Source organism: Cygnus olor, chromosome 2 (assembly GCF_009769625.2).
Source record: "Cygnus olor isolate bCygOlo1 chromosome 2, bCygOlo1.pri.v2, whole genome shotgun sequence".
Taxonomy (NCBI): domain Eukaryota; kingdom Metazoa; phylum Chordata; class Aves; order Anseriformes; family Anatidae; genus Cygnus; species Cygnus olor.
In genome coordinates this window covers 77,989,410-78,061,498 of record NC_049170.1, presented here as the reverse complement: position 1 = coordinate 78,061,498, position 72,089 = coordinate 77,989,410, and the positions used below count along the sequence as shown (strand labels likewise).

Here is a 72,089-nt window from a genome sequence, read left to right as displayed (position 1 = left end):
TGTACAGCTCAATAGCACAGAAGACTTTCAGGCTGATTTCTGTTCCTCATTGTAACAAAAAAGAAAAACATCAAAAGATACAACAACAAGATGATGTGCAGAAAGAGCAATAGATAATTTATCAATTACCTGAAATGCTGAGTGAAGCTCAGTTAAACTTTTAGAAACATAAATCACATCTGTCATAATAAAGTATATCTCTGCAAACATTTGCTTTCCTTTAAGCCTCAATTTTAATTTGTTTCTAATGATGATCGTTTCTTTGATAGATGATGTAGGGCATGAGTCATAAATACATTTTGCAGTAATCTGAGTATTTTTCCTTGAGATATTGCAGCATAGCTAATAGAAAAGTAAAGAATGGAGAAAAAATATTGCCCATATTCTCTGTCAAAGCTGTCATTTGGACCTGGTGCTTACAGCAGGGGCCTCTGGCAGCTGCTGTTCGTAATATAACTAGCTGAAAAGACTGATACCAACCTTCATGTGAATAAAACAGCTTTCCTTCTGGAAAATGATTGGAATGTGTTTGATCATTAAAGGGGAAACATCTAGACTATTTCATGCTCGTGATGTAGAAATACGAGCCATGTTGTGCAAAACCTATATTATTTCTAGTTGGATCCACAATAGAAGCGAGGGCTGCATATCAGGACTTGCAAACATACTTTAGGTATTAGCTTATCTTGTGGTCCAAAATAATTTCAGTACTTTTATTAAGTTATTTGTGAAATGAAGTTTCTTGGAAGTAAATCAAATGGAAAGTGAGGTGGTAACCAAGATGTTCCACACTGTTTCCTATCAGTAAGTACTGTTAATATATGCTGCTACACTGTGTTGAGTAAAAAATATATTATTGGAAATTTATTTATTTTCCATAATGTAAAAGAATGAAATTTCCAATAGAGGGAGATGGTTAATAAAGATCTAAGTAATAAGAATGTTATAAAAAGCACAGAAAAAGTTAGAATGTACAACTGAATATCCAGCAGATGGAGCTTCTTACCTCTAAAATGTTCCATTCTCTGAGTAAATTTAACTTAAGGTGGCTGTTCAGACATGGTCCAAAACTCAATATAAGTCATGGCAAAGATTGTATCAAAGCCAGCTAAGACACAGCATGATTAAAGTGCTTAAGCTGTTTATAAAAATCTTGTTACATGCTGTCTTTCCCTCAGTAAGGCAGCCAATAATGCAAAAATGTATTAGACTAAAAAATATTAGACAAGTGAAGGTTAGTATAGTTTTCCCTCTAATATGTTTGTACATGTAGATTTCTATATCAAAGGCTAAGTAGTAATCCTTATTACTTCCTGCAGACTTTTCAGAAGAGCATCACAAATACAGAGTTGAATATAAGTTAGAGAAATGTTTTCATAGAGTCCGCATGTAATTAATTAGCCTTGATTCCATGTGAGGTACTTGTATATTGAGGAGAGGCTATGTCAGTGAAACTCTTATGAAATAATTATAATTAGGAATTATATTTTTGAGGAAAACTAGGGAGAACAAGATGAGAATAGATTAATATGTCCATATTTCTGTTATAGAATGGTATTTGAACTAACCTTTAACACTGTAGTTTTGATGAAATCAGACTTCTACCCTGGTTTTATATATAGTCTGCTTTTCTGGAGAGCTCGAATAGTGGTGTTATGGTAGAAAACTTACTTGGAGGAGAAATAAATGCTTTTGGAAAGATGGGCTTTGCAAACCGAGGGAGGGTGGTTATTGCACTTTCTTATTTATATTCTAGGGGCATTTCAAGCATTCCCTCTGCAGTATTTTGGATTCAGCTTCTGATACTTGAAAAGATACCTAAAACTCAGCCTGCATTGAAAGAATTCCACATGGGGTAGGCATAAAGTGAAGACCAGCTTCATGTATGTGTGTCAGTCATGCCCAGATATTGGTAAGTATTAAGCACACCTTGAACAATAACAGTATTCATTAAGAGTGACAAGAACACAGTGGACTGTGGCAGTGATCTGTGAAAAATAGTTTGCACTGGAGAACTGGAGAGAAGCAGGAGGTATTAGCTTGTATGTAGCATACCTTCGAATCTTGCCAGATTCAGTCCAATTCAGATCAATGAAGTGACTTTCTGACTCTACCTACTGATGTAGAAGCATCCTATTGTATTTCTAAGACATTTATTGAATCTTTACAGGCTGAAAGCCTGTAGAAGAAGTAGAGAGAAATCCCATTTGGTAATGGGATGATTTCTGTAGATAATGACAAATGATCTGACTTTGAAGATTTTCTTTAGGATCACTGATAAAAACCTTCTTTCATGTCATAAGCATGCCTTTTTTTTTGCCATTAATTCACATCTTATCATTATTGCCCTTGTAAACCTGATGTTCCTATCTGGAAATCCAAATCCACTCTCAATGAATGGGGATTGCTCCTGACCCTCAAAGCCACATCTTTCTTCCCAGAGAGCTGCTCTTCCCTTCTTGAAAGGAAATTGTCCTTCTATCTTCTCCTCTTTCTTTTCTTTGCTTTCTCTATGGAGAACAATTTCCTATGTTGAGGGAAAAGCCATGCTTCAGTGGGTTCCCCTTGGTCAGAATGGAATTCTCCTGGGAATTTCTGCACTCTGCGCAGGGCGGGGGGCAGGCCAGCTGGGTAGAGGTGGAGGCTCTATGCCCAGAACTGCCCTCCAGTTGAGGCTGGGAGAAGAAGCTGGGAAGTTTTCCGTGTCCTATTGAGGTGGGACAGTGCAGGGATTGGGTTCAGCAAAGAAAGGAAGGGTGAATGAAGGGCAACACTGTTTTGCAGTATCTTGAGGTGCATGATAGAGGTAAAGGTGACCATGTCAAGCAGAAGTGAGCCCCCTCCTCTCTAATTCTGGTTCCTCAGTGGCTCTTTATAACAGAGTGCTGGCATAGATCAACAGCATTGGCTTTGAAGTTTGAAGAGAAAGATGCAGGCTAGAAAGAAAAGAGCCAGACTTGTACAGTATTTCCAGTTTCAGCTGACAAGCCTTCAGGGGTCCCTGAGGTCTCTGCTTTCAGATGAGAGAAAGAACAATCCTGCGTGAAAGAACAGAGGGCGGTTGTATTCCAGAGTGGGAGAATGGGCTCCTAAGGCTCTGCAGAATAAAAGGGAAAATGAAAATGAGGGAATGCTGCTGAGAAATACTATTTTGTGTGCAGTGGAGTTCAGCACAGTTCGTACCAGGTCAGAGTAGGGGACTGTGGCATGACATGACGGAGGTTAAGGGAAGACCAGAGGGCAAACGGCATAGCCATAGGCATAAAAGTGTCTGTGTAAATGCATCACTCAGGATTCTCCAAGACTAGATTCTCAATGATGGCAGGATGAGTGGCTATTCACATCATATCGCTGAGTGGGGTAGGATGCTTTCAACTATTTCCTTACAGTGCATTGAAGGAGAAAGGATATGCAAAGCAGAGGATGTTAATAAATGTCCTGTTTGCAAAAAGCATGGCAAGATGTAAGGGATAGAAAGGAGAGTTGGATGTTAAAGGAACCATTTATTCATGTTATTAACTCATAAAACAGCAGAAATGTAATTACTTAGAAAGCATACAACATTTGTTGTTAACATTCTCATGTTGCATAAATCTTCCTGTTGCTAGGTTCAACATTATATACATAAAATGTTCTAGACATTTTCAAAACCATATAGCAAACCACACAACAGAAAATCTAGCCCCAAGGGTGTATGTACTACAGACAATATCATTTCATCACCAGCATCTGAAAGAAAATGCAGAAATGGGTCAGCAACCCACTGAAATGACTTTATAAGCATGCTCAGTGGTGTACTTGGACAAAAGAAATGCAATTAATCTGACTGCAAAAGTTAACTGCAGCAGGCCATTTCTTACATGACAGGAATCTGCACGTTATAGCTAGCTGTAGTTTAGTGATACAGTGACATTAGATAGATTTCATTTTATGGAATGGACCTCCACTTGTTTTACTTTGTTTTGTTTCTGGAAACCTCCGATTAAAAATATTTAGTTAATTATTTAATAGTATGACTGCAGGTGGTGTTTAACTGAAAGCAGCCTGTGGAAAAACAAGCTTGTGAAGCTATAAAGGGATGAGAACGATTCAGATATGGTAGTTAAAGTTTAGTGCAAAAACAGTTCAAAGAAAGTAGGACTGTAATTTAAAGTAACATCTCATTAATTGGTTTAATTACTAACTGCCAGCAATAATTGATTTTTTAGGCTGAAAACAGAAATGCGTAGCACTTGAGAAAAGACAGGAATTTTTATCTCTGGTAACTTGGACACAAGATGAAGGTTCCCTTGGAAGTGTGTGAGATTCTGATTAGGTTTCTTAGTTACTTCGGCTTAAACTGATTGTACTGTATTTGGAAATTCTGTCAAGTAGCTACAATATTGATTGTGTCTTTCTATAGAACTTCTTTAACCTTTCTTTATTAGCAGCAGAAATAATTTAATAGTAACTATTTTTAAGTACTGTTTAGATAAGCAGCTTGTTAGGGGACGATTTCATGCGTCGTATGTCTCTCCCTTCTCATAAGGGTTCCGACACAGGGTCATCAGCCCTTTGTCACGGGGAGTATATGCTGTGTGTATGCTACACATGCATGTGTAGCTGCTGGGGACCATGGCACAGAGTTGTCTGCTTTGTAATGTAGAGAAAAAAGACCGTCCCTGTTCCCAAAAATGAGATGAGCATTCTACCTAGAAAATGAATAGTAATGAGAAAACTACACTTACATGTTCATTATCCTAGTATGAAATCTGTATGAATCTATGTTAGGAACTGGAAGTCCCTAACTATCACGGTAGGGAAAAATATGGCTTCTCAGGTAGAAACTACTCTGTGGAAGAATTTGGCCTTCTCCAGGTGTGGTCCAGTCACACTCTGAGATAGTCTCTTGTGCTTGGGCTTGTGAAGCTGTGGCATGTTGATATTCTGTCACCTCAGTGTTGCAGCAGTTCTGGGCATTAGCAGAGGTAATGTTTTGGGTAGCTTGGGATTCAAAAGTTAGCAAGTAGGTTGCGTGGGTTTTGATATGAAAATAGATACTGATTGTTTTTAAATCAAACACTATAAGCAAGGCTAAAGATACAAAAGGACCCAGAAGTAAAGGTTTGTCTTGCCTACCTGTTCTCTCGTGTTGTCTGTCTCAGAGAAAACTATAAAGTCTTTGAAGGGAGTCCTTGGAAAATCAAGGATAAAATTTATGGTCACAGTTTACTTAGTCCTAAAGCAGTAGGTGCTTTTTTTTTTACCAGTCTCCACGGTTGCAGCTAGAGTATCTCATTTTTGACATTGACACCGGGCAATGTTTTTATGCTTTCCTCAAACCAGAGAGATCACTTCTCAAGCCCATATAAGATGAAATATTTCTCCTGAAGTGATTTCTTTGTTCTCTTTTACAGTGCTTTCTTGGTCTTCCCAGCTTTGGAATGCATACATGAAGCTGTAGTGGAGATTTTAGTGGGGAGTCTGGTTGTGCCAATGCCATTTGGTTCTTTAACTCACTCCTGCCTTACCCTTTAGTTGCTTTCATTAGTGACTGCAGAAGGTTAGGCATTAATATCAGCTAGATGTCTGGTTCTTAAAGATTTCTGTGCATGTCATTAGATGGGTTTCCACTGTAGCATTCTGATAAATATCTGAAGTAATGTAAAGGATAGTCAGCATTTTTTTCTAAAATGTCTGAGCTAAACCAGATTTCTTAAAACCAACATTAGGTGTGTTTCTGTTGAGTCCACATTTTTCATATGTGCTTTTTAAAACAGCATTAAAAATCATGGCTCTGTTTAATGCTAAGGGTTTTTTACATTTTGTGTGTATTTTTCAAAATTGAAAATATCTAGAAAACTTAAGGATACCATGATTTGAGAATCTGCCTTTTTGTTTTGTTTTTTGTTTGTTTGTTTGTTCAAATTTGAGTGCTTTTTGTCTTAACCTTCAGAACTCTGACTTGGGACTCCTTTCAAGAATCCACATTTTCCCATATTCTAAGCTGCTGCAACTGCAATGATAGTGGAGCAGCTGAGTCTGGAGCCTCTAATTTTAATGAATGAAGCATTTTCCAAGAGCAGCCTTGACCATGAAATTAAATCTTCTCTTGGCACACAAATCCCCTGAATGTATTAAAGCCAAGGTATTTTTGTACGTTTGTGATAGGAAGGTGGGGCCATTGCCTACTTTGAATAATTCTTTGCTGAGTCAGTCTTGGTTGGTAACTGTAGTGCTGCTGTCAGTTACATATGTATGTAACTATTATCAGACCTCTGATATGTGGTAGTAGATGCTTAAATATGTGTATATATACCAAAGTAGGGCAACAGGATAATAGAGCACTTGATTAAAAGCACATTTATTTCAAATAATTGATGACAGTTACATTTATTCTTAAACTGTATTTGCAATTTCGATGCAGTTTTGAAGATCTTCCTGGCATGTTTCCCTGAAGCAAAACAGGAAGGGAAAAAAAAAAAGACACAAAAAGGAAACTAATTATAGTTGCTTCCTTGCAGCTTTTAGATTCACTGAGGCACCTTTATGGCCAATCATGGTACCTCCTCATTTCAGTGTTAATGAACCAAAAAGATAAAAGTTGCTTTCATTCTTGTTCTTCTATTTCCACTGTTGTGATTGTTGCTGTCCTTCAAGTCTTCTGAAGGGCTAAATTACATGGAACAGATTTGAACAGATTCAGGCTGCTGAATTCTTACAAATATTCATATGACAGCCACTTGAATTCTTGTTAATGACGAACATTATGTAGTTGTTTATTAAAAAGAATTGGTTACAGATATTATTCACCCTGAATTTTGGAGGTTAGCTTTTGTGAAACATATACTTATTTATATATATAAATGTAAAACACATACACACATGCAGGAAGCATACCTCCTTCAAGAGAAAGTTAAAAACTGAGATATTTAGAAGCTGTACCACTCCTTTATTCTTAGCTACTAGATAATGCCCTTATAGATAACTGTCAAACAGGATACCTAGCAGGTTATTAGTCAAGCATTATACAGTTTTCTGAAAATGTACTATATTAAATGTCACCACCTTAAGCAACCCCTGATTTAGGTATGCTGTTTGGAATATTAGTAGCTAGAAATAGAAAACAAAACCACAACAGAAAACACATTTTAAGTCCCTGAGAGAAACAATGCTGAGTAGAGTGGGAAGAGAATTTCATCATCCATTATTTTTTACTTCCATTAAAGACAATATTTGCTGCCACCTATATCTGCCCTGGATGTCAATATTATTCTACCTCAAACTTTTGTTCTGTTCTGTCAGCCCAAACAGCACAATTATCTGGGAAAAAGAGAACGAAAATTTCAGTGGCTTGACAGAAACTGAGCTGCAACCTGAAAGATTGTTTTAGGGTGGTGCTAGAAAGAAACAGTTGTAGTGATGTTTGGCCTTTGCATAAGTATGTTCATTCAGACTCTGATTTCCAACTTCTAAAACCACAGGCACATGAGTAGCACTGGCTTGTTTTGTTGGATATGCTCCAAGCATAGGATTTTCAATGAAAACAGCTCCCACAGCTAAAATTATTATTTGGGAGATTCAATCCATCCTAAGCAGAAGAGTTGTTTGAGAATGATATCTATAATTCTGAGAGTTGCAGAGAAATTCTATAAAGGCATTTTGGAGCAAGCCCCCAGTCTGAGAACAGACCAAACAAAGCCCCCAAATCTATTTCTTCAAAAGGTGCTTTCTAAACTCCAACTTCCCTCTACCTTCAGGGCAGCAAAGACTCAGGATAAATGATAGCAGGAGAATGATTTCCCACCCACAGCATGCAGAGGAAGTTTAGGCCAGAACTTCATTTTCAAACCAGAATGGTCAGAAGAAAGTGAAATCAGATACCAGTGGTAAAGAAGGAGAAGACCTGACAGAGGCTGCAGTAAGTTTGCAGCATCCATGTAAATTATTCCTTTCCACCCACCTGAACTCAAGTAACGATTGAGTTCTTCAGGACAGCAACTTTAATCATTTTTTTTAAAATTATTTTTTTTTATTATTTTTTTCCCAGCAAACAGTTTACGTGTCACTGGTTTTCTAAGTGACCCGAGCAGCCTTCTAGACAAATATAACCTGTATCTTATATGGAACTTTTGCTTTGGGGTTAAAAGTAAAAGCCAAATCCATGTGAACCACTTAAGTCCCATTAAACTGACTGCAATAAAACACTATGTACTCCTTCTGGGGTAAATTTTTCCTGATCTGTATAACCAACCTAATTTATTCTCTGACTTCAGTGAAATTTTCTTGAAATATTCTCTTTATTTTTTGTGACTCTCAAGGTGATCATAAAATAAAAATTATGAAGCATAATACATAAAGGTGCTATGCCTTTTCTAGGATTAGGAGACGTTTGCTTATATGCATGACTATGTGCTTTGCCTCCCATTGAGTATAAAAATAAGCATCTTATGAGACAGCAAATGTATTATGATTTTTTTTTTTCTGGCTGCCTTAAAGAAACATAACAAGTCAATTTGCATTTTGAAATCTATTGAGAGCAACTATGGATCATTAAGTTCTTCTGAATTCCACCTGATGGAGCATGTAGAGGAGTCCCCTGCAATATCGTACAGTGACACTTTCATTATCTGAAACTATTACTGTATGCAGATAAAACTATCCCTGTAATGTTACTGTCTCACAGTGCATTGTGTACATGGAAGACTGATTTGCATTGTTATTCTTGGGCCTTTATGATTTACTAAGGGTTGATGAAGTCCTGTGTGTGCACTGTGGGCCTTAGTGACCTGTATTATTGCTTTGATACAGCTTAGTGTATGGATATGTAAGGACAGCAGGTTTTTTATTCTGTACCGTTATATATATTCATGAGAGAATTGTACTTTGGTACAACAAATAAAAGAGCTTCTATGTTTGCATTTTAAAATAAATGATTAAAGATTTTTGTCAACTCCAGTAATCGCTGTGTGTTAACTATCAGTAAATTATACAAGTAGCAGGGCAACTCTACATGCCTTTCAGTGTGGTTTTACATATAAAGCTGTATTTGCAGGTTCTGCTTTGAACATCTAATTTAATACTTAAAAGACATAAAGGAAAAAAACTATTATTCCTATTTTTCTATTGATGTTACTACCAAAAAACAATAACCCAAACCTGCAAATACATGGTATACTTTTCAATATACGTATCCTGTAGATAATTTTTTATTTTTTATTTAGAAATAACATCTTTGTGCTAGTGTTTTCTGTGGTGCAAGCCTTGAAATCATACCGAGGTGTCAGCATGGGGGTATACCAAACAGAATCTTGACAATGTGTCATCCTGGTACATGACCAAGCCTTGGACCCAGAGGGGTTTTTAAATTAAAAAAAAAAAAACACACACACAAAAAAAAAAAAAAAAAACACATATACTTAACCCTTGCCTTGCATTTTTTGTCCTTCCCAGAAAGTTATCAACATGTCATTCAACTTTACTTCTACCTCTTATTTCAAATTATTTCAAAGTTTCCATTCTAAAAATGAGAAGGGAAATGAGTCTTTTTGTTGGTGGTGGATTTTGTACTTTAGGCCTTCAGATATAACCCAAAATATTTGCTGCTTAAGGGGAAAAAAAAAAAGAAAAAGAAAAAAAAAGAAAGAGGAGATAAAATCAAAGCCAAAGAACTAGGTGTGAGTGTTTTTGAGTTAGCAAAAACAAGAGACAATAACTGATGTTTTCTATGTTGAGGTCACATTTCTTTCTCCTAGGAGTTGGCACTTAAATTCACAAATGTTTTCCAAAAACAGCATTAAAATTTTAAATGGGGTAACTTGGGTTGCCTTGTAAATTTGGCCTGAATTTTGTTGGAATATAATACCAGCTCTTAAAGATCAAAAACTAAAAATAATTAATTTTTTTCTGGTTGCTTTCTCAATGTTGTATTAAGATTAAAAACAATTTTCCCAAAACTTCAGTCTAGCTTTCATTCTCTTTCCATGTTTTCTTTCAACCGTTCAGCTGGCTTCTTTTAACCTACTGATGACTGAGTTAATGGCTTTATTTCTTTTTTGTCAAATGTACTTGAGTTTTGCATTTGTTACTAATTGGAGATCAAATGAATCTCATTAAGGGGTCTTGTAACCTTTTTCTACATTGAGAAAGGGCCAAGAATTTCTCATCTGAAAAACTTTACAACTGTCAGCACCTAATGGGTTTGTCAATGTTATTAAGAGTAAATAATAAACATAGTAAATGACTTGACATGAACTTTTGCAAAGGATCCACAATGAGTTTCAGAACATAGATCAATATATTTCCAAGAGAGTGGCTACTTATTGAAGACACTAAAAGCTTTGTTGAAAGAACAGTAACATTTTCCTCTTCGATTACCCTAGAATATTCCTTTCAAAAATGTGAAACAGATACCCAGTGAGAAGAGCAAATGTAATATATTTCAGTTAAGTATGCTTGTTTTCTCTAGCGTAGATAGTGAAGAACGTAATGTAAACCTACTGCATTTCTAAAGCTGTTTCATATTTTTTTGCCTGTGTCATTTTGATGTGTGGTCTTTGTACCTCATTAACCTTGCATTTCTAATTTCTCCAGGAATTGCCTCCTCTTTTATATGATAGTATCTTTATTTAATTCAGTATATTATATAGAAAATGAAGTCATATTGATGTATGAATAAGGTTTATAAACATTAAAATAATTGAATGTCCTCCCCCCTCTCTTCCCTACTGTTAATAATATATACCTTGAAAGCTTTGTACAGTCCTTCTAAAGGGACAAGAAAGCTGCTTTGTTTTCAGAGCTGGTTATCACACCCAGAACTTCTGAGCAAATCTGGCTCACAGATGCAGTGGTAATACTGCAGACAATTTTTGATGCTTCCCCCCCCCCATTTTCCTAGATCAAAAAATAAATGACTTGGACTTTTTTCTTAGTATATGGAAAATCATTACAGTTTGCATGTTGTTTTGAAGATTTAGAGTGTTATGTAAGTGGTAAAACTAAAATTATTAAGATGATACAGGGTTTGAAGGAAATCAACTGCAAAGAAAGATCAAAGAAAAAAAATGGTGTTTTTCGTATATTACAGGATCACTTAACCTTGTTTTAAAAACTACACATACAGTATACATGATATATAAATCATACACACATATATCTAATTAACATGATAGCAATTGCCTATAAGCAATACAAAAAAGGCTGCTTTATTAGAAAAACTGTTTCAGTTGTTTATAAGTTGTTTACACATCTGCCAAAATTTAATAGTTCAGGAGGAATTTGAAGGCTGAGTTTCCTCCTCAGGCTAGCTTTTTAGAAAGTTTCAGCAAAATGATCAAAATGTTTCTTCTAATTAGTTTAAGAAAATCACATTGTTTTTCTTCTGAAAGAAAACTAAGAATACTTGGTTCCATTTTAAATGCGTACAGCTCTGTGGCATGGACATGAAAGTCAGAAAGATGTGTTGTCACCCCTTGAGTAAGATGGGAATTCTGCTATTCTAACAAACATTGTACCGCTGAAAACTTCACCTTGTGCGTGCCCCACAGTGACCTGCGTACTTGTGGAGCTCCTATAGTTAACCTGTACAAAGATGAGCCTGAGTATGCCCTCATCCCTAACAAGTGGAACAAAACAAACTTGCCCAGCAGCTGCTCCCCTTGGGAAGTTGTGAAAGTGGAACAGGGTAGGGAAGTGGCCGCAGTGGTGCTAGAGAACAAGAATCTTCCCTGTTCTTGGTCTTGATCACATTACCCTGATTCAGGGAATGCTCCCATTGTCCACGTGTGAAAGACTGTTTCAATTAGAATAACTGATTATATGGTAATAGTGAAGAAAAAAACAAAGAGAACCCTCTACTATTTTTGTTTTAACTAGTATCAATAATTATTTTGTATTAATAACTAGTCATTTATAAAAACAGGTTTTGAGGATTTCCGTTTGAGTCTTTGCTGATACCATGTGATTTTTAAACCAGTGCCCTTCTGAAATTTCAGGACCTTAGATTTTTCTAAAACATGTATTCAGGTTGTCGTGGATCTCAGTTCATTCAGGATTGTTTCCTCTGTGTATTTTCAAACTGTAAAGGTTTCTATGAGGCTTATTCTAAATGGAACGGAAGGAACAGTAACATCTGACCTGGGTGGCAGTCTCAACTGACCAGAAAGTTCAAATGTTGGACATCTAGTAATTTTGGTGAACTCCTAATTCAATTAAATACTAAATACCACAGTTTATTTAAAGAAATACATATTAGTAGCATAAAAATTAATTATATTAAAGCAGGGAAAATATTTCCAGGTTTCAGTACATCAGTCTTTAAAATCAGAAAATCTGAACAAGAAAATATTAGTATTACAGTGAGAAAAAGTGTTTTAGAGATGGGAGAACTACTTGAAATTAATTAGAGGGAATTTTATTTATTTTACATTGTCTTTTAGGGATTGTCATGAACTAAGACTTCATTAAGCTCTCTTGTATTCAGAAGTGGGCAAGTTTCCCAGGATTTAGAGGTTTACTGTGATTGTTTAGTGCAGGCTTAACTGATGCTTTATGATGGGATTAATGAAATTGAGGACAGCATTATAAAGGTATTCCCCTGCCTATCTTCAAAAGGCTGTAAGTAGCTTCAGTTATGAAACTCTAGTTGGTATTTGTACTGTAGAAAATGAATTTCTGTTAAGAATTTCATAGTTATCTCTACATTTTTTGTAGCTACTGAATCTCGGGGTAGAGGGGAGGATCCATCTTGTACAGATGCAAAGTGATCACCATCTTGTCCTGTGACACAGAGTTACAAATGCTGTGTTTCCTCTCTGACATGTTTGTTTATAGACTGCTGCTGGAAGAAGCACAATTAAAACTGAAGTCTTCAGTAAAATGTTGCAACTCTGCCAACAATGCAGCTAAACAAGTGGTGGTGTCCGTATAGAAAAGCTTAATGTTGCTTACCTGTGGGGTGTTGCACAGTCACAGACGGCATCAGAGCTTTGCCTGAGCACAGAAGGGGTCAGTGCTAGGAAACAGCCCCACAGCTGGGCTAGGAGCAATGGGCAGCTATGCCATGGTGGCTTTGGTTGCACTTAACCTGCCACAGCTGTGCATTGGCAGCACCACCCTCCCTTCCATCTGTAGCAAGGAAGCTTAGCGGGCACTGATTAGAAGTTCTCAGCAAGCTTTTTTAAAAAATGGATAAATAAAAGGGAGCCATAGGTGTGCACTTCAGCTATGTGCAGATGTGAACAGAGAAGGGGAAAAAATGCCTTCTGAGGCTTCAAAGTCACCTGCTATTGGCTTGTAAGCTTTCACCTTGAAATTGAAAAAGCTTCATGATTATTTTTTTCTTATACTCTGATTAAGCTTTCTAAAATGTTTTGTAAAACTTAGTTTTTAAATGCTGCAGGTAAGACCTGCTGAAATTTACAGGCAGCAAAAATCCTTTAAACTTAAAAACAACCCCCCCTGAAACATCCCCACCCAAGCTAAGGGCCTGTGAACATCTTTGTCAGTGCATCACACAAGCTGTTCTGATGACACCACAACATAATGAGTGGCTGTTTTTAGCAATGTGACTATGAAGGTTATTTCCATGTAATGTCACAGCCTTGATTTTTGTCAAAGGTTTGTGTACTGATTTATAAAGGGTATAGAACAAGGCCACGTCCCACCTATGTTTCAGTAGCACTACAGTTTTCTGATGGAGGACTTCTTTGTTGTAATAAAATCGATAATAATAATAATAATAATAAAACAGACATTATTTCTATATTTTTCTTCTTCGTAGAATGAAAAGTTAAGACATTATTACTAATAAGCAGAAATAGCAAATCTTTCTAAATAAATAGATGTGGTGAGCACAAATGTTGTCTGACCAGAGGCACCACAGTAGGCAATGCTGGTGAACAAAGAGCTACAAGGCTTCCAGGCTCGTGTGCTAAATGCATTTTCAGACTCAGGCAAGACAACCTGGAGGATAGATGGAAGATTATAAAACCATAAAAAAAAGAAGAAAATGTGAATGGATGGAGCATAAAAATATATTGTGGCATTTCGTGTCTCTCTTTTATTGTCTTTAATCTAGGCCAGAGTTATATGTCTCAAGGGATATAAAAGATAAGAAAAAGAACATTTGGTAACGTGAGCTTTCAGGTTATAAATAAATGCAGTTGAGGTGAGGTAAAGTACCAGAAAACATAGCCTAGAAAGACTAACTAGCTGCTAGAATCCCACCAGAAAAATTAACAATAAATGCAAAGTTTTGGGATATATTCCAGTTTTAAAGGCACATTTTCTGTACTTTTTTTTTTTTTTTTTTTTAATTACATTTCAAAATAAGGAAGGCAACACCTCCAGGAACAGCCCATGCCTGTAAAATAAATAAATAAAAAAAAATATAACGATCATTTTAAATGCACTTGGTTAACTTTTACAAAATACCCAATTAGTAATTTGAGTGTCATAAATTCCCAAATTCCTGTATCATGGAGTTGCCATGCATCAAATATCTAGAGTCTCACTTTAGAAGAAAATAATATGCATGATTTTTTTTAAATTAAACTAAGTAGGAACTGTCTTGAAAAGTATGACCAAAGGGGACTCCAATTCCAAGGGCAAGCTGGGCATCTTACTTTCTCCAGTGCATGTCAAGCCATGCATTCCTGTCAAAATCTGACCAGAAGACAACCTCCACTCCATTGTTTTTCCTGTATAAAAGAAGTGCGAAATAAAAATAAAACAAACAAGTCATTGCATAATTTCAGTACATTTGGGTTCTAGAAAGCAAAATGTTAATGTAGGCAAAACTGGACATAGGCCTGGAAATGACTAGAAAGATTGCTTTTAAAAAAAAAAATAAATAAAAGTCTATTCCCATATTCCCAGAACAAACTGTACATATTACTAGTATTACTTTGAGAATAGGTGTACAACAGGTGCCCTTTTTGTAGATTTTCACCTGCTGAGAAATACAAGGGAACTCCTCAGGGTTCTGCACCAAGCCCAGAAATGCAGGGCTTTGTTGAGAATTTGGCTTTATCGATTCATGATTAGAACTGTGTTCATTTTTTTGGCTAATGAGACAAATGTCTTATAAAAATGTGTTATGTCTGCTTTTCTATTTCCATAGTATTCTTGTTTAATTGCAGTAATGGTGCTGCTGATTTCTGATGTCATCATTAATGACAGAAGACATTTGGGAGACCCTTCTCTCCTTCACTTTGTTTTAGTATGCAGATGATAATAACAGAAAACACTGTGGTGCTTAAACAGAGTTTGTCAAGAGGAAAAGAAGAAACTGTAGTCATTCTTATGTGAGAAAAGAACAGCAGAGGAATAATAACATTAACACTTTGCAACTTTATCAAATTAAGACTTTGGATAACATGTAAAGTACAGAAAAAGAGTTAGTTCTATATTGCAGAATCCACGAACATTTTTCAAGATACCTTACTGCAGAACAAGATTGGTTGATGCCTTGGAAGATCATGTAGTTTACTTGCAATTTGTAAGTGATAGTGATTTGCACCTAAAAAAGAGCATGCATTGGTTAAGTTAGGCTACTGCACCTGAATAAAAGTAATTAAAGTTTCTTCACAATCCTGAGTGAAAGTTTCTTGCTTGTCTGGTGTATGTAAAGAAGCATATTTAATAGGCAAATTTGAAAACCTAAGACTAGATCTGGCAGCATTTGTAAAATCACTGAGTATAATGAAATGCATATACTGAGAATAAATCTGATTTCACTTACCTCACATGACCTTAATAGTGCCAATCTACATTTATGTTATGCCTTTTATCCAAAAACCAGTGTAGGTGAAACTGATGTTCATACGTTTTTTCACAGCTGTTCAAGCTGATGAAAATACACTGTACCCTCAAAAGAAGCCATACCAAATACATAATTCCTGGATTAATATGATTTGATTTTTTTTAATTTATTTTTTTTTAGTCATGGTTTTGCTCCCATGATAAGCTTAATTCTGCATTATAGGCTATCCACTTCGTTTGAAGTCCTGTCAGGACAAGGAGACAATTGGGTGTCAAAAAGACACCTTCTGTCTATTCATAATTGATGATATCTTAATTAGAGTCCAATAAAACCCATACAGTCTACTTTTCCCAAATCACAGTGGAAATCTGATTGATTAAAGTTGTAATGTGTGTTTTAACAGGAACCAAAATTTTCACTGACTTTCTGTTAAGCATTTGCATCTTACTGCACAGTTACAAGCAAGTATGATGTATAATCTACTTTGTCCTTGATCAAATATTAAAAAGGTTTTGAAAAATGCATTAGTGGTGTAGTCTTCTTTAAACCAAAAAAGTAAGTAAGTCGATAGACATTGACTAACATCAGAGAAGAACAGTTTTCACACTCTTGGTTTGAGGTGTCCCTTCAATAATACTGTTTTTTATTCATTAATTTCTGATGGTCAGTCTGCAAGATACACTCAGTTATACTGAATATTTTCATTGATGTACATTGCTGTGGCATCATTGTTCTGATACATGAGACCCAAAAGTGGGATCTAGTGGATAGTTTCAACCTTGCATTTTGATGCTAAAATTTCATTTGGAAGTAGTTATTATGCATACAACACAGACAATTTCACTGTATTCTTACCTCAGCTGAAATGTTTGCATCTCACAAAGCACAGGTGAAAGTGCTTTGTGTAAACAATTTGACTTTTTTATAGCACTGCTGTTAATTAGAAAAGTGCTGCTGGCCTGGACCTCTGATGACGTGCAGTTGTAAGAAAATCCACCAATTTGAAAAGTTGTGTGTCAATATCATCGATGCTCTGAATCTATGGTCATTAGCTTTGAAATGTCTGAGTCATAATGAAATGCATAGAAAGTCAGAGTCCAGAAATTCATTTGGTCCAATCAGAGCAGATAAAGAGCTAGAGTGGCAGAAAGCTTCTGGAGTTATTTCATAGACCATAGCTGTTCATTGTATGGGCTGTTCTAAATGGTAAGCAAGTATGATACCTTGCCAGATTGATCATTTAAACCATTTATGCATGAAATTACTATTGAAATCAAAGGTAATTTTCCCTGAATTGATTTACTAATGACTTCTGGAGTTTAGCCACTATTAGTTATGAATCAATAGATACTATTCTCAAAAGCATATCTGATGACGAAATATATTGAAGGTCTTGCTGTGTGCTACTTTTGTCACAAAGAACGTCATGAAAATTAAGTAGCTAGAAGAGTATTTGAAAAAACGAAGTCAGAGCCCGTCAGTCTTCAGTAGTAACTTGAGTAATGCTTATACTAAACTCACTACAGAAGCTGTTCCATTTATTTTGGTATACGCAGTTCCATACAGATTTATCACATACCCATGCAATGAAGTGTATTTCAGAGACAAATTCAGGTAGGCTCTAACTGTATTACATGCCCACAGAGTGTCAGGGCCCTGAGTAAATTCTGCCATCACCCTGGGGACTCAGCAGTGCAGCTCAAGGCCAGCTTTGACAGAGCAGCTGTCTGGCCTTGAGGCTGGCTGAGAAGCTGGGCAGGGGCTGCCCCCTCTCCTTCAGGAGCTGCCAGCGTGCTGCGCTGCTCAGCTGTGGTCCCTGCCTGCACTGCGCTGCGTCCTGTCTGTGCTTGGCCCTGGACCTCTCTGGGCCGGACCGGGACCATCAACTGCAGCCCCCTGGCTTGGCTTCGGCCCTATGCCATGGCGGTTGATCCAGTCCTGGTTGGCCAGCCCTGGTTACTGCTCTGCTCTTCCTGGGTACTCTGGGGCTGTGTCCCTGTCAGGGAGGCCGCTGCCTGGCCTGCTCTGATCTCACCCCCAGGTCGCCGCTTGCCTTCCCTTAGGCAGAATGGGGCTCCCAATGCCAAATCCGGTATTATACTCTAGTAATTTAAGTTCCTGAACAGCAAGCAGTCATACAGTTGCATATTGTATGCATACCCATACCATTTTTCCCTCTTCTTTGCCACTTCCCGGATAACTGAAACCTAAAATGTAGGGCATGTGGGATTAAACCTCTACTGTACATATGACATGTATGAATACATACAGATCTATGTTATCTATGTGCATATATACAGATCATGAGATAAATGCTTAAGTAACAAAGGCTTCAGCATATATGTGGTGACCTTGCAGGTGGAGACACGTAGAGTACAGGGGAGTACGTTTCCAGTGTCCACTGCAGAGACAGGAATGTAATCCAGATCGCCCAGTCCATGGCTGTGTTGATTAAATGCTGCAGCCTCCATTCCTGCCCAGGATCTGCTTATTGCTCAGATATATAGGCAGAATAATATCTTTCCAGGATTGAAATTCTGAAGAAAAGGAGATGAGCAAAGAGAAGGAATGAATTTCAGATAACATGACTTCAGTGCAAAAGTACAGCCAGCTGGAAGTAAGAAAAACCATGCTGGAGACAGGTATGAGACAGTGATTGATAGCCTTGTTTGAGAGATGGATGAGATCAGTCTGACAGTTTCCAGCACAAATTGTATTTCCTGCTGTTCAGGCAACTTAATTTCATTTATGTTCATTTGTGCCAGCTGGGTATATCTTATTCTTCTCTTCCCTCTTTTCCTGTCCCCCTTCCATGTGCTGTAGCTTCACATTTTTTCTTGTAAATAGCATCCCAACCTTTAGTAAAAATATAATTAAAAGACAGTTATTCACTTAATCCATCTGTCTGATGTTTCTTTAGTCTTTCCTTTTGTGTGCTCAGTGAAAAAAGAGAGCTTTATGTGCTCTTTATTATGATTCTACCTGGAGATACGCAATTCAGACCAGAGGCTGGTGTCAGTTTATTGACACTGACCTGTGAAATATTTGTCTGCAGTCCCGTTATCTGTCTGTTGTTCTCTGGCTTTCAAACTCTGTGTTCCCTGTGACTCTGAAGTTATATAGTCAGCTAGCAGTGGGACTGCTGCCCCCTGCGTGCTGTATAGTGGTGCATCAAATACACCATCATTAAGATAAATTATGTCCTTTTGTGAACATTTGAATCTGTATTTTTCAGTATATATATATTAAAAAAAAAAAAGTGCTTGAATTAGAATGTCTTAGGGTCTTAGAATTTAGAATGTCATTTAAATGCTGGAAATAAATTGATTACTTAGCACACTTCAGACTAAAGGAAGTAAGAGGATTCATGCTACTTTTTTGTGTAATTTATGATACTTTGCAATGTTGAAACAGAAAGAAAATGACAGAAAATAAATAAGAAAAATATTGGAGATAGGCAACAATTTTTTTTTCTTTTGAGAATTCAGGTTTGAATTGCAAACTTGCTGACAACTCTTTGAAATTTTAGCAAACCTGCTGTCTTTCTAAATGCCATTGGTCCTAAATCTGAGCTGGTCCTCAGGTGACACTCAGACAAAGTGCAGAATATAAGTGCTGAAAGCATTTTACAGTGACAATTGTAAAATAAATAAATAAATTAAATTGAATGAATTAATGCTCTCACATTTTTTAAATGGGCACATTTTTAGATGCTGCATCTTACACTGAATATATGGACCTGTGTGTGTATTTATGTAATATATATGCTTATGTGAGCACTGTAATGATTGCTAATCAGAGTGCTAAATATATGCCTTAAAATATCTTCCGAATATTGGAATTAGCCCTGGTGTAAGACAAGTTCAGTATTCTATTCACTGTAATTTTGAAAGAGCAGACAAAATGTCCCTTAAGGATGGCCTAGATGGTTTTAACTTCTCTTAGGTCAGGGAAATAGATGAAGGACTAGAAGGTGCCTTACAGGTTACATTTCTATGATATACTAAGTGTGTGAAATATGAACAACTGATTTTGAAAGTAAAAAAAAAAAAAAGTAGAACTCCAGAGGCATATCTTCACTCCTTTGTGTGGGGACTCCTAAGACAGCATTGGTGGCCACAGAAATGGGCAGGAAAGCTCTCTTCACTCACACTTCCCATGTCCCTGGATATTTTGACAAAGGAGAAAAGGGAAGCAGGGAATGAGATGAGTAATGCTACCATTCCTTTTCCTTCTCTTTACTCCGTGGGCCAGCAGCATGGCTTACTTAGTCATGGTTACCTCAGATCATGGAAGAAGTAGGAAAGACATGGGATCCAGTGAACAAGAGCTCTGATGCACAGTATCGATTATACTGGACAGGGGCTTGCCCCTACAACTGATTGTATTCTGGTTGTAACTGCCTTTGCCTACAGTTAAAGCAGAAGCAAAGCAAGCTACTGCAGAAGGTTTGATACAAATGTAAAACTAGAGTGACTCCAAAGGTTAAAAATTCTCATCATAGAACATTACAGGGTTATTGGAAAAATACATTAGGGAGGTAATACAAAAAATCCCGCTCCTTTCTCAGAGAACAATAAATAACACATGATTCAATAGGCGACCCCTTTATTATATTATGAATCTGTGAGACATATTAGTTTTCCAGCACACATTAAACTCAGTGTGGGATGTTCACATTATGAAATACTCTGAAAAACTTCTCAGTTGCAAAGTTACAGTGCCATCTTTGATGGTTGTCTCCAGATATTTTAAAATATGCTGTTTCCCACTTCAATCCTCACTTTCCCTGGCTTCCTTTAAAATAACTATTACTTAAATAATATATTACTTTCTGCTTTTTAGATGAGTAAAAGTAGGTTCTTTGTCCTGTCCTTGCTAGCTATTATCTTTGAAATATAAGAAGACTGAGATTTTTTGCCAGACTGGAAATACTCATTAAAGACTTTGGCAAACGTATGTTTAAATATCACTAGAATAAAACTAATGGATATGCACTTTGTATTTAAAGACTTCTGATTTATCCCCTAAGGTACAAAATATTAATAGTAATATTACATAAACATTGCTTATCTACTTGACAGTTGAAACCAGTTGGTTGAAAGGGCCAAGAACAGACATTTGTCAGACTCCTTAGGGATTCCTGCTTCTGTGAGGTGACTCAATTCATTGTTCCAAATTATGTTATATGAGAGGTGAAGTTTGGGATCTTGTCGTTCAGACTTAACTCTGAAAATTAAAATACTCCTCAAATGTGGAAACGTTTATGGTTGTTTTATTTATTTATTTGTTTATTTATAGAAAGTTTATGTGACTTTCTGGATTTAAGATGACAGCTGTGCACATACTTAGTAGAAATTCCTGGATTTGTCTTCTATCCTCACTTCTGAGTATGAAAATATCCCTAACTGAAAACAAAGTATTTACTGATAAAGGTTATGTTTGAATTCAGACATGCCTACGTCTAAGAAAGGTATTTGTAGTTACGGTGCCTTGATTTGCTCTCCAGGTTAGTCTTGGCAAATTATTGATTACTTCATAGCAAAACCAGCAAAATTAGAACAGAAACCTAAAAAGAAGGCAAAAAAATAATAATCAGGTGAGCTTACAAAAAAGATCCCAGCATTACGTGTAAAGATTGGAAAACATTCTGATGAATATACATCAGAAAGTAGAAGGAAAACAGGATAAAATGCAACATGGCTATACTGAAACCTAGATTACTGATTTCACTATGAACAAGTTTTCAAAGGGAAATAAAACAAGTCTAATGTATTTCAATAAAGTACCTGTTATAGTGTCATATGCAAATTATTTAATAAATCACATATGCTGGATAATTATTTGGCAAAAAAAAAGAAAAAAGCAATGTATAGAAGGTCATTATTGATTATTTAAGAAGCATTCTAAAGGATAGTTTCCCTTACTGCAAAATGTAGTACTGCAGTAATTGAAGGTATTGATGCTTGCAAGTAGAATGTACTGATACAAAGAAGAATCAGAAACTTGCAAGACAAGTCATTTTACACAAGTAGAACCAGAATACTAGAAATTATGTGCAATGCAACTGTCCTACAGAACTTTACTGCATTTTTCTTTTTTCTGTTCTAGTTCTTGGTTATTAAAAAAAAAAAAATCCTGACGTAATAAATACATGGATATATATTTTTTATTACTATTTGTTTCTTTTGTTTCTTTGTGTTTTCTTTTGTTTAATTGTACCTCTGGTAAACTGAAGAAAATAAAAGAAAACCTCAGGCCAATGGCAACCTTCTGTTTTGAACCAGATTGTATTTCCATTAGATGGATTGTTGCAGAATTGTATTGGGCCCAATGTTTGGTGCCCTTGTTCACGATTTGCAGTTTTAAGCATCAACTACTAGAGAAAAAACAGAGCAATGAAATATGGTGATGGGTGAATTTTTATTCTGCTATTATTCTTAAGACAGAGCTGATATTGAAAATCATTACCAGCAACACTGATTACATATCAGCTGAATGAGGAAACAGGGAAGGATTTCTGATGGCCCAATCTACTTTGCAAAGCTTAAAATTTGGGATAGTGACTAGGACAGATTGTGGATTGCTTCATCTAACAAATTTCAACTGAGAATTTGGATGGCGTGATTTGCTGTGTGATCCTCATACACACAGCTAACTCATGTCCTTCAAAAGTGACTAGTTCCTTTGAACTCACAAGGTATTTATAAAAATATAGAGATGTTCACTTGCATAAATTGTTTGCAGGTCCAGGATCTAAAGTAATAGCATTAAGAAGCTATAGAATGATTTTATGATTAAAGAATCACAATGAATATGTTGACAGAAAGACACACTGCTAACATTTTCATTAAACTTTTCTTCTGACGTGGTATTGTAGGGTAACAGATATGGCATACATATGAGTGGACTGGTCAAAAGGCTCCTTTTCCATCCCAAGGAACTCTGAAGTACAGCATCAGAAAGATCTACTTGTTGATGCCTCTAGATGATAGATAACTTTGGAAACATTCCATGTTCGGAATAAAACGAAAACATCTTTCTGGCAAAATGGCATTTGTGTAATGACCATTGTATTATAAGCAGTTTTAATTTTGTTTTCTAAAGTAATGGAATATTCATTATTTCATATTCTATTCATATATTGTTTTCTATCGTAATGAATTCATGAGCATCACTGGCCAAGAACAATTTTCATACAAGATGTTGTCTACTAAGACAAATGTGTAAAAGCAGAACTAAAGGAATTCTTTTTCCTTGATGTAAAGAGAAAATTTGCTAGAGTGACAGAACAAAAGGCTGTAGGATTTGTTCCATGTTCTGCTGTCTGCCACATTATGAGAAACTAGAGATTCCATGAAATATTGACTGTCAGAAAGTAAAATTTAATTGGGTATTAAAAACTCAAGCAAATGTTATTATGCCTGCCATGTTGAATGGTCTCAAAGAACCGTGACTACTATTTATACAGCCAAAGGAAAATTGAGTATAAGAACTGTAAAAATGGTTATCTCATCTGACAACTTGTTCTGGATGAAATTAAAGGACATTACAATTTTGTTAAGTTTTTTTGAAGTGGAAATACGGTACAAGACAGGGAAGATGCTGGCTACTTTGAAGAAAAAAGAAAGAAAAGAAAATCTAAGATGGCAGTAAGGCTATAAACCTGCAAGATGGGGAAGGCAGCTGAACTAAACTGTGACAGAGATTGACTGGAAAAACAAAGGTTTAAGATTGTCAGAAAGATTCATGTGTGTGGTCCAAAAAGAAGCTGGAGACATCACTAGTACTGCACTGTGAACGCTCTGTGCCTCGTCACCACAGCTTCATATAATTAAGAGGAAATTGGAGGTTGATGGGTAGAGATGTTGACAGATTTTCCCCTCCATCCATTTTTTTCATAATCCTTCTGGGAAAAGTTACACAGGATGACTTTTACTTAAACTAAACTCATCTCTGCTAACTTACAATGCTCCAAATCCATGTAAATCATGTTCACACGTACAGATCTTTGCACAGCAGAAAACATAACATCATTTATCTCCCACCAGCAAATATCATGTAAAGTGATTGTGGACATTTAGCAAGAGCAAGTCTAGGGCTAAATGATCAGAAGGTCATATTATTCACTAAAAATTATGTTAGCACCAACTTCTATACAAATTAACCAAGGACTTGAGATACCTTAGGGCATTAGAGTGCATTTCTAGCATTGTATTTGAGGGTCAGTAAGTAGGAAAGGAAGAATAATGTTTTATATTCTTTAGTTTGCACACATTTGCTTTTTACAGCCTATGGAAAGTTTAGAAGCAATGGTATAGAACAGCAAATACATAAAGAATACCACATGTCAAATGTGTTTGGTTAGCAAATGAACTGTTGTTCTGGTCTGTTTATACCTGTCTGCATCATATGAAAAGGTTGGACATGGTACTTAGGGACATGGTTTAATGAGTAATATTGGTTGCTGGGGGACGGCTGGACCAGATGACCTTGGAGGTCTTTTCCAACCTTCATGATTCTATGATATTTAGCATATATAGTAATACTTGCTCAGTCCCAGAAACTTACAGCAGCTTGCTGTGAATGAAGAAATAGCTTTAGGGAAAGAATTTCCACTTTTTAACAATAAACTAAATCCATCCATGTTATATATGAGGATTGGAAGCTACATTTATGCACGCACATTAAATGTGCCTGGGACCAGTCCTTAGCATTGAGGGCAATTGGCATGACACAGTGTGCACGCATGCCATTAGCTGTCTCAGCACGGAAAGCAGATGGCTGGATGCAAACTGCCTGGTAAGGGCGGTCACTGAGCCATGCTGACTCCCACGCAGTGTGGTCTGGGAGAGCTGCAGCATTCCCAGGCACGGTTGTCACAGCTTCCTAATGGACACAGCCAAGCTCCAACACTGGGATCTATTTCATTCACTGATGCAGGCAGTTGCAAAGTTCTTCTCTCCACCACCCTTTTCCAATTGCTATTAAGAGCAACAAAGGGAAAACTTCTTACTGTGTATTTAATGCAGCGACTTGCACAGGGATGTTACTGATGATGGCATTCCATTTAATGGAAATCCATCTCACACCAAGTAAAATTCCAGAAGAATCTGACATTTTTTTGTCAAGTGAACTGCATGATTTTAAGGCCTTCTAAAATTTACAGCACTAATCCTAAAGTTACCAAGCGCTTCTGTAGGACCTGATCTTTTCAAAGCACTTAGGCAGGGACATAAACCACAGGGAAAAAAAAATAAAAAAATCTTATTCTAATTTAAACAAGTGCCTTTTTGGATGAGGGCCCAGGAGTCATAAACATAGAAGGACAGAAAAAGGCTTGCAGTGGGATTCTTAATTTAAACTTTATTTGCAAGAAGAAATCACAATTTTAGCAAGCCTTTAACTTGTGTTTTCACACTAAGTTATAAATTATGCAGTATAGTAAAGGCTTGCTTCTGTTAGAAAGTAACTGAATAAACAACTTAGATAATTTTTTAAAGTTCTGAGCATTCACGTAGCATAAATTGTCTAATTATAATAACTTTTTTACCCCCTTTGAAGACCTTTGTAAAATATTCTTGCAAGATTTGAAAGAGAAAAAGCATAAGGTTTGAATTTTTCAGCAGAGAAGGCTCTTATTAATTTTCTCACTGTACAATAATTGTAAAAATACAATTCTGTTTCATCTTCAATATAAGGTAGAGAAGTGGAAAGTGAATTTTCTGCCTTAGCAAGGAGATTACTAATAATGAAATTACTGTCTCCTTGCAAGTATCAATTTGCTGTTTATTAATGTGCTAACACATTGTTTCAGACTCCTATGATGTGGCATACCGGAAGGGAGCAAATATGATTGTCATTTGAATTTTTGCTGTAACTCTTATTATATTACATGAAATGCAGGTGAAAAGTTTCATGTAGGCAGGTAACATGATACTAACAACATCTTCCTGAATATATTTGCTTTGAAAAATTCATACCTGATACCTGAAAGAAAGATCTCTGTTTCAGTCTCTGAAGAATCCCTTCTTCTCCCGCCTTCCTCCAAACTCTTCCCAAAAGCTACTGGACTTCTTCTAGATGTAGAAAGGCTGGTGAGGGGTGAAGATGCCATGTAATGGCACCATACTCCTTTTCTCTAAGCTATTTTTAAGGGAAGCAAAGAGTCAGTGGTGAGACTTCTGACGTAAAATTATGTGATGGTTCAAGGTCTCCAGTACACACCTGGGAGAAGTGTATAAACTGTAGGTTCTCCCTTCGGGTCTCTCAGTTGCTCATTCCAAATTTTGCCTCTGTGGTCAAGGGGAGGTCTGTGAGATGTGGCACAAGTGGGTCAGTGTCACCAACTCAGCTCCTTTACATTCTCCTCACACTGTCAGGTCACGGCTGAAGAAGGTAAGAATAGAGTCTCACAGATATTCATTGGCACCTATTCCCTAAGGCAGAAGCATCAGTTAGGACATTCATATTCTCCAGAGCCCCAGATGAGACCATGAGGCTAGGAAAGACATGATCTGAATGGAGAAAAGAAGCTCTTGCTTTCTGCAACAATAAAAAGACATGCGGAGTAATGGGCACAAGAGGAGAAACACCCTGTAGAAAATACATGTAGAAACTTTCTGAGTGGAAAGATGTTCCTTTATATCAGGTCATCATAAATAAAGAAAGATACCACTTTTACTATTGTTCTTTTCAAATTAAACTTTACAAATACATTTAAAATTGTTTTCTTTACAATTATTTTAGCATTCATATATTATTCTCATTTTCTCTTGTTATTTAGCCACATCAAATTCTTTTTGGTTCATGTCTCTTTCATTACTTTTCTGAACTCAAATCATCAGATAGCCAAAAACTATATCAAAGACCAGGCATTTTGCTAGGCTTTAGTTAGGCTTCAGTGCTATGAGCTACGATTTTTTTCTTTTTTTTTTTTTTCACTGCTTTTGCTGAAGGATCCCTGAAATATCTCTCAGAAATAATTTTCTATTTATAATGGAAAGTAAGTCTCTGCATGTCCTCCACAGCGCATTTCATACTTTCCCAAATAATTCTTTTAGTAGGAGAAATTTAACTGTTTGTTGGAATGACATTTTGATTTCTTATAGATAACAAATGTGCAAGAAGAGCTGAAATATGGTTCTAGAATTCATTCCATCTAAATGTATATGGACATATATGGATGTAAAAGGAAAAAAAAATTGTTTCTAACCACACTCTTTTGACATGAAAATAGTGCAAGTTGTAATCATTATGCTCAGTAGTATCCACATTAATTTCTTTATAAAAGAATAGGTATACAGATATGATACTCCTTAAAAAATTGAGAACTGAAAAATTCTTTCAGTCTTATGACATACTAAGCAGTTATTCTGGTTTACAACAAAAACTGCTACAACTGGAGAACACAGAATATGTAGGAGTCAGGTCTGTCCACTTGCGGAAAGCCTCCTACTACATATATGTTAAGATTTTTGCCACTGTCCATTCTATGTCATCCACTTTAGTTCCCTTACAAGTTTGACATGCCAGGATATCTATTATCTACAGCCTGACAACAAGGGCAGCTTGACCATCTTCATCCCAATGCACATTGTATGCTGCATTGCCAATCAGCTTGGCTTCAGACTTTGGATGGAATAGGCTACAAAGTCCCATTGAGGCTTGGAGATCTTTTTTACAAAAATACATATTCTATTTTAGTATCTTTTTTTTTTTTTTTTTTTTTCTGAAGCTCTATTGAAGAAAAAAACAAAACAAACAGCAGTTCTGATCCCTTGAGATGTCACCATTTTGATCTACAATTATATTTTCATCCAGATTTAAATTGTTTCTTTTCTATTATTAGCATACAAACATCTTTTTATTTTGTTTTTATAAATACATTTAGAGTCACAGAGATGCACTGCCTGCAGTTGCTGAAGTTGCTGCGTATGTGTTTCTGAATCAGAGAGCTGCTAGTCCCAAAATGTTCCAACATCTCCTACAAGCTGTCCAGTTCTTTTACGGCACATATATTAAATATTTGGAATTATTTCACTAAGCTAGTGTGAAAAAGAACTTGGCATCTTATGTAAATAATGTCGCTGTTGTATGAGAAAATGGGACATGGTCAGAAGGGGAAGTAGAGAAGGGCTGCACAATTAAATCTAGCACCCCAAAACCTGAAATCATTTGGGTAGATAGAACAGAAGCAAAGTGAATGTAAAACAGATAGATGAACAGGTGCACAATTTGGTCTAGGTTTAAAAATGCTAATTATGTTAAAGTAATCCTGGTTCAGTAAACCAGCTAGCTCCTGGCCTTCACAATACTCACGTAATAAAAACAGATTACAGAAAGTATAGCCTTATTAGCAAATGTAGACAGATGAGCTCTCTATTTACCATCACTTCTTCCACTGATTCCTCAAACAGCCTGAGGAAACTACACATTTACCAAGACCTCCTCAGTTAGCTTTAGCAAGCAGAGCACTACCCATCAGTATCGGAATCACAGTCCCCTCTTTCATATCATATTTTGAGCACATCCAGTAATCTGACCTGTCGCAGGCACCAGCCAAGTGGAAATGACAGTGAATGACAGTAACAGACTGAATAAGATGGCTGCCAGGAGTGCAGAGAGACCCAGGGACCTCAATCAACTGAACCACAAATCCATTAAATGATTTAATTTTGTGTATCCAACTGTGGGACAATGTTTACAGCAGGAGAGAGAAATATAGGCACAAAAAATAAAAGCATGTGTGTGAATAAAGAGTTTGAGAAATAAAAGTAGCTCCAGGAGAAGTTAAACTGAGAAGCTTGGTTATTCCCTTTTTTGGAAGATGCTACAAACATTACATGCACACAGAATAAACCACTATGTAATATCACTTTGCATATCAGAAAACGTTGTACAAATTAAATTGGTTTTGAATGACAGTACAGAAAGGTAAAAAGTCACCATGTTCCATGAAAATAGGCTAGTCAACTTGATTTTTGTTTGTAGTCATTTTCCTATCACTTCCACTTTCTGGCTGACACTGCAGTGGCTGAAATGCATGAAGAATCTATTTTAATTGGAGTTAAAAAGTACAGTTTCAATCATGCATACTTATCTGTTCCAGGCTCAGCCTTGCATCTCAAATAAAACCTCAAAAGCAAAACTGGTGTAAAAAATTACGGCACAATGTCATATGCTTTCAGGTATTTTAAAACTTGATTCTGCTTTTCATCCTCTCTATTAAAGGCTAGTTTGTCTCATTCTATACTAACTCTTTTATATGCAGTTAATTCTAGGTTAAAAAAAAGGTCATCCAAGGATATGCCTATTCTGTGCTTTCTGAGAATGTCATAAAGAAGCAAGGTAAAGACCTGTTGTCTGCCCCCTTCCCCTCTGCCCTCCCCCTCCCGCTGTGCTGGTGATAATTGTGATGAATATGTGATGAACGTGGTCATTAACTAATACCAAAGTAAAGTGTTTATAGCCATTGTTCATTCAATACCACATAAGCACTTCTAGCTCAAAAAGTATTTATAAAACATACACAAGAATTAGAAAAGGTACTTAATTTATTCTTCAAATGATGTATCATATCTGCTTAGGAAGAATATTCTTTTTCTTTAACTGATAACAAGCAGATGTGCCTAACAGAAAACAAAGTCAGCAAGGTGCTCTTATAATTCTCTGAGTTATAAGAAAACCCTGATCAAATACAGCTGTATAGTGTAGTTGCAATACAGCTCATAGGACTGTATAGATGACACCACACCACAGCGTATTTTAAGGCTAGAGACACTCATTAGATCAAGGTTGAACAAAGTCTCTGTAAAGCTACAAAACTGCGTGATCACACTACATAACATGTGCTGGTGCTAATAAGCAGTGCCTTCCTCCCAGTGTAAACTCACAACTTTGTTAGATCACTGAGTTTGCTCTTCTGAATAACAAAAGGTAGAACATGTTGTCAAAGAATCCCTGCCTTTAGACAAGAAACTTGCAGTTGTGTTTAACAGGGAATGGATTTCTTTCTAGTAAGTATTTTTCTTTTAAACTATTTCATTCTGTAAGAGGGTTTTAATTTTTAGTAAGCAGCTGAAAGAACCTAACTCTTGTAAGAGAAATACCTTTTACCATTTAGTTTTAAATTGGCTTGGTCAGACTTCTTCTGAAAGAAACTGCATGTCACTGTAATGTATCAAATGGCATTCTGTGCTGCATTTTCATAATATGCCACAGAAATCAAAGGATACATTTGTAATGTTTTGAATACAGGCCCAAATCAGCCTTCTGGGTAGATTGAACTAGGTTCAAGAATGTGCTGCATGAATCCAAGTCTGGGTTCATTTAGATGTTTGAGATGAGCCCCAGAATATGCTTGGAGGGATAGAAATGCAAGATCAAATATACGGTGACTTGGAAGCGATGAACATTTATTCCATCCTTTGTATGCAGCCATGGGCAGATATGCTGGTTGTGAGGCTTCTCCTTAACCCTCTCCTATAACGCCAGAGATAGTCAAAGGCAGCTGAGGCTTGAACACTTCTTACAACGCTGTGGGTAGATCACACTGGCTGGTGCCTTGAAACATGAAGGGACATGAAGCTTACACACAGGAAGCACGCTGGGTTTAAGCTCAAGCCTCGGCATGAACTTTTGTGCAAACACAAGCAAAAGAACACAGGAGGGTAAAGTAAGTTTTTTTCCCTCATGTATTCTAGTTGTCCAATATTGCTGAATAGAGCATGTAATATTTCCTTTTATCAGAGGACATGCAGATATGCACACTCATATTAATTTCTCCTTATTGAAAGCTTTTAATGGGCTAAACGAAAGCTTTGTGTATTTTTAAAAACAAATCAAGCAAAAGCTCTTTTTTTTTTTTTAATATTTTATGAAAGACTGTTACTCATTTTCCAAAGAAAATATGGATATCTTAATTATGAAAGCTAATGCCAGCAGACAATAAAGCTGCTCAGTCTCACAAGCAAATAACTGAAGCTATTGTGGTTCTACTTCCTTCTTGCATATTACAGATATTCCCTTATTTCAACAAGCAGTGTGGAGTGTACCATTAGAGGTAGAAATATTTCTGTTCATGGGTGTTTGTTTTTCAAGACCAGATTTACTTGTGTTTATGTTTTTTCTTTTTGTGGAACTAAAAATTAAGCCCTCAGAACGACCATCTAGACTTCCATGCCTACTAATCAATGTAAACATGTCACTTTGTAATTAATTCTTAACTAATTAGCAATAATTAGCTGTGTCTGTTTTTGAAAAATATCAGTCGTTTCGCTTATATTACCTGTCAGTCAAATATCTTTTAAATAAATTTTGATAACATTTCTGTCTCCAATTAACAGAACATCAGAATCTTACTACAAATTTCCTGGATGTTATTCTAACATATGTGAGGAAGAGAATATATGCATATTCATGGAAGACTATTTCCAACTGTGATACTAATATTATTGTGGCTTGAATCAGGAAAAGCGCATTATCCTCATGTAACTAAACCAATTTGAGCTGAATTAGAGATGCCAGTAAGGAAAAGAGAGAGATACATTACTCTGCTAAAGCTTAAACCAGAATTAGAAAAAAACATTTTTGTTTTTTACTATTTTTGGAAAGAAAAATATGATATTACTGAGGTGAAGCTTCATCAGATTTGTCAATAAATAAATAAATAAATAAACAATAGAGAATACAGCAATTACTCTAGATTTATCCTGGCTTTTGCATGTCTGCCTACATAGTTAGTTTTGTAGTCTGAATATTAGCTAATAGAACCTAAGACCGAAGTACCTCTTCACCAATGTAACAACAGCAGATTTTTTTTTTTTTTCCAAAGACAGGAATACTAAGTCTTTTTTTTTTTTTTTTCCCCTCAGGACTGTAGCATGGCTATGGGGCAGAAGAATACTGCCACAGACATTTCCTTGAAAATTCCTTTCAAACATGGACTGATCAAAGGGAGTCACCTACCATTCCTTCAGTGGCTGTTTGTCAACAAGGTGCTGTGAAGGAAGAAAAGAGAACAGGAGGTGATTCTCAGGACTGGAACCCATGCTTTAAGAAGGAGAGAGATTGAGTGGATTGAAGATGGGTCAACTCTCAAGTAAAAACTACTATTTGACCTACCTGATGGCAGGCTTTGCAAGGAGCTACACTGCTAAGAACACTTGAGAAGGAGAGCTGGCAAAAGAAAAACAGGAAATACAACCCAAGAGGCAGCTCTAATCTCTTGCAGTATTGGCCTTCCTGGAGGAAAACATGTGGCTGCCTTTACAGGTAAGAATATATTTTGTGCTCAAAAACAAGCAGATGAGTTTGTACATGAGAATGCACAATCTTTTTCTGGATATCTCCTATTCCACGCTCTTTTCAACATTTTTTCATAAAAGGAGGATCATCAAGTTTCGGACCATCAAGCCATTAATGAGCATTAGATCACAACAAACCAGGAAAGAAATTACCTTTCAGAGAAATGAAACCAATAACTTAACAAGATCTGCAAGCCTTCCTAAGACCATGCAGTGTGATATTTCCTGTGAAATCTGAATTATATTTTTTCTTGATTTTTATTATCATTTTCTGCAGAAAGTGAATCTCTTGGTTTATGGTTCTGTCCCTGAGGAGTCCACAACACTCTAGAGATTTAGATGGAGTTAAATGCCTTGTTGCTAAGTTTATCAAAAACCACAAGAGAAAAATAACACACCATCCTCTAACTTCAACACTGACATGAAATGCCAGTGCTTCTCTTCAGGGATTTGTTATCTGAAACATGTCCATAAATATATGAAATCAGATCTTGAAAGTTGAACATGACCTTGGAATATAGCTGGGAAAGTCTGTACAGATTCTGGGAGAACGACATTTCCTGAAGTAAAAAACACACTTCTGTTGAAACCTCTTTTTACTGCAGATTCATGCTAGAAGACTGTCTTTTTAAAAGCACATCCTTGAATCCTTTTCCTGTTCTTTTCCTGTGTTTTGAATGAAAGCTGTACTTAAATATTAGGACAAATTAAAGGAAGTGGCTCAGAAAAAAAAAAAACAGTACAATGTTTCTCATACCATAGAGTCATTCAGAAAAAGGGGAAAAAAACGTGCCAATCATCTTTTTCTTTCAAATGTATCTCATGATCTTATTTGAAATGCAGTAAAAAATCCTTAGAGAATAGGCCAGTACACCGATGTGAACAAAAAAGAGACCATGATTTTTTGTAAATTTCTTCCATTTAAAATACCTTTTTTTTTTTTCTGAGCTCTCGAATGGAATTATCCTAGGGCTTTAACTCATAGGTACTTAGCGCATAGTTCTGGTAGTTCAAGATGATACTGCATCAACTGTTTGCTACTGTTCTTCTCCCTTTCCTGCATTCTCATGTTGATAAAAATAGTGAAGCAAAACACATGCTCACAGCACTGTGTGAACCCAGAGGCTTATCCTAAACTACCCAACTCCTCGACCTACAAAGGGAGTAACATGAAATGGCACTGATTCCAAGGAACACCCATCCTCAGTACAGCATATTTTCATAGTGTACTCCGCAGCTGTTTTATTTCCTGTTACTTATTAAAAAAATTAAAAAAAAAATCATCAAGCGAAATAATTTAATACAACAGCTAATACTGAGCCTGATTTTTTTGATTTTTTTATTTTTTAATAAAAAAAACTGACTCTAAGAAGAGTACTTAAGAGGTTAGATATATCACACGTGCATAACATCAATGTTGCTATGGTGGTAGTAACCGCTTTGAAGACTAGTCACTACTCTTCACAGTTTTTGTTTCATTAAAACTTGAGGTATGAGTATACACTGATGCACTAAGATATTTTGTTTAAAACCAGTCCATTCCTGGAAATTCCATTAACCTGGAAATCCTGCTTTTCTCACTTATGAATCTACGCTTCAGAGCGTGGGGAGTGAAGCCACTTATATTATTGAACTTGCACAGATTTTCTTCTTTCATTCTCCTTAGCCCTATGCTGGAGACTACACAAAAGAGAAGAAGCATTACTAATAAACAGACCCGTGCAGTTTCTTAAATAACATGGCCAATGAGGAAACTTGCCGAGGCGATGAGTCCAATGAGGACTTGCCGAGGTGATCGGCTCCGGGGCATACGCGTTCTGCAGCGGAGCGGGGGATCGAGAAAGGCAGGGCTTTTTTTTTTTTTCCGGCATCGAGGCCACTCGAAGCAGCCGAGGGAGCCGCCAGGAGCCAGCAGCCATCGCGAGGGAGGCTGACGAGGCGTAGGCGGAGCCAGCAGCACCCCCTCCCTCTGTTCAGAGGCAGCCCCTAGGGAGCGCGGCGAACAAGGTGGGCAAACAGGGCGTGGCGCGTCAGAAGGGCGGGGCGTGGTAGTTCACGCAGGCAGGGCGAACAGGGAGGGCCCCTTGACGCTCTCTTGCAGCGGTCTTTCTCTTCGGTACTGGTACTGGTAGCCTGCCTGCGAGAAACCTGGCCATGGTATTGACCAGGCAGAAAACCATGGCCGCCGCATCTCTTGCGGCCTCTCCAGCCACGATCACTGATGTGGCTACTCAGACGGAGGGCTCGGGGAAACACACAGCCGTCCAGGTCTTGGGCTGCAGGGTGTGCCCGAGTCTTCTGTCCGTATCCAACAGCAGCAGCGAGGGGTATGCCTGTGGGAGGTGTGCCCAGATTGAAGAGTTGCTCAAACTGGTAGCGGGGCTTCGGGAGGAGGTGAGCAGGCTCAGGAGCATCAGGGAGTCAGAGAGGGAAATTGGCTGGTGGAGGTGTACTCTGCCCTCTCTGAGACAGACTCAGGAGTCTGCCGCAGCACAGGTGCCTCCTGCTACGCAGAAGACAAAAGTCCCCTCATCCCACCTGGCAGTAAGAGGGGACCTAGGCCCCGGGGGGGAAATGGAGGCAGGTTCCTGTTCGGGGTGGTAGGCGAGCCCCATCCCTGCCCACCTCACCTTTCCATCTACCCTTATGTAACAGGTATGAGGCTCTAGAACATGACAGAACAATAAAGTAGACGAAAGCCCGTCTCAGTTGGAGAGAGTGCCTAAGGCAAGGCAACCTATCCCCTGCATTGCTACATCGTCTGTCAAGAAAGACAGAAGGGTTATTTTCATGGGGGACTCCCTTTTGAAAGGGACAGAGGGCCCGGTATGCCGACCGGACCCAACCCACAGGGAAGTCTGTTGTCTCCCCGGAGCTCGGGTAAGAGACTTAGCTAAGAAAGTCAAGCACCTGGTACAGCCCACTGACTAATACCCACTACTGGTCTTTCAGGCTGGTAATGACGAGGTAGCAACGAGAAGTCCGAGAGCAATCAAAAGGGACTTTAGGGCTTTGGGGCAACTACTTAAAGGATCAGGGGCACAGGTTGTGTTTGCCTCTGTCCTTGCGATAGGGGGGATTGCTGCTGACAAGCAGGCTCACCACATTAACACATGGCTTCGGGACTGGTGCAACCGACAGAATTTTGGGTTTTTTGATCACGGGAAGGTCTACGTGACGCCAGGCCTGCTGTCACCAGATGGGATGCGCCTCTCTCAGACAGAGAGGGGTAAGGATTTTGGCTCAGGAGTTGGCAGGGCTGATAGATAGGGCTTTAAACTAGAGTCAAAGGGGGAAGGGGATAAAACCAGGCACGCCGGTGATGAGCTAAGGGATGGTGCGCTAGAATCAGAGGGACTGTGTGCTAGTGAGGTCCTTCGGTTGGCTCCACAAGGTGCTGTGTGTAGGGAAGCGCTTTTGAAGTGCTTCTACACAAACGCACGTAGTATGAGGAATAAAATGGATGAGCGAGAAGTCTTGGCCCAGTCCCACAGCTACGACATCATCGGCATAAGTGAAACCTGGTGGGATGAGTACTGTGGCTGGTGTGCTGCAATAGATGGTTACAGGCTCTTCAGGAGGGACAGGCAGGGTAGGCGAGGTGGCGGGGTGGCAATGTATGTGAAGCACGGGCTGGACTGTGTGGAACTTCAAGTTGGGGATGGCAAAGTTGAGAGCCTCTGGGTAAGGATTAAGGGACGAACAAATAAAGGGGATGTTGTTGTGGGAGTCTATTACAGACCACCCGGCCAGGACGACAACGCTGATGAATTATTCTTTGAAGAACTAAGAGATGCCTCGAGATCAACTCCCCTTGTCCTTATGGGAGATTTCAACTTGCCAGACGTCAACTGGGATCACCGCATGGCTGACACGAGGAAGTCCAGGAGGTTCATAAAGCACCTAGATGATAACTTCTTGGTGCAGGTGCTAAGGGAGCCAACTAGGAAAGGTGCCCTCCTAGATCTGCTGCTGGAGAACAGAGAGGGTCTTGTGGGAGATGTGGCAATTGGCAGCTGTCTCGGTCATAGTGACCATGAAGTGGTTGAGTTTAGAATTTATGGTGACAGAAGGAAAACTGCCACCAAAACTTCAGCCCTGGATGTGGGGAAAGCAGACTTCAGGCTGCTCAGGGAACTAGTCAGCAAGGTCCCCTGGGAAACTGCTTTTGAAGGCATAGGCGTCCATCAGTGCTGGTCAATCTTTAAGCACTGCCTCCTAAAAGCGCAAGATCAGGCGATTCCAAAATATTGGAGGGCAGGCAGGAGGGGCAGAAGGCCGGCCTGGCTGACCAGGGATCTTCTACTGGAGCTTAGGCAGAAAAAGAAAGTGTACAGCTACTGGAAGGAGGGTCAGGCGACGAGGAAGGAATACAGGGATGCTGTTCATGTTTGTAGGGAGAAAATTCGTGTGGCCAAAGCCCAACTAGAGTTGAAGCTGGCCATGTCTGTGAGAGACAATAAAAAAAGTTTTTTTTAGGTATGTTAACAGAAAAAGGAGAACCAAAGAAAACATAGGTCCGCTACTTGACGGGGAAGGTCTCCTCACAGACAATGACATAGGCAAAGCAGAGATGTTTAATGCCTTCTTCACCTCTGTCTTCAATGCTGATGATGGGCTTCGGGACCCTGGGTGCCCTGAGCGGGAGGACCATGATGGTGGGAATGACAAACTCCCAACCAACCCTGAATGTGTGCAGGATTTGCTGCTCCACCTGGATCCATACAAGTCCATGGGTTTGGATGGGATTCATCCCAGGGTGCTTAAAGAGCTGGCTGATGTCATCGTGGGACCTCTCTCAATTATTTTTCAATGATCTTGGGAATCTGGAGAGGTCCCAGTAGTCTGGAAGCTGGCAAATGTTGTGCCAATTTTCAAGAAGGGTAAGAAAGAAGACCCTAGCAATTACAGGCCTGTCAGTCTCACGTCAGTGCCTGGTAAAATTATGGAGAAGATGATTCTTGAAGTTATTGAAGCGCACCTTGGGGACAATGCAGTCATTGGTCCCAGCCAACATGGGTTCATGAGGGGTAGGTCCTGCCTAACAAATTTGGTTTCCTTTTATGATAAGATCACCCATCTAATTGACCAAGGGAAATCAGCTGATGTGATCTTTTTGGACTTCAGCAAAGCTTTTGACACGGTTTCCCATAGGATCCTATTGGACAAAATGTCCAGCATACAACTTAACAAAACCATCATATGATGGGTGAGCAATTGGCTGACAGGCAGGGCTCAAAGGGTTGTGGTAAATGGGGCCACATCTGGCTGGTGGACAGTCACTAGTGGGGTCCCTCAAGGCTCCATTTTAGGGCCAGTCCTCTTCAATGTTTTTATAAATGATTTGGATGTAGGACTAGAAGGTGTTTTGAGCAAATTTGCCAACGACACCAAACTTGGAGGAGTTGTGGACTCTGTTGAGGGTGGAAAGGCCTTGCAGAGAGATCTGGACAGATTGGAGAGCTGGGCGATCACCAACCAGATGAAGTTTAACAAAGGCAGGTGCCGGGTCCTGCACCTGGGACAGGGCAACCCTGGCTATACGTACAGACTGGGCGATGAGATGCTGGGGAGCAGCCCTGCAGAGAGGGATCTGGGGGTTGTGGTTGACAGCAAGTTGAATATGAGCCAGCAGTGTGCCCTGGCAGCCAGGAAGGCCAACCATATCCTGGGATGCATCAAGCATGGCATCGCTAGTTGGTCGAGAGAAGTGATTGTCCCGCTCTACTCTGCGCTGGTGCGGCCTCACCTCGAGTACTGTGTGCAGTTCTGGGCACCACAGTACAAGAAGGATGTAAAACTGTTGGAGAGTGTCCAGAGGAGGGCGATGAAGATGGTGAAGGGCTTAGAGGGGAAGACATATGAAGAGCAGCTGAGGGCACTAGGCCTGTTCAGCCTGGAGAACAGGAGGCTGAGGGGGGACCTCATCGCTGTCTACAACTTCCTCGTGAAGGGGAGTGGAGATGCAGGTGACCTATTCACTGTAAACACCAGTGATAGGACCCACGGGAATGGTGTTAAGCTGAGGCGGGGGAAGTTTAGGCTGGACATCAGGAAGAGGTTCTTCACTGAGAGGGTAGTCGCACACTGGAACAGGCTCCCCAGGGACGTAGTCACTGCACCAAGCCTGTCTGAATTTAAGAAGCGATTGGACTGTGCACTTAGTCACATGGTCTAAACTTTGGGCAGACCTGTGCGGTGCCAGGAGTTGGACTAGATGAAACTCATGGGTCCCTTCCAACTCGGGATATTCTATGATTCTATGAAGAAAAAAAAAAAAAAAAAAAAAAACTGTGGGGGGAAACAGTAACTAATAGCAGCTAAGCACGTCTCCTGACTCATGGCAGTGCTGTCAGGGGTGGATGAGCTGGCTGCAGGCGAGAGGTACAAAGCAGTATGCGGTGCCATGCAGAGGTGGGACTCTGGAAGGAGCAGTGTTAAGGCTAGGTCAATTGCACATGCCTCTGAAAAGGACTAGCAAGTGTGGGTAGAGCACGAGCCTAATATGGTTGTAATGCTTTCAGCTCAGGAGCTAACAGCTGAGGCTGTGTTGAGGTATTGCTGCACACTACTGTGTTCAGCGTTGACTGTATTCTCACAGTCTCAACCTGCATTTTCAGACTAGAAATTTGAAATGCAAAGCCAGAGGCCCGAGCCAGAAGTCCTTCCCTATGGATGAGAATGACAACATTAGCACCATTTTGTTTTATACTCCCTTACCTCCCAGTTCCTTATTCCTGCTATTTTCCTGTTGCATAGTTACATATTGTGTAAGGGAATAACTCTGAATTGCCAATGAGTCATTACTCCCTATTGAACAAATCTGGAGAAGTGGAGTTAATATCTGTACTTATCCTAATAATAATTTCAGACCAAAGGTCTACATCTGGATAAAGATACAGATTTAGTATTCTGTGTAATTACCTCCTGCTTACGTCGTACTTGGATCATTTACATTTGAAGCCAAACAACAACTTTCCCATCTTCTCTTTACCCTGGGAAAGACATGGATCCAAAAGAGAACTAAAGCATTTGTGATAAACCCTTTCTCCCTGAAACCAAAGCATCTAATGTGAAAAGGGGCAGAGAACAGGTGACTACCGGTACAGTACAGAATCTGCTGTTAGGATGTCTCTCCGCAATTGTGATTTCACATTTTTTTCTAATACATTTTATGTACCAACAGGTTTTTCTTTGGTTTATAGAACATTTTGGTTAAGTAAACCAAGCCATGGTAAATTACTGTGAAAGGCTGTAATTTTGAACTCTTTCTGAAGCCAAATGTTTATGCTTAATTACAAATTGCTACCCCCCCCCCCTTTTTTTTTTTTCCATTTGAAATTCTCCAAGTATTCTAATTAGGCTTCCCCTAAGGGTCAGAGAACATTAGCAGTTTGAGCACAGTCTAGCTTTTTCAAGTGCTTGGAAATCTACTGTTAGTGATATTTGAGGAAACGTAAGAGAAACCCAGCTGCCCTGGCTAGCATAGAATAATTAATAATAATAGCTATGCAGTGATGACAGATCCAGGTTAATTGCATACTAATTAAAGGCTATAGTTAAGCAAATGACTATTTGCATTTGAAATAATGGCTTGTGGCCACACTAGCTCGCGAAAATGCGCTGTATCCTCATGGCAAGATCTCAAATGGGAATGAAATTAATTTGACACATGTACACGTGATCTAGTCTGAGAAGTCAAGAGCTTTGCGAAGATGTGTGCAGTGAGACAGCAACAGTTGTTAATGAAGAAGAGTCTGATAAGTTCTGAAGAGGTGAATGGAGAGAGCGGTTAGAAAAGCTGGGAGTCAATCAAAAGATAATTAATGGACAGCACAGAGAACGAGATACTATTCAGCATGAAGAATCAGTTCTCTAGTTAGGAGCAAACAGGGAAGGAGACAGGAGAGGAGTTCCTCAGTTAGCTGTTCCTGGATGCTGAAAAAGGAAATTAAGGAGCTTGTCAATCAAAGGATGAATAACTGAAAACAGAGTGCTGACCAGCCATGAACTATAGAGAACTCAGAAACTAGTTTGAGAATTTGCCCATGGGGTTTGTTTGCAAGTTTTGAGTTAAAGAGAAAGGCATAACAGGCTATTTTGAGGGAACAAGAACATCTGATATATTATGTAATCAAAAGGCTGAACTGAGTGTTCTGAAGACCTTCTCATGTTAGTACATACAAGGAAATAGTAAAGATACACAGAAAGACAACTTGTAGTCAGGCACCAGTAAGTACATAGGCTAACCATCCTGGATGATAGGCTGCCGTCCTGGAGTTCTCCTGTGCCTGACTCTTATTGGACTTTGGCTACATCCAAACTAGAACTATTCCTCAAAGGAGAGGCAGCAAAGAATAATTGAACTGAGAGAAAAGAAAAAGTATCTGGGTTCATATCTACTGGTTAGATTCAAATGTAGCTGAATTTTCAAAGGGTTTTGGATTATACATGGTTTTATTTGCAGAACAAGGTGATGCAAAATTACAGAAAAACAAATGCAGTGAAATGAAATACTGACCTAATTAAATATATACATATATAGTAATATTGTATTAAGTTTGCGTTAAAATTGTATTAAGTTTTTACTGACAAGCTCTACTGACACGCTTCAAATCCCTCCTGTGGAACATTGCAGGAGTGTATAGACATGCAGGCCTCCTACTGTATTTAGAGTAGGACTGAGTCTTCCTTCTAAAGGATGTTAGGGAGGGTCCTGAAATTCTTAATATTGGAAAAGATACCAATATCTCTAACCCTAAAATCGCATATGTATGTTAATATATATATATGCATGTGCCACATTTTCTTACATGCATTTTAGTGTTTCATTAATTGATTAAATTAAGCAAATAATAAATAAATCTATTTTAAATTATTCTGTTCTACACTGGAATAAGCAAAGTTATACCCAACTGGTTAAGAAGTTATGATTATTCTAATTACTATATTATGTGGAAGAGCATTTTGTGGCTAGCTTTCTGAATTTCTTCTGATTAAGAAAAATATTTAATCCAAATCAAATTCTCTGACAATGATCCATTAACAGTGTTTTTATAGTCCAAACTAATATAAACTTTAAATACAAATCTGTTTATACTTGGTAATAAAGAAAGTAATAACTGAATTAAAGCCATTAGAGTTTCAGAGCATTTGGCCATATAACATTTAGTCAGACTTTGAAAAGGTTCTTTTTACCGCCCCGCCCCCCCCCCCCCCCCCCCAATAAACTTTATTAAACTTTATTAAAGTATTTTCCTGTGTAAATCCAGCTACCTTTATTGAGGGGCTAGACCTGCAGCTGATGTAACTTGACAATGTAAATGGACTTCAGTAGTGTGATGGTGATTTATATCAGTTGAAGAGATGGTCCAAAGAAATTAGCAAAAAAATAAGTATGTCACATGTCTTACATAGTTACGCAAGTTTGTCCATAAAACTATATACATCACCAACTGCTGCTTCTTCCACTGTTTTATTATGGTCTCTTGGTTTCAAGAGAAAAAGGAGCGATTCAAGATTCTTCTTGATCTTGCTGTTGAGCTACTGAGAATGTGTTTTAAAATCATTAATAACAGGATATTCAGTTCTTTTAGCAGCTTAAATGAACTCTTACTATGGGGTCAGAATTTATAAAAAGAACAGTGATTTCATGCTCTTTGAAATCAATGTGCAAATCTGAGAAACCTTTAAAAGGCAGAAGAAGCTAACGTTGCTGAAACTTTGCAAAACCTGAGGTAGATAAATGGCCTGCAGCCTGCAAAGACACTCATCTTCTAATATATACAGTGACAAAAGTTTGGGATATAAGTAAAAGTGGCAAGCTTATTTAAGCAGAAGGGAAAATTACAGTATTGCTATCCAAGATATTTGAGGTATGTGTGTGTGTGTGTGTGTATATATATTCTTTTTCCTGAGGAATACATTATTTGCAAGAAGAAAAAAAGAAAAAAAGGAAAAAAAAGGCAGATCCTACTGAGACAAATAAATGATCAAGGGTAAGCAGCTACTGCTGCTATTAAGAAACTGCTTTTACAAGGCATGAATTTAAAGGAATCACATCTGAAAGACACAAAGAAAAGTATTATTTGGAAACAATTAATGATAGGTCTAAACAACAACAAGATCCCTCTGCCCCCCCAATTTTAGAACAGTTAGAAAGGGATGTTAAGAGCAATGCTTTAGAAATCTGGTGATGTGCAATATGAAGAATGTTTGCAAGGGTGAGTTTAACAACACAGTTCTTGGTTCTGGCTCCCTAAGTAACAAACAGAGCACTGACCAACCAAGATATGAATCCAGAATAACTATAAATAAAAATGGAAATGTATCCAGTTTATTCACGCCACAGTATCAATGAGAGAAGTCCTACTCTTGGCTTGGAAAAAATACCCTCATGAGTTACATGTGCAGAGCAAAAGGCCCAGCTATGCTGGCTGCCATAAGAAACACCACGCTAAATGCAGGGACAACAAGAAAACTAAGTTTCTACCTGGAATTAATAACAACCCTGAAATCTTAATGCTGCTGGTGCCATAAAAGAACATTTTACAGCAAATGGGATAAACAAGAGATTTCCAGATGTTCCTGAAGGCATAGAAAATCTATCAAGACATTATAAAAGTAAACTATCAGCAGAAAGTCATGCTAGGAGTACAAACGCTGCTGTTAACTATGATGCTTAACACATGGAACGTGAGACAATTTAATAAATTCAAAACATTGATGACAAATGAGAAGACTTTCCTTCATAAATGTAGTAGAAAAGAGAAACATCAGTCAAAAATCATGATGGCTCAGAAAAAAAAAAAAAAAAAAGAAAAAAAATGTACTTTTGAAACAGTACATCAAGATAACATTTCATGGACAGTCTCAGTTCCAAATTAATGTAGTGAATTAGACACTTGCTCAGGATGCTTTCCAATCAAACTTCAGTAAGTAACTGTGTAGTAAATACTTTCACTATGCTGCTTTTCAATAGTTTTTAAAGACTGCTCTTCAGTGTATCTCCTACACAAGGAACATGCCAGGAAAAAAAAAAAAAAAGCTGCAAGCATATTAGGAGTAACAGCGTTCAGTGACCTGTGATAGATAACATGAGAGGCATGTAAAAATTCGCTTCAGAGAACAGGACATAAATTTGAGAACTCTCCAGACATAAAATTGAGAACTCTCCAGATGAAATCACCACCTATTACTAGTCTATCACTTTCTGAAAATACTCTCATAAGCGGCACTTTAACCTGCAAAAGAGGACTACACCACACTGGCACTGTCTTCAGCAGATACATCACTAGGGATGAGATGCTTTTACTGGGTGTTATCAGAGGAATTTTTTTAGACAGTTAAGGTTTGTCTGTAGCAGCTCCTCTGTTTCAGTATGCTTCAGTCTATCAGACTACCTCAGAAACACATGCAAAACATAACCATGGCTCACCAGGACATTTAAGATATTTACCTCAGCACATTAAACTAAGTGTATCTATGAAACCCCAGACTATACATCAGCTAAAATTCAGAACCTACTGTGTAGGCTTCACAGCAGCTAACAATGCTCAGCCTTCTCATAGGAGCTTCTGTTGGTTGGAGCCATGTAAAATCTGGGTGCCTGATGCTACTTTGAATCAGCAGAGCAAACCAGACCATAGAAATTACATTGGAAGTAATGTAGGAAACCACTGAGATAAAACGCATTTACACTGCTACTGCTAGTGCAACCCAATGCTTGGTAGAAATACAGTTGTTAATGCTTGCACAATAGATACAAGTTACTATAATTCTATTCAAAAAATTTCTTTAAACCTGCTGTAAAAGGTTTAATGTACTTCCAGCACAGCATGTCAGGCTCCTGCTTTGTTAAGCATTTTGAAAGAAAGGTTTGGGCTTTCCTCTCCTGTACTTGGCATATTGTGATTGCTGCTGCAGAACTTCATGATTTCATTCAAATGCTGGCAAGTCTGATGCTTACCAGTCTTGTTGGATTACCTTGTTATATTTACTATCACCTGCAAAACTAATGCTGAGTATTTGTGAATCGAATCTGAAATGCGGCTTAATGCTAGAGAGAAGTTACTTCTGAGTGTTACATAAAAGAAGAAGAAAGCCTTTTTAAACAGAAAACATGAGAGTGAAATTCTAGTGTGCAAAATATAGGTAATCTGGTACAGAGTTTCAGGAAATGTTGTCATTTGATTGTTTGGTTACTTTGATTTAATTTCTGTAGTGGGTTGAACTGGGCTGGCTGCCAGACGCCCATCCAGCCACACTCTCACTGCCCCTCCATGGCAGGACAGGGGGAGAAAATGAGGTGAAAAAGCTCATGGGTATGGATAGAGACAGCGATATACCATCATGGGCAAAACCGCCTCTCCCCCACGTGCTGGCAGGGCTGTTTCTCCCTCTTTCTGTCTTTCTGTCTTTCTTTCTGTCTTCCTTTCTTTCTGCCGGCTGCCAGGTAGCACTGTGCCCTCCTTTCTTCCCCAGGCTGTCCCCGAGGTGAGGCGCCGCCATCTTGGCTGCTGGGCCCAGCTGTGCCCTGCGCCATCGTCCTGCATAACACCAACACAGTCATGCACCCACGGGTACCCACACCATGTACAGTTTCAAATCTATTTTCCGTTCTCTATTGAATTAATATATTTTAAAGTCATCTCAGCTGCAAGGATACAGGGAAGCATTAGAGTGTGTTCCACTAGCTCTTAAGGAAAGACAATCTGTTTGAGCTGGTACCTAGTGGTCTCAATGGACAGTGAAATTTAGTTCTTTTTGAGCCTCTCTCCTCCTTAGGCATGAGTATAAATATAACCAGGAAATTTCCAGTCTGTGTGGATTTTGAAAATCATTAGGATCAAGATGCTCCATAATAAACCCTGTGCTGGTGATGTACTGTCAGATCTACTTACACGGTAGTGTAAGCTTTCTGCATACATGCTCCTGGCTGGGCCAGTAATGGTTTGATTTATCACATGCTACACATATTTCTTTCAAGTAAAATGCCTCCAAAACATCATAACATTTTCATTTTAGTTCATAATGTTTACAATGTATATCTGGAGAACTACTTTTATGTTTTCCCGCTAAAGAATGTGGCCTCTTTATAGCTCAAGGTATGCTAGATATAGCCAACTTAAACAGGGAAGCTAAATTTTATCAACTACTTCAACAACAGAAAGTGGGGAGACAATGTTACAAAAAAAAAAAAAAAAAAAGATTAAAAAAATATTCATTCTGACATACAAACACTATGTAACAAAGAGTGACTTAAAGTTCACATGATGGAGGCAGGATTTTTTTTTTTTTTTTTTTTCCAAATAAAGAATTTTCCTGAGTAAAGCATCACTACTTTCAGTCAGACTTTCCCATCAAATGCAGAGCTCCACAATTAAGCCTGACTACTCATGACAAACATAAACAGAAACAGAGCCAAGTTAACAAATTACTTCATATTACTGACAAACTATCAGACTGATAAAATACACTTCTGGGCAAAGTGGCACCTAAAGAAGGTGTTGGAGAACAAGTATTATTCTTTACTTTTAGGACAGAAATATTTATTGGTTTGAAAATAACCTCCTGAAAATTCAAGCTAGCTCATCTTCCAGTTCACTGCATTCATGGTTTAGGGTTGCTTTTTTCTGTCAAACCACTACACTTAATATTAGAAATTTTGAGTACCATGCAATAGCTGCATTTTTATTCTCTGCACAATAATGCAAAATAGCATTTATTTTAGGACAAGATAACAGCAGAGAAATACACATCTTTAAATAACAGTTTTAAATAAATAGTGCAGCGTTCTTTCCCATGGCACTCTTGCTGCAATTTGGCTTGAGTAGAAGAAAAAAATTGTTCAGTTTTGGAGTGTTTCATCATACATGCCTGAGATACTGGAGCATACAGATACAAATTCTGTGTTCTGGTCTACATCTCTGGATGCATCGCTCTAGTCCCCATTAATGGCTCTCCCTGAACCATTTCATAATCTGTTTCTTAGCCTCTTGAAGCAGAGCAAATAGATAAGGTTTTTCTGCAAAAGTCAGGATCTCCAATATATTTTCCTAAGCCTTGGTGCCAACTGCTTCACAGAAATCCAGGAACTCTGAAATGCATAGCAAGTGCAGCTCTGACAAAAACTTAAATATCTTTGAATATCCATTTGTTCATTACAGCTAACTGTATGCTAAAACACTCTACTAAATTTCTGTATTTTTTAGATCTGACTGACATCTGTTTCATCACTCTGACAATTTTAAATCATCAAAAGTAGCAAGGTGTTTCTCGGTCATCTGTCCTTTGCCAAAGATATGCTGGTTAATCTCAAGTGATTCTTTTCCCTCATCTCTACACTTACCACTTTTGGCCCTCAAACTGAGTTTTGCAACATGGTGAGGGGTACACTGTTGCTCCAGATACCCAGTTTCTGTGTTTTTGTTAGATTTGGCTATTCTGATGAATTGCTCTTAGTAGAGGAAAAAAATCAGGCAAATAGAGGAACTTTTTTTTTTTTTTTATCACTAGGGAAAGCAGAAATAAAAATTAGATTTTTTTAGAGAAATATATTGGAAATCTTAGAGAGGGAAATGAATCTTTTACAATTTCACTGGTACATGCAGAACAAAAAAGTCTATTATTCAAAGGAAATCCTCGAGCTTTTTTTTTTTCTTTTCTTTTTTTTTTTTTTCTCCAGCCCTAAATAAATATCATTCATGTATCTATAACACAGAGCATTTTTTTTTTGTAGTTTTTATATTTCTTCTTTCCTCATCCTTACAAAGTATGCCAGAATAATAACTTTGCTTTAGAAGTTGCAGCAGTTAACATTTCTCTATAATTATAATGGTTGATTCACTGTGAATTAGAAGATATATATATATATTTTTTCTTCTATAACATGGCATTATTTCTCCCATTTTAGTGTTTTCTTCGATAGTGTCCACTGCTTTAGGTTTCCTAAGCCTCTCAATGTATGGGCTTTGGCAGTCCTTCTGCCTCTAGATACCAACATCTGTGGTAAAGATCAAAATCTTTACCATATCTTTATAAGAGATTGAAAGTTGAAGAAAGATGTTTCTAGTAGACAGTAATGAAAGAGATTTTTTCTTCTTTCCCATGGCAGTCTTTTTACTATTTGGCAAGAGTAGAAGGGTTTACCAAAGAAGGGATCTATATGAATGTCTTGAAAATAATTTGATAAAATCAGGTATATTGTGAGTTCTTGCAAATGAAATAACCTCCCTGCATTTCTCACTTGGTATCTTCTGTCAACAATTTATCACTTGTTCTCTTGCTTGCCTGGACTTTTTGGCATATGTCAGTCCTGTGAGGTACAGCTGTGTCTTTCTGGATGGTGAATACCTGAAAGAGTAGCTGATGAAACTCAGCTTTTATACAGTCAGTATATTCAAAATTTCATAACAGAATCATTTTGTAAATTAGATGTGGAAATGGAGAACAAGCCAGCAAAGAAATGTGAATGCACAGATGGGATATTCACATACACATGAATTAATTACAGATTTTACTGTGTAACCTTGCTAAAAAAATATATCAAAACAGGTAATAATATATTGCAACACTTCCATAGTTGTTCCTGTGTCCCAGAAGATATTAATAATTGGCTAACTTCGCTTTCTGATCATTTGAACCCTTTTTTTCTCCCATAAATAGATCAGATGCCTTAGGGAATGATTATTTCCTTTCTTACTCACTCTGGTATTCTTTTTATTCTAATACTGTCAGGGCTTTAGATTTTCAGCACCATATGGATTTGACAAATTTCTTAACTTCTGATTAAATCAAAACAGACTGTGATATCCTCTCTGATCTTTATATACAGTTCTATAAAAAAATAGCAATTGAAATCAATCATACATTCACCATTGGGCCCAGATGAAACAGAATGTTCTCTGCAAAACACTAGAAATACATTTGAACATGTAAGATGTAAAATGTTTCAGTTTGCAGATATAAACAAATAGATGTAGTATACAAAATCTAATAGAAATACTAAATGGAGCTTGATTTTGTTTTTCATTGGAAAATATGTTGATGCTACTTCACATAGGCAAAACTACTGGCAGCGTTGTATTGACATGCATTCATCGATGGATGAATGGATCTAACAATAATCTGTGCTCTATGAATAGGCCGTAAAGCAGTAATTCAACATTTAGATTTTTTTTTTTTTTCATAAAATGTCCTTTGCTGTGGAAAAATGTTATTTTAATAAAATATATATATAGTTGTTTTTGTGGTGCAGATTTTGGCCCAAAACACGCAGTGTTTAATGATCATAACAGTTTAATGAATACGTAACACATCTTCTCAACACATCTTCCTGCTGTCTATAAAGAAGCAGTGAGGCTGACATTGTACTTGTGGGAAGTTAGATGAGAAAAAATTTACTTGTTGCATCTGAAATTCTTACAGGCTTACCCACAACTACGTTATGGAACAAAGAAGGAAGGCACAATATGTAGGCTAAACATTAACCACAGCATGCAAGGATTGTTCTATGGCTAAAAATACAGGCAAGTAAACAGAGAGAGATTACTCTAGAAAATACTATTGGAATATATTTAGCTCTGTCCCCACATCCGTATAAGCTGGGACAATTCAAAAGCAATATAGTCAATGTCAGGAACAGAGTTTGCATTTTGTCTTTTGGTGACTAATAGAGGAGCCTTCATTTGCCAGAATAACAAAATAGTACCAGTGCCGATATGAAGTGTTTATGGGCACAGCTACAGTTTTTTTTTCCATATTAGAACTAACTTGAAAGAAATTGATAATTCATTTCAGCTGTCATCATAGTAAGATTGATAACCTTTCCACTGAATTATCAAAGTTTTTCCCTCAGTTCTTGTGTCAGGTTCCCAAGGGCACCACCAGCTCCATTTATCCCTGCCCAGGCCCAGCCCAGACCCCACAGCAGCCCCAGGGCTGCCAGCCCCTTCCCCACTGAGGGAATAGCAAGGCCTGGCTCCAGCTCCCCACAGCCTTCCGCTGCCCGGCCATGGCCCCTGACCAGCTAGGTCCACCCATGGGCCCACAGCCTGGCCCTAGCCCCAGGGAGGTGCCTGGTGCTGGGGCTGCTCGGTGCCCCCAGTGCCCTGCTCCTTGTTGGGCGCTGGGATGGGTCCTGCCTGCGAGCCCTGCCTGTCCCACCTGGGAATACCGATGCTCCTGGCCCCAGGGACCTGCTGGACCCCTCAGAGTCTCAATATTTTGTGCTCTCATTTCAGTAATGCTTCCCATAATGTATATGTGTATATATATATACATATATATATATATATACAACTGTGTTTCACCACCACCACCACCCTAAAAAGACTTGCTGAGACTAACTAGAATGTACACCTGAAGCTTTTGAAAGCAAATGACAGGGGAATGAAAATAAATGTCTCTATGTCAAATGAGATCCACAATGCCACATGTTAGTTTATCTTTCTTAAGGCAATGCATCTAATTTCTGAGCAGTCAGTAAAGCATTATTTAAGAATTGTCCTAAGTAATTCAGTTAGGCTACTCCAGTTTGCTTAAACATACATTAATCTTTCATAGTGACATCAAATTTGCAAATACCTTGGGGAAAAATTCTGCACTAAATCATTTGTAAATGTAATAAACATTTAACCTATAAAATAATAGATGAGGTAGAATACTTCAAAGCAGCTCTGGTTTACTTCTTTTTTCCTTGATTAACAAAAGTGAGATCAGAGCTGCTTAGTAATTTCTTTGTATCATTCACACACAGTCTCTTCTATGTTATAGTTCATTGATGGGAAAAGGGGCAATTTGTTTATGTTCCTTCTGAAATATGCCATTTTAGAGGAGCTATGTAAAAGAAAACCTTAACCTAGCAAGCCATAGTGTACAAGATATCACTCGATCTTACGAACCACAATGGCTGTTAATAACATAAAAAATATCAGACGATACATTCTTAATCATAACTTCTTTTGACATGACGACATCCATTAACGATGTGCATCATGTGACTTGATAGATCAGGAACTAATGACGCTGTCGTCATTTCTTTCCTGTGCAAGTTCTGTGTTCAGCCTGAATTAACATTGCCTGCAGTTTCCTCTCAATGTGAGGGAAACAGTGGTGTTAGAAAGTTATGCAAGAAGTCTCTTCCACTCCTGTTGAAAGTTGGCATGGTGTATCTGGACTGTACGGTGTGTGACTTTTCTTCTCCAAGTAGATGAATCACAGCTCTTCTTAGAGGATTCAGTAGCAGCTATGTCTGCTTTGTCAGGTGGTGCTCATCATCTCAGTGAATTAGACACTCAGTGAGCAAGAGCATCAAAGTGTACCAGAAATTCAAAATGCTATACTATGTTTTAGCATGAGACAAGTGGAAAATATATGCTATAGACATGACCATACACTGAAAATACATTTGCAATTGACATTCAGTTTTCTGTGAACAACCCTTTGGAAATCCCCTTTTGTATGCAACTGATTGCTTCATATGAAGCCATTTACTTTTGTTTCTGTAAATCAAACACTTTTATAATGTATGTTTTGCATCATTTATTTGTAGAAGTGATGGTGTGGAAAAAAAAAAAAAAAGAAAAAAAAAAAAAAGAAAGAACCTGCAAATGACTATGTCTATCCAGACTGAATGCCAAGTTTTTGACTGATCAGGGGATATTCCCCATATTCTGTGACTGGTTCAGACCACATTGTGTCTTCTTTTTATCTTATATTCTAAGGTTTCTTTTATAAATAGCAGAGTGCAGGTAGGGCACAAGCATAATCTGGAAATGAGAAGAGCTTTTGTGTCCTGCCAGTCTCTGACTGTAGAAAACAGTTCTGTGGACTAACAGAAGCGGGTTTGCAGCACAAATGCTGATACTGAAAAACTGTTGTCCATGTTGTAGTGGTGTCCTATAGAGTGAAAAGTCTGGTGCTGGGGTTCTGACATCCATGTTGTACACATTTCAAGGGATATTTTAGTTGTTGTTTGATTTTAGTTTTTCAGACTAATTCTAGAGTCGTTCTGTTAAGTAGCATTAACTGCTCTCCTCAAACACTCTTCCTAGTGTGAACCAAAACCTAGTAGAGTCATGATCTGAACTGCTGTGTTCTTGTTGGGACGTTTTCAGTAAGCAAATTAATAATGCTTGAAGTGGAAAAGATTAAGATCTTGTGAAGACAGTTTTCTTTAAAATTAGGCCATGGTTTCTGACAATAGAATGACTCATCTATTTTCAGATTTCTTTATCTAGTTTACATTAATTGTTTAGGCTTTCAATACAGGTAACAGGAATGGAGATAAATACGGTGAATAAAAATGTTTGGGTGTATCATCATTGTCTTAGAATGGGAGAAATTATCCTTTGGATGTAACAGTCTTCCTTCATTGACATCAGAGAAGTCCTGAGCAATGACAGTATGCCTAAAATTTGGGCAGCTTGGTGAAGATGAGGCGAGCCCCAATTTCTGTAACATCTTTTCAGAAACAACATGAGCATTAAAGTTTCGCAACTTTGGGATCGTTTTATGCTGAAGGCTGTCCAGAAAACAAAGTCTGTGGTCTGAAACTGGTGTTGGCAATTTCTGATTTTCAGGAGATATGCCCTTTTGAACTTTGAGGAAAATGGATCAAACCAGCCAATGTTTCAGTTGCTCAGCTGGAGATGTTTGAGCATAAAACCACAGTTTTGCAAACAACTGAGAACTGAGTTAATGGGTGAAGTACTGTTATTAAACATTCACACATGGAAGTACTTCAGAACTTCAGATGGGATAGAGGGCCAGTTGTGTCAGGTTTCATACAAAGTTAATGAAAAGCAATAACTCCAAAAAAGAGAGGTATAAAGAAATTGCTTTTTGAAGGAGACTTCCTGGGGCACAGTTTTCCACTTATAATGTATAGAGGATTCTGATGCATTTATTCATTTCCTATTGAGCAGAGTTTCTCATTTCAGATGCCGGTTAATCAGTCATATTGGAAACACAATGCTAGATCTCCCTACGACCCTTCAATTCAGATTATTGTGTTTGTGCTTAAGAATGCAATTAATCTTTTCTTTTTTTTTTTTTTTTTTTTTTTTTTTTTTAGCAGGGTCAAGATCAGAGTATTTAATTTCCCTATGAGTTTTGCTTAAATATTGATTGACTTTGCATTTTTATATTAGAAGCCATAAGATATATATATATTTTTGGCCCAATTAAAAAGAACAGATATTAAATACTCATTTTCATAAATGTAATTTAATGTTTATTAGTTCATGAAACAACATTTTTACTATCATAATAATGCCTTTTAAACAATTTTATTGTCATAAGCATAATAATTTAAAGGAGAGGAAAACCTTGTTCTTCAGCATGGGTCCCGTATGATCTTGCACTAGGACACAAAATGATTATAGGTCTGGTATGGGAATTTGGTAATAATTGTGACGGACAGACAATGGCCCAGTAATAAACAACTATTTCATAACTAAAGTGCATAATTTCTTTCAACTTTAGGAAAAAAATCATTCAACCCAGATGGTTTAACTTCAAAAGCAATGAGTGGACAGGCTCTTAAAGAATGAATCTAGTTTAGAAGTTAGTTTCTCTGAGAGCAACTCACCTATTCAACAGTCTTTCCTAATATGCTGACATTTCATGATCAGGCTAAGTAGTTGTGGAGTGTGTATGAATCTGTTCTTTTCCCTTTACCTGTCTTCCTCTTCCTCCAAAACAGTAATAAAAGAAGTTGTGTCTATAGCTTTGGTAGAAGCTTTCTATAGCTCCGTAGCTGATCTACAAGCCTGCTGTCTATTACGGGCAATACAAGTCATTTCAAGCAAAATTCTTTTGTGAAATTATTTCTTCCACCCTAATCTTCCTGAATGTTCTTTTGAATGACTGTATCAAACAGTTGATTGCTAAGAAGAAGGGTTCACTGGAGAAAAGGTTGAAGGATTCAAAGGTATAGTACTCTGTTAGCTTTGGGATATAGTTCCCCCAGGTGAGAGTTGAGAACCTTTGATTCTTTTTAGTATTAGCACAGTATCACCTGTATTGCAATGCTGTTTTTTGTTTGTTTGTTTGCTTGTTTGTTTGTTTTCCCAAGGCATCTGAGAAATTTTATTATACTTCTGTTGAGGGCAAGAGTCCTTTTTTCTGTCCTTGGTCTGAACTTCGGGGTACTGGTAGACAAAACTGTGTATAAGACTGCAGTATGTGCTTGCAGCCCAGAAAGCCAACCGTATCCTGGGCAGCATCAAAAGACATGTGGCCAGCAGGGCGAGGGATGTGATTCTTCACCTCTGCTCTGCTTTCGTGAGACTCTACCTGGAGCAATGCATCCAGCTGAGAGGCTCCCAGCACAAAAAGGACATAGATGTATTAGAATGAGTCCAGAGGAGGTCCACGAGGGTGATCAGAGAACTGGAGCACCTCTTCTGTGAAGACAGGCTGAGAGAGCTGGGGTTGTTCAGCCTGGAGAAGAGAAGAGAAGAGAAGAGAGGAGAGGAGAGGAGAGGAGAGGAGAGGAGAGGAGAGGAGAGGAGAGGAGAGGAGAGGAGAGGAGAGGAGAGGAGAGGAGAGGAGAGGAGAGGAGAGGAGAGGAGAGGAGAGGAGAGGAGAGGAGAGAAGGCTCTGGGGAGACCATATAGTGGCCTTCCAGTACCTAAAGAGGGCCTACAGGAAAGCTGGGGAGGGACACTTTGCCAGGGAGTGTACTGATAAGACAAGAGGTAATGGCTTTAAACTAAGAGAGGGGAGATTTAGATGAGATATTCAGAAGAAATTCTTTACTCAGAGGGTGGTGAGGCACTGGTACAGGTTGCCCAGAGAAGCTGTGGATGCCCCATCCCTGGTGGTGCTCAAGGCCAGGCTGGATGGGGCTTTGGGCAACCTACTCTGGTGGGAGGTGTCCCTGTCCATGGCATGGGGGTTGGAACCAGATGGTCTTTAAGGCCTTTTCCAACCCAAACCATCCTATGATTCTATGATTCAATTAATATTAGCAAAGAACCTCTGCTTGTGTCCAACGTTATTCCTTGGAAGAGCCTATAGGAAAAACAACAAGGAGCATGCCTGGACTTCATTGTGATTGAAAGTGCTGTTGCCTTCAGACAACCTTCCCTTTATCCATTACTCTTTGAGATCCACAGGAGCTATAGTTATGGAATTTTTCTGAGAGGCAGGAACTTCACTATGTGAGGCTAACATGCAGCCTACTTCCAACTTTTCACTGTCCCCAGTGGAGAGGCAAAGTAGGTACCAATATTATTCCCTCTGTTTTGGAGACAGGGTATGGATACTGGAGCATGGTAATGTAAGCAGGAGGTGAAAAGCACTAAGTTGAAATGCATTGGACTGTGCAGAGCATAGCCAAAGAGGATGAAATAATGTAGTAATACCAGCACCCAATAATTGGTGTCACAGGCAGTTAAATTTACAGTGTTATACTGACATTGGTATATTAGCTATTACCAATGCCATGATGAGGTGTACCTCTGAAGCTTTTAATTTAATCTCTTGGGCTTCTGTTTTATTTACTCTAGATCAATTATTTGCTTTTTTGATAGTTAGATCTCTAGCTGCACTACTTGCAATTAGCTCACAAAATACTGTCTGACAACTAGATTGTACCATTTTAGTTGCTTATAATAAGAGACAATGAATTTACACAAAGTATAGGCAGCTTAATGAGCATATCACTATTATATTCCTGTCAGAGATGCATTCTACTCCTCATCCTTGCATGCAGCAAAATATTTGAGCTACTTACTAGGTAGGTCTTTAGAGACAAAATGCACCCTTGAAATCTTGAAATTTTCTCTGGTTCCCTCTGCCATGCTGTTCCACCTACAGATAGGTCATGTACGAGACTTTCCCACTACTTGCCTAGAAAGCTGTACAAAATCAGCCTCACCTTCATGTATGTCTAGATGACCCTAGTATCTTATTTCTGGGAAAATGCTTAACTTTTATTTATTTATTTATTTACTTATTTTTTGTACAGCTGCTAAATCAATGAGAACAAAACAACAAAACAATCCTTCTCCCCCAAAAGCCAGCCCTCCAACAGCTGAGTGAAAGCCAATATTCTGATACTTAAAGTTTTCATTTTCTTTTTTCCCCCTAATCTATTGCAGGATTTTCATTTTGTTGCTGAAATTGGACACACAGATAATTATAGCTCTTGGTAGCTCATTAACAGCTCTGCCTTTAAATCAAAATATTTAAATAATGAGTTGGTCTAATTTCATTTCCCTGTTGACTGTCAACAATTGCTTTTCTCCCTCTCTTAATGAATGATTCTGTTCTTTAATTGTGAAGCTAGTTCCCTAGCTAGTCCAAGAGGTAGATCTTTCATGATTGCATTTATGCATGGTTATGCAATGTAGATTTCTCATAAATCATTGTTTTATGGCATCTTAATTCTTTATTCTACTGCAACCTTTATGGAACTGATTTTTTAATCTATATTTAAATATTTCCATGGATTTGTGTTCCATATGTTTACTCTGAAATGTATGCGAAATAGAGATAAGGAGTCCTATAGCAACCTTTTAAAATTGTATCTGCACTGAAACCATCAGAAACAGTTAATAGCAGTAAACATTGCAATATATAGGGATCACAACTGTCATTAAAAATCTTTATTTCAACTGATACATAAACTATCTTTTCACAGGCTCTTTTTTTTTTTTTTTTAAGCTCACCCATTTCTGAAACTCCTCAATGCCTCTTTCTAGTGAAATACAAACACATCCTTTGATACATTACATATTAGTGACGTGAGCAAAATAAGGGGACAAAAACTCAGTCCCCTGCATGTTTAGATGTCTCAGATTGTTGTGGAACAAATACTTTGAGTTCACCTCTTCTGACTGAGGCTGCCAGAAATATAAACCATGCTCCAGTAAATTTTGCTGCGAAAGTTAGGGATGTTATGGCTCCCTATTGTCTGCCTACCTTTCTTCTGAAAATTATTACCTGTGTCACTGAAGGGGCAAAAGGTTGTGCCTGAGCTATTTCAAGTTGTCTTTCCAGTGTCCAAACTTAAGCCATAGATGATTGAGAGTTTGACCTGAAACAGTGGGCTATGAATAGTGGTGGCTAAGATGCATTTACCCTCCCGCTGCCTTTGCTAGAAGAGCTGGTGCCTGTGAAGTGTGGGCAGCTATTTCAGGGAGTGCAGCTGTAGCAGCTAGTACTGGTGCTCATCTACCACTACCCCAGAACTGGTCTCTGTTGACAAGTTCTGCCAAAATGGCAAAATTGTTGGGAAAAAAGGCATATGCCCTTATTAATATAACTGTGTTCAAAACTCTTGATGTCAGTGCAGCTTTGTTGAATGCAGACCATTTCTGTCCGTTTAACTCCTCTTAAGATGATATAGCTGAGCTGGCAGGACAGCTCCTGGAAGCACATATTTTCTCTCCATTAGGAGGAACTCTAAGGACAAAACTATCTTGAAGTCCCTACTGTAGTCATCTGTACATTCAAGAGGATATGGTATGCTCTTCAATCTGTAGGTATCACAAAAAAAATCATCAGACATGGAATTAATACCAAAATTAAAATACAAAATCAAACATGATGGCATTGTTCGGTAGCAACCGGCTCACAGTAGCAAGGAGGAAAATGGAAAAAAAAAAAGTAACCTCTTTCATCTGTTTAGCAGAACTGTTGATATTGAGAGTTGTATCTGTAGGTGAAATAATTGGTTGATGGCACCCATTAATGATCTCTATCATGACAATATATGTTGTCTCTGTTTCTTGGAGGTGCCTCCTGCCAGTAGGAGTTAGAAGGTTGACATTTGAATTATTATCTCTCTGGCAGAAAGGAGAGTAGAGTGATGAGGAAAACAAGAAATGTAAATGTGGGAAATAAGGAAATGCATGTAGTCTCTGGTTGGGATATGTAGAAATGCATAGGGGAATGTGTAGAAATGTAGAACTGAAGAGAGGCCTCAAAGAAACTTGGACTATCTGAGGAATGGAAGAAGAAAAGAGTCTCACCAGTAGGATATGTATATGTAATGGATATGTATAGTGACACTGATATACATATTCATGACTGGAAATAAAATGGTGGAGGACACACACAAAACCCTTTGTTAAAAGACTCCTTATCAACAGCTTCCTGAGAATAATGGTCCTCAAAACATGATCCAGTGTTTTTTAACATTAATGTAAGAAGAATGACAAAGACTCTAAAAAAAAAAAAAAAATTCCTAATATGGCAGTCTGGAAGGTCTTTCAGGAAAAACTTAGCTCCATAACTGAATAAAAAAGATAATATGACTTGTGTGCACAAAGCACAGCACTATGAGTGTGATGTGAAAGTAAGCTTTTCCAGTGGTTAAAAAAAAAAAAAAAAAAAAAAAGAGATAGAGATACAGAAAGAGAGAAATTCTTTTGTGTCTAGAACCTGATCTCCCTAAAACTGTGAGAAAACCTTTGAGAAGGATTGTTTGTACCTTCTAGAGGGAGGAAACAGTAAGAGATTTTTTTTAAAAGAATAATTTGTCCCTCTATGTCCATTAGCAAATAAATATTTCATATAAATAAATATGACTGATCTTCATAATTGTTAACTTTTAATGTAGTTCATCCTTTAGGGGTAGTCATTAAGGTGAGACCTAAAAAACCATGTTTTTCTAAAAAAATCAAGCCCCCAAATAATTCTTTACCACAATCCTTGGGATTTTTACAGGTATGCAGAGGGGAAAAATGTGTGTGCTTCCACAACTGCTATAGCAAAGATTTTATTTTTAACGCAGTATTTGTCTTTGTATAGTTGCTTTCTTCTGCTAGTTTTCCTGGACTGAGACATGATGGAACTGCTACTTAAAGAAGATGGGAGTGAGAGCAGAGGGAGACTGGAGAGAGAACTTGTATGAGGTGTGGATAACTTAGCTTAGCTCTAAGGGATGGAGAGTTTTAAATGCTGAGCCCCTTAAAATTCAGTGGACTCAAATATTTCTGCAATTCAGAGTCTTGTAAAGAAAATTGCTTGCATCTGATTTGGTCTAAAATGAGTATAATGAGGGACGACCTTTTGAGAATAGCTGACTAAGAAGTAAATGGAGTCTGGTAAGTTAACATATAAATATATAATGTATAAAGAATACATATACATATATATAACGAATATGATATATATATATATATATCGTATATATAAAGAAATATAACAACTTCAACTTTCCATACTCTTTGCTTCTTATTATGTTGTTTACTGTCATGTGCTGCCTGGACATGGCTCTAGGTGGCCATGCTTGACAAGAAGGGACCCTCAGATGTCCCTTCCAACCTCAGACCTTCTGTGATTTAATCCAGTGTCCAATAACATTACCCTGTAATTCCTATTTGTCTCCAGATCTCTCCTTTTAGCTTTCATTAGGTGTAAGTGATGATTAGTCCAGGCTTCTGGTACTCAAAGACATTTTCTGTCTTACTTTCCCCTTCCACAGGTGACTGTTTTCTTCTCTGAGTTGGGCTCTGTTTTTTCTGTCTCTTTTCACTATGCATTTTCCTCTCTCAATCAAACCAGTTATCTAGTGTATTAAGAAAGAAAATAACAACAGCCTGAGTGCAGTTCAATGAAATTGGTCTTTAGGTATTTTTTTTTCCTCACTTAGTTGTAAATTTTTATTTTATTTTATTTTATTTTATTTTATTTTATTTTATTTTATTTTTTGTATTTCCTTTCTGTGTTCTTTTTGTATTCCCATTTGTGATTCACACATTAGAATAACATAACAATCTTGCTCAGCCTTACTTTGCACATCTTATTTGTTCTGTCCCAACTACTGCAGGGATTTGTCATTCACTCCTATCCTGTCCTGCTATTACATCTCTAACTATTGAAACAGGAGCAGGAGTCTTGGCAGTTGTACTTGCTGAAAGCAAGCTGAGATAGGAATGTGGAGCTGAAAGAGGGAGTGGTTGGTATGTGAGGAGGTAGGTTTCAGTAGACCTATCTGTCCAAATACTGACAGCATACAGAGGCGATGACCTTTCCCTGATTTAATGGAGAGTAAGATTGCTACGTAATATTGTCAGGTACATAGGATGTGATTGAACTCTTCAAACCTGACCTGAGCATTTATTTATGTGACATCCATTAATTTTAATAGGAGTTAACTTCCATAAACTCATCCCATCTCTTTGCAGATAAATTTTCCATTCAGTTAGTTCCATATAATGTCATTGTCAAGTTCCTAAAGTATAGTCAAGATGAGAGAATTGTGTATCCAGAGACAGATTTTTGTTTAAAGACTGTGGCTCTAGATGGAAATGATCTTTATCTGCAAGTGAACAAGTAGTGTACTGAATATCTTTAATTTCCTGATAGAGTTAAATTTGCTTGACAGACAACAGAGATCTACGTTAAAGTACATTTATGTAGTCGCTGTTTAAGACAAGAAAATATGTTATCATATTTCATTCTTTCATTCTTTCTTTCCTGTACAAAATCAGAGGGATCATTTTCCAAAGTGGAAACAAACAAACAAGTACAAACCCATCTATTCCCTCACAGTAATGATGTTGTTGTGACTTGTATTTAACTCAGACAGTTTCTAGAGACCTTGTAGAACTTCATTTATCTTAAATGTTTCCTTTTTCCTCTTCAAGAAAACAAATTAATGTATAAAAGGGTACCATTAAGAAAGAAAGTCTTGATTTGAATTCAATTAAATGTCAGCTTGTCATACATTAAGTAGCACTGTGGGAGGACTGTTTTGTTGTTAAATTAAAATAGCTCATTGTTAAGAAATATTTACAGAGATATTGAAATATTACCTGGGATTTAAACGTGGTTATAAACTGATCTCTTGGTACATTCTCCAAATTATTTCCTCCGGCAACTCTATTAATTCCTGCAAATTTCATTCAGATTACTAAAACCAGTATCTTCACAGAAAGATGGATCACCCTGGCCTAAATAAAGCTGTGTTTACTTTTTCCAGTTTCAAAATTGAATATTCATCTGGCATTTTGTCTATAAAAACAAAAACAAAACAAACAAACAAACAAAAAAAAACAAACAAACAAAGAAAAAAACAAAACATAGCTTTTCAAACCTTTGGGACATTGGAAACCAATGGAAATCTCTGGAGTCATCCAAAGTGTTGCCCCAAAATCTGCCTATAACTAAAGCATAGCTAAATAGAAAGGGAAATAGTACAAACTCCCAGATATGTCTGCCACATAAAAGCATACTGAATCCAATTTCTGTGAGCAAATGCAAACTGACTTCAGTGGCCAGAAAAATAGATGTAGCAAAAAACAAAACAGACCAGAATGTGTTAGGGCTATTCTGTATTGTATGTAGGATTGCAGTGAGATCCTGGATAGAGCTTCTGCACATCACAGCAAATACTTCATTATAAAAAGTCATAATCAGTATTACAAGCATGGGTAGATATATCTAACATACAGATATGAAGTATAGATGTCTTACAATGTCTAAGAAAGGTTGTCTATCAAAACCAGGATGTTTGTTCCACCACATTTCCTTTGTTGGCAAGTAAATGGTATTTCTATTCTCTCGAGTTATATTCTGAGGCTGTACCCATACCGTAATATTTGACTCTACTTGTTCTTGCAGAAGAAAATCTCTTCATTTTGGTATAAATGAGACCACATTAGCTTTGTGGAAACTAACTGTTGTAACATTTTTTTCTGGCAATGAATACTGAATGGGATACTTAGTGCACTGGGGAAGTGCTGCAGTGCTTGAGACCATGTTACTCTTAGATATTACCAGAGGAATTAGGAAATACATGTAATTAATTTTCAGCTTCTTAAACAAATGTCCTACTTCATCAGAAACAACATGTAAGCTTTGCACCTCGATTTGTGCTATGTTGCTTAGAGATACTGTAAAATGTGTCAGGAAAGAAAAGTCCTTGAATTTCTTCTGCTTCAGTTGCGAGTCTATTAATAGAATGGGCAGAGAATAGTAATGCTTCATTGCTTTTGGCTGATGGAGGGGAATACAAGGACCTTCCTACTTTCAAAGTGGCTTTGAAATAGTATTGCCAGCAACACAGCATCAGAGGAGTTCAGCACTGTAAAGTAAAAATGGCATTAAAAAAAAAAATAGAAAAATGCAATTTTCTCCTTACTTTTACTTTATCAGCAGGAAACTCAGATAACTGGCTCTGTCATTTCCCTCCACATCTTCTGCAGCTTTAAATGAATGGGGTCATAAAGATATACTAATAAACATAAAGTTTAATAGTAAAAGCATTCTGGTAATCATCTGATTAAAGTGGACAGTGCCCGACCCTGTAGAATAATCATGATCAGCTACTAGTCTAGTGACTAGGAATAAACAGGTGATTATATGACTACAGAAGGCTTCACAAATTTCATAGCAGCTGAATCCCCAGTCTATCTGAAATGTTTGGCCTGACCTTGTATGTGATATTATACAGTGCCATTCCTGTGGGCTGCTAAGGTCCAGCAGTTTTCCATTAAGCTAAATGAGAGTCTTGGCCATCACAATTTGCACCATTGGGTCTATTATCTTTTGCCCTACAGGTGATTTGCTATGTGCTTTATTACAGAAGACAGAATAGTCGAGATAGTATCGTCCTGCGGACAGCAATGTCAAATCTTATCCATGTATGGTGATGATGATACTTTCCAAGTCATGCAGCAGATAGTGTTGTATGTTTCCCATTAATTTTGGTAGGCAATACATAATTTAATATTCAGAAATGTCTCTGAAGAGGGTTTAGAATGATTTTACTGATAAAACAAAGTATAAAAATGTATACAGGCATTTTTAGCTGTTTTAGCACGTCTTTGACCCTAAAAGGTGAGAGCAGGTCTGTTTTAACTGGTCATACAGCTAAGATATAATGGCATGTGCTGGCAGAATAAAATGTTCATGCAAGTGTAGCCAATATATTTAAATGGTTACAGCGGTTGAGAGTTCCTGAGAGCTAAATCTAAACAGCATTTTAAATTGCATACTTCTTTCTTTTCTTCTGACAGGTGATGAACATCTCAGTATTCACTGATGAACTGTTGCTTTGTGAAAAATGCTGATACCTTACGGGCTTTGCCCAGCTCTCTTTGACTTAATTCTGTGCATTTGTGTAGCAACAACAGGGCTGATAGCAGGCGTGCTGAGGAAACTCTGTTAGCCAGTCTCCTCAATAACCAGCAGGGGAAGCTGCTGCATTGGTTTTCAGTGTGACTCGCAAAAATAAATGCTAGTTATTTTTAAGTTCACAGATGAAAGGGTGGGGTTATCTTAAAATGAGAAAGAGAATATGTATGTCTGTGTGAAGAAGATTTTGTCAGGCTTTGCCTGGGATAACTAAGCTACTCACAAGTGAGAAAGCTGGGAAGGAGTCGTGCACAATGTTACAAGTGGGTGCTATTTAGTGTCCAAATTTAGTAAGTCCCGCATATTTACTTAGACTACTAAATACAAGAGACTTTGAAAGTTGTTGGGTTTTTGTTTTGTAGATTCAGCGATGTATGCAGTTATTAGGTGTCTGTAGTCCTTGTTCTGTGTACAAAAGAAAAGTATCTCTGTAGGAAAGGTGTTGGACTGGAACAAGCCCAGGTTCTGCTCTCAGGCTTGTCAAGGCTTGTCATGGCAAGTGTTAGAAAGCCATTCAGGCTCCTTTCAAAATACTTATTTTAAGCTTATGCTTATGTGCTTCACAGAATTTGTCTTTTAATCTGTCTCGTGTTCAGTCTTTCATCTTTAGACAACACTGCAATACTTTGCCATTCCCATTTATTTCTTCATAGTAAAAACACTTCTGTTTGGATGGACAAAAAGCTGCAATCCTCCAACCAGGCTGAAACAAAAGCAGAGTCTTAGCACATAATTTTACTTTATCCTTAAAGGGTAATTGGGACCTTATAAGACTTCCAAGTTACAAGTACAAATAACATGAAATTGATTATTAAAGAGAGCTGGAGAACAAGATTTTTTGCCAAATATTTCAGTTGAGCTTGAACTAACTGTATATATGATCCTAAAACAAGTACTTGTACTATTAGTACATCTTTTTTCTGAGGACCTCCCAGGACAGAATTTGTATGTGTCATCACACTGGCAAACTGGGAGTATTCCCTTCATGTCTTATTAATAATAGATGTGTCAATGTGGTAGAAAAGAAGTTTTAATTGGGTCTGTGTGGAAACTCTGCAATTAAATGGCCATTGTCAGTTCTAGTGTGAGCTTCGTCTTATTAATGACCCACAGAAAAAGTTTTCTCATGAAAACTAATTCTCTTGGTTTTGTCCTAACTAGGGATATACTCTTAGTACTAATTTAATGCTAATCCTTACCTTTATATTGGCATAAAAGTCCCTCAAGTTGGAACCTGCAAGATTGCTAGACACCTAAGCAAAAATTATTATTTTAACTGTAGAAAATGTACTAGTTTACAACGGACTCTTTCCTGTCCTTAGTTTCAAGCAAATGGATTTTTTTCTCTAAAGAAAAGTTTGTTTTAAAGATGCTCATAGTTAAATAGTGCAGATTTACTTGTGGCTTTGACCAAATTAATACCTTTCTATACTAAATAACAAATGAAGCATATTCAGAGGTTATGATGCTCTTTACCATACATGGCACACATGCATATGTATTTATAAGTTCAGTTCTACCCTGCTAACAACTGAGGGAAGCACCACAACTTCTCCCTTAAGGTGACAGAATCAGTTGGTAACTTAGGAGCAGTAAAGGGAAATTCCTACCCCATATGCAATTAGGTTACAGGGTCTTTCTTGTAAGAATAAAGGTGATTTGTGTTACTTTTTTTTTTTTTTTGTCTTCAAGGATATTAAACTTTACTTTAGAAACCAATTCAACATATATTTCAAATCTAATAAAGACTGTTTACTTATGTTTCCAGGAGTCAAGACCCCCAGAAGTACTGCAGGAGAAAGCTTAAACATTTAATTTTTCTGTTGGGAATAGCTTTACTAAAAATGCTGAAAAACAAACTAGAAAAGTTCAGCTGGTACATCTTGAGAGAGTTGACTTTGCATGATCTATTGCATCTGCTATCGTCTAAGCTATTTGCTCTTGCTCAGACGGCTAGTGCAATGCTGGAAGAAGTTAAAGACTAGGAAGATCCAGGATGGTGGCAAGGATTTCTTCCCAGGAAAATATGGATATCATTGTTGGGACACTGAGTTACGGGCTGGACACCTCAAAAATGTTGAGGCATCAGGATTAAAAGCAAGTTTATAGGTATAATGATTATGGGAAAAATGCCTTCATGCAAGCTCTTTAGGAGATTCCTTTTAGAGAAGTGACCTAGTGACTTGATTACAATTCATAAGCACCTCTAATGGAAGAAAGATTTTTGACAGCTTATGTCTCTAGATTTAGCAAGGAGTAGCACAAAAGAATGAAACCTGTAATATAAACCTTAAAAAACAGAGAGTAAAAATAAGGGGTACACAATGTCTTAAACTGTGTATGTGTAAACAAGATATCACAGTTCCCAGCTTCAAGTTGTCCCAAAAACTTGCCATTTTTGTTTTGATGGTACTATTTTAGATATCTAGAACTTAAATATATTTTAGACAAACTCAGAGAAGTAGAGTAATTCATTCCTTCTGATCTTAAGAATCTCAGAGCATAACACTATGACAAGTAAGAACATTAGCATTAGCCAAATGATGTTTAGGAGCAATCCTGTCACTAATTTCTTACAAATATTCTTATTTTTACATACTGCAACACAAACTGGTATTCCTTTTCTATCAACAACATTGTAAAAAAATTCCAATTTCCCAATATTAACTGACTTTCCATTACCTTTCTAGTGAACTATCTGTCTAAAATGTCCAATACACATATGGAAGTGCCAGGTCAGTTTCTTGGATGGTTTCAGAAAAAACATACAGAAGTGTTGCTTTGGATTCCCTTCTTTCTTCACTTACACATTTTACCATATTTTATTTACAGCTGCCATTTGTGCTCCAAAGCCAACTACTTCATCCATCTAATACTACGTAGAGGAGTATGTAAGCCTTTCCTGTTTTACCTCAGCTTCCATCTGTTTCCACCATGTTCCTCTTTTTAATTCTTGTGTAACACACTATAAGTGAAAGATCTCTAGCATATAAAAATGTTGAAGTACTCAGGTACTCATTGTACTTAGGAAAAAAATGGTTTTCACATACCTTTAAATAATTCTTTTCATTTCTACTGTTTTCTAAGTAGCAGAAGCTACCACCTGTTTCAGAGGAATACTGAAGGTGGTTTCTAAAACGTCTTATATGCAGTCAAGTCTGGTTAAATATGCATCCGTTCTTCTTCGCATTCTTCTGCAGTTCTCTACCATCTGACTCTTTCAACAGGAAGTTTTTTATTAGAAGAATTATTTAAATAAATGGTGAATAGTTCAATTTACAGAGTAAATGTTTAGCCAAAGGCTGAAAGCTTTAAGCAGTAAGAAGCAGTAAGAAGTTTTCCTCTGGAACAAGAAGACCAAATGTCTCACAGGGAAGGAAAAAAAAAAAAAGCAATTTCAGAAAAGTTATCACTCAAAGAAACTTGAATTTTTCTGCTAAGTTTAAGTATTTCTTACTACTAGGTTTCCTTAAAGAGCCTTGAATTCTTACCATTTGACTAACGTAATAGATCCCAACTATGCCTCTGGATTTTTTTCCTATAGATTTGATTTGGAAGAATCACATGACTGCAAGCAGGACTGAACCTAGAGTCAGTAAATAACAGATGGTGAAATAGCCAAATACATTTGTAAACAGCTCCCTAGGCTAAATCTCTGCATCAACAGCTGGAAGAGGGTATTCAATATGTTTAGTGTCTTTTTCTGTGTGGATACCAACTGCTACTGTCTGTTTGCTATGTTTACTGAATACCGGGAAGAACCTTGATGCATATGAGTCTGCATATATATATATTTTAGCTTTTTATATGTAACAGATGTTGTCTGAAAACAATTAGGCAAAAATCAAGTCGCCTAAAATCAACTAGACTAAAAAGTTCTCCAATAAATTATAATATAATTTAAATGAGAAAAATTACATTAGATATCTTCTCAGGATAATTATGAAAAAAATACCTCATAATGAAGCTTCCAAGCTTTTTCTAACAGATGGTCAGAAAGCTGAAATATATTGGATCATAGATAATCAGCAAATTTAATATGCAGGATAAATGCAGCAATCTATCATCTTGCTATAACCCATTGTACTATAATGTACTTGCTATAACTCCAAGATCAGAGGGACTTTCCAGGGTCTCTAACCTCATACAGGAGTGTTACAGGGCTTCACTACATTTCAGAAAGTTGTCTAAACTTGTAGCTTTACAGCAGCTACAGTTTTCACTTATTTATATAACCTTTAAAACAGTCTTAACACAACTTCAGTACTCATTATGTTTCACATCCATTTACTGTAGGAGTACAAATTACTTGTTGAAGATTGTCATTCTCAACAGTGATAGCTACTTCTTGTTTTATGAGAAATTTATATTAACTCCTTTTTAAAATGCCAAATAAAAAGTAAGAGTATATATTATATATTAGCCAAATAAAGTGCATAATGTCATATAGGTGTATACCAAAGCCATTTTCAGAATCTACTACTGATCACTTCATACAAATGAGGAGTTACAAATATTAGCTGCCTATAAATAAGAATATTTGAACCAACTTCTGAGTCATGTTATAGTTCTACTGTGTACCAAGGTGAAGTCAATGTGACAATGTGATTCTTTTAACTCCTGTCTTGATTTGATATGATTTGTACTTGTTATAACTAATAAGCAGTTTGAATTTCCATGTCTGATTCTGTACTTCAAAGATGACAGTAGTAATGTGTGAGTGAAGACTGCAATACATTGCAACTTAATGAGCAACTGTTCTTCCTCTGAATCATACTGAATCATAGAAGGCAGAAACTAACATGAAGAAAGATGAAAAATTTCAAACTAAAGGTCTTTTGATTGAATATCAGTAGCATTTTAAAAGGAGGTTAAATGTACCTTTTCATTTGTTTGATTTTTATCTTTACTTTTTGGTATTCTAAAAAAGATCAGGTTTTCCTAGCTCAGCAGTATAGTTTAACAGTAACTATACAGCATCACCCCCCAAAAAAACTAAATAGCTTAGTCAGGAGAGCTGACTTTATGTTACTGGAAGGTATACTGTCTCCAGTAGCAGTTTCTGGTGCAGAAATGAAAAAATCAGAATTTTGACAGAGAAATCTAAGCTTAGAACTTCAGCTGAGATTATAGCTTCAGCACCAATCATGTGAGCTGCTAAATATTTACAAGACATCCAACCAAATTACTCTTGGACTTATTGTGACGTTCACATATAGATGCATAATGGGATCTTCACTAATTCTGCCTGTGAATAAAGAAGAGAGAGTGTATATAGGACAACATAACACTCTATGTGAATCAACCCTATGTAAAGATGATTTACTAAGGTTTATTTTTCTGTAAAACATAGTCAGAAATCCCAGCATGACCCTTAATGCATCTCTTGCATATACTGATAAATCTTCAAACCTACACTTCAGAACTTCAGAATGCTTTAAATTAGAAGTCATAATAATCCATCGCTTAGCGGTAAGAGTAGAGTCAACCTCGTAAGGTAGCATTTATCTACATTCGAATAATATTGGGGATTTTTCTCCTTGAACAATGCAGCAAGGGAGTCACAGTCTGACTGAAGTGTAACTGTAGTGCCACTAGTTAGTATCTGTAGTGCCACTAGTTAGTACCTTCCAGTTAAGACTTGTACAAGGAAGTATAAATAGATCAGGACTAAATCCCAATGTTCAGTCATGGTATGATATAAAATAGAAATTGTTAATACTTAGCTACATTTATTTATTATTAATAAAAATATGTTAACATTTACTCAATTGTGATTTATTAATATGTATTATGATTATGTAATATTTATACAATATAATATTGCCATGCATCAAAACCTGTCCTTGACTGATAGGAATGTAAATAGTTTTATGTCTCCTGCACTATGCCAGATGCTGTGCTACTCCAGCTGTACAGTTAGTCACACAGTAAAGTCAAAAGGATAATCTAGACTTTTAATTTCCATATTTATTAAAAAGTGACTCTTAGTAAAGCCTTGATTTCATTTTCTTGGTAGAACTACACTTGTTTCCTATATGGTATTATAATCACTTCTATCAGGTAATTACATCATTGTATTTGAAGGCTTTCTTTATAATATCTTACATCTAAGAAAAAGAGATTGAGAAACCACACTTTCTAAATGTATTTTCCCGTGTATTTGCAATGTAGAATTAATGAACAAAATGTTTAATGCACAGAACTTTAAATGGCTTCAGAAAGGAGAAACCAGAGTCAAAATAGTGATGAGAGGGTCTTAAATAAAAAGTAGGTTGGCTATACTGATATACATGCAAAAAGACATATAAAAAAAATCTCTTTTTACTACACTGCAAGTACCCCAAATTTGTAGACATCTTATTCTCACTTTTTGTATATTCTCTGGCAGATAGCAATTTTCTTTGCTTACTCTGAAGTGCCTGGATGTCAGCAGTGAGATGGTTTTTCCAATGTCAAACCCCAGGAACCAGCGAAGCCCAGGTCTCCTGAGAACATCCAGTGAATGCATTCAAATGTACCTAGTACAAGCCTCCATGAAAATGCCATTAGAGCAAATTTATTTTTTTCAGTGAAGATGGTATGTATCTTCAATGTTGGAAAATGAATATGGCTCAGTAGGTGTAGGATCTGTTTTGCTGTTCAGTAACTAGGATACCTAGAAGGTGAGTTCTGGTTTCCTAGGACTATTGTTTCTTTAACCTGGTATCTCTAACAGAAAAGAAGTGTCTGTCTGTAGGTGAGTAAACTAACCATAATGATATGGAATTCTTGTGATCTATATCTCTCTGATAACATGAATCTTGCCTTTCTTTCTTACAACTGGTCTAGAAAAGAAAACAATGAACAACATGGTTTTGTTGTGTCAGTTTCTTGGGCTTCCCTTCACCTTTTCAGTAGACAAAGACATATTGAGAGGCCATGCCAATCCTTAGGCTTGAAATCACATGTATGTTCTTAACTCTGAGATGGTGTGTCACTAATTTTATATAAGAGCCCTGCCATCTACACAGCTCCAAGATTGTTTCATGTTACTCCCTCACTTTGGTGAAGTCTAGAAAAACAATCCAGCTTTTCCACACACTTGCTGACAGTTTTAAACATTCTGGAAAAACACTACTGCAGGACATCTCTTGTATAATGAATGTCACCACTAAGCTTTGAGGTTCTTTTTTCTTGTGCAACACCTCACAAGGCAGCTAACTTTTAGCACAACACTCCTTGCAGCCTACAACCTTGCAGCACCAGCATCAGCTCTGCCTCCACTCACGGCTCTGACAACTACTCCTCTAAGCACCTCGTACCACAACCCATTCAGCTGCAAGTCATTTCTTTTCCCTGTAATCTGTCATCATGAATCAAACTGAAAGACAGGTTAGCAATGACCAGTCCTGTGCTTGATCATTTTCTTCTTACAGTCAGAAATCCATTTACTCCATGTGGGGATCTTTTGGCTTCTTTAGCAGAGGCTAAAGTCTTTACACTGGTCATGTAAAATTTTCAGCTGATATCCTCTCCCAGACATGTGTCAAGGCCAAGTCCTTCTTGCAACCATTTCTTGGCATCGACAGTAAACCATGCTACACTCAAAATCTTACTTATGGGCAAAATATGAAACATGACATATATATATACACGCATACACCAAGGAAGCCTTGGAAGACAAGCACAAGCCAGTCAGACTAAGGCAGGTTCTGGGGGGGCCCTCAGTGACACTGCTGATGCACAACTGGTGACAGAGAGGAGTGCCTAGAAACAGACACTGCAGCAATAACCTGTGCTGGTGGCTGACCCGAGATGGTCTCTGAGCCCCTGCCACACTGGGCACCACTTAAACCTCAGCAGAAGAGGTGGGAAAGCAAAGGCTGGTGGTCTGGTGCTGCTGCGACTTACATATGGATGTCTGTGTCAGGAGCCCAGCAGCCCTCTGTGACCTTGCTGTCACATCCCATGACAGCCTCAGAGCAGGAGGTGGGTTATACCCTACAAGGTGTCACCTCCACACTGTAATCTGCTGATGCCCTAGGGGATGAGGGTTAATTCCTGCCCTGTGAGGATGCTGAAATGCAGAGTATAAGCTACACTTTCTAGCTTTGCATCCATCATTGTCCTGAACAGGGACTGAAAGAGAAACTGGGTCTTCCTTCCTTTACATTTTCTGTCTTTATTAAAATCGTGATACTAATGCTTAGAAACTGTAAAATATTTTAGAAAATTCAGAATTAGATCATATATAAGGGTTCTGCTCTTCAGAGGGTTTTCCGTTTTAGGTTATCTTCAATCTCTAATATTAAATGAGCGTATTTTTAAATGGAGGGGAAAAAAAAAAAGAATACTTCTGCTTTATGGCATCTCCCAGATTTTGCAATTATTTGCTTTTGCAAACCATTTTTTGTTTCCTTAGTCACACAGAGAAAAAAAATGGTACGTTTCATATTGTTATGGGGAAAAGGTGTTTGGTTTGTTGAGGACAACTAAAAATATTTTTATAAGGTAATTTCTATTATTTTTATTACCACCTGTAAGTCTAATGAAGATCAAGACTTTGTTTTATTATAGACCTTAGATACATGAAATAATAAATTCTTGGCTCTAAAAAATTTGACACATTAAAAAAAATAAATAAATAAAGCAGCAGAAGGAATTACCTGTGTTGAATATACCAGTATGGGACAATTGGATTCAGGGAAGATTAAAAATCTTAATCAGAGTCATAGTGATAACTCTAATAGAGCTCTAGACAGTAGCCCTGGTGTTAGTATCTGCACACCTCTTCCCACATGCAGAGTGGCCATAGGTAGAGAATTGAATCATTGAACAGCCCTGGTTGGAAAGGACCTTGAAAGATCATCAGGTCCAACATTTTGTGGGAAAAGGGAGCCTAGATCTTAGCTTTCACCCTGTTTGATTGTATCTTAAAAACCTCCAGTGAAGGGGATTCCACCACGTCCCTGGATAAGTTGTTTTAGTGATCGATTGTTCTCACATTAAAAAAAATAAATTCTTATATCAAGAGGGAACCTTTCCTGGTGCAGCTTGTACTCCTTGCCTCATCTCCATGCGGCTGCTTGTGAAGACAGAGCCTCTGTCCTCTTTGTAGTCACCCTTTAAGTACAAGAATACTGTGATGAGATCCCACATGAGCCTTATTCAGTATGGAAAGACCTATCTCATTCAGTCTTTTCTCATAGGGTAGGTTCTTCACCCCTTTTATCATCTCTGTGGCCCTCCTTTGTACACTCTCCAGTCTTATACACTCTCCAGGCTTTGCCTTTTTTGAATTACGCAGACCAGACCTGGACACAGTACTCTAGGTGTGGACTGAGAAGCACTGAGTAAAGTGGGACGATCACATCTCTATTTCCTCTAGTAACGCCCCTGTGGATGTGGCCCAGGATCCAACTTGCCTACAAATTTAAAATTTCAGCGAGTTTGTTTGAATTTTATTTTGCAGAAACTATGGAAACAATGGTGTAAAAAAAGCAATTTTTGCTTTAATGGATTTTTTTTCCCCAAACCTAAGATTCCTTGAATTCTAGACAGCAGACTAATATGTAGATGATGATACATCTTTCATAAAAGACTAGACATATGTGAAGTCAGAGAGTTAGTGAAGTAAAGCAAGAGGATACATTATAATTAGTACCAGGGAAGAATCTTTTGGCACAGTTTTATTAATCAGAGGTCTTTTTTTTTTTATTATTGTTATCAAGAAAATTATTTTTGAGTGTTTTGCACCGCTTCCTAGACAACAGTGTTTAGTTTGTCATCATATGCAAACCTAGGGATAAAAAGTAAGGAACTCATTATCATTGAAAATGTTAAATATTTAACCTTTTCTATTCTGATTGTTTAAGCTCTTTAAAATAATTTGAGTTGGCTTTTTTTTTTTTTTTTTTTTGTATATTTGCACTTTATTTTGAAGAGTTATTACAAGT

General features: G+C 37.6%; 1 long non-coding RNA gene across 3 annotated transcripts; it reads right to left on the bottom strand.

Annotated features, from left to right (window-relative positions):
* Positions 1-13,839: 13,839 nt before the first annotated feature.
* Positions 13,840-26,440, bottom strand: LOC121066056. 3 transcript variants are annotated; one of them, XR_005817480.1, is made up of 5 exons: positions 25,973-26,440; positions 25,729-25,891; positions 18,097-18,282; positions 14,607-14,681; positions 13,840-14,344 (listed from the first exon to the last, which is right to left on the bottom strand). It is a non-coding gene; the product is annotated as an uncharacterized LOC121066056 (long non-coding RNA). The 3 variants fall into 3 exon arrangements; XR_005817479.1 differs by lacking the exon at positions 13,840-14,344 and having other exon boundaries at positions 14,397-14,681; XR_005817478.1 differs by lacking the exons at positions 13,840-14,344; positions 14,607-14,681; positions 18,097-18,282 and adding an exon at positions 20,355-21,314.
* Between the last annotated feature and the right edge of the window lie 45,649 nt (positions 26,441-72,089).